The sequence below is a fragment of the Brachypodium distachyon genome, chromosome 3, assembly GCF_000005505.3.
Source record: "Brachypodium distachyon strain Bd21 chromosome 3, Brachypodium_distachyon_v3.0, whole genome shotgun sequence".
Taxonomy (NCBI): domain Eukaryota; kingdom Viridiplantae; phylum Streptophyta; class Magnoliopsida; order Poales; family Poaceae; genus Brachypodium; species Brachypodium distachyon.
In genome coordinates, this window is record NC_016133.3 from 21,632,197 (window position 1) to 21,704,285 (window position 72,089).

At 49.7% G+C, this 72,089-nt stretch overlaps 1 protein-coding gene across 2 annotated transcripts; it reads left to right on the top strand.

The window, feature by feature from the left end:
* Positions 1-16,742: 16,742 nt before the first annotated feature.
* LOC100837286 (protein EMSY-LIKE 3) lies at positions 16,743-32,781 on the top strand. Of its 2 annotated transcripts, none has more exons than XM_014900981.2 (10): positions 16,743-17,080; positions 21,880-22,097; positions 22,193-22,302; positions 22,389-22,638; positions 22,732-22,944; positions 23,015-23,083; positions 31,574-31,813; positions 31,898-31,966; positions 32,034-32,097; positions 32,343-32,781. In XM_014900981.2, the coding sequence occupies exons 1-10, from the start codon at positions 17,053-17,055 to the stop codon at positions 32,453-32,455; spliced, it is 1,374 nt and encodes a 457-aa protein (XP_014756467.1). In that variant the 5' UTR covers positions 16,743-17,052; the 3' UTR covers positions 32,456-32,781. The 2 variants fall into 2 exon arrangements, with proteins under 2 accessions (XP_014756467.1, XP_014756468.1); XM_014900982.2 differs by having other exon boundaries at positions 21,886-22,097.
* Positions 32,782-72,089: the final 39,308 nt, after the last annotated feature.

Consider the following 72,089-nt stretch of genomic DNA (forward strand, 5'->3'; position numbering starts at 1 on the left):
ACAACTAGTAACAACTAGTAGAAATGCAAGTGCGTCGCTAAAGGGTAACAAAATACTCCTTCCTATCCAGAAAAAGCCGGTGACATTTTTTATGAATCGGAAAAAGTACACTCAAATGTGGTTTTCTTTGATGGGCATCAAACGGCCCTTTGAAAAAGATTTTCTCTCCATATTCTATACTCTATGAGGTTAGAAGACAACAATACCTTCCTTCTGAAGTATGGTATTAAAATGCTCCACTACGTAGGACCCCGCATTTAAGTTAAAGTTTGCCATAAATTTCTTACGCTTTGATAATTTCTTATATCTTATTAGTGTTTTATTCATATAGTTAAATTCAAATATATAACCTCTCAAAAGAATTTAATATTAATAACTTACTGTATCAATTTTTTATCATGCAATTCTCATCTTTTTGCATCCACCTTGTTGACAAGCCTGGGCATCATACATTTCCAAAAAAATTCACTACACAAATCAAAAAAGAAATGTGCTAGACACATTACCTATGCCCGTGCGATACTTACCGTTCAGAACTTAGAATGCACGTGTCTAATTTCTAATGACCATTACTTTTTCCGCAAAGGAATGATCCAATTTAACTAAATCTTGGACTTAAAAATGAGAAAGGTTGGTCTACGCGCAAACACACTGTGCCACCTATCGCCAACCGTCCATCTGCCGTGGATCCGCAGACGGCAACCTACAGAGCAGACGGCATGAAACGGAAATCGTACGGTCTAGGGCCTACAGCGTCCTGCACTCTAGCAGATAAAGGCGACGTGCACCACAGTCCACATGGCCCTGCTGCCTCAACAGCTTTCCCGCTGACCCAAGGCTCCCCCAGACTCCCACCCAATGGACTACAGTGAGTCCAATACTCCCTCGACAGCTTTCCCGCTGACCCAAGACTCTCCCAGACTCCCACCCAATGGACTACAGTGAGTCCACTAGGTCAGCGGGAAAGCTTTTGAGGCAGCGGGGTCCATGTGGACTGTGGTGCACGTCGCCTTTATCTGCTAGAGCGCAGGACGCTGTAGGCCCTAGACTGTACGATTTCCGTTTCATGCCGTCTGTGGATCCACAACCGATGGACGGCAGGTGGCGCAGTGTGTTCGCGCGTAGACCAACCTTTCTCATTTTTAAGTCCAAGATTTGGTTAAATTGGATTATTCCTTTGCGGAAAAAGTAATGGTCAATAGAAATTAGACACGTGCATTGTAAGTTCTGAACGGTAAGCATCGCACGGGCATAGGTAATGTGTCTAGCACATTTCTTTTTTTATTTGTGTAGTGATTTTTTTTGGGAAATGTATGATGCCCAGGCTTGTCAACAAGGTGGATGCAAAAAGATGAGAATTGCATGATAAAAATTTGATACCGTAAGTTATTAATATCATATGAAAGAATGACCATTAGAAACAGTGGTGAAGAGAGAAAGCATGCTGCCGGTTCTTCCTAGCTGCAAGGAGATTTTTTCTTTTTTGAGATGACCTGCAAGGAGTTACTTGTACACGGCTCCGGCCTATCACTCCTGCTAGTAGAGATCAGGCAGCACTCCTGCCATCGTTTTGAAAAAAGAAATAATAAAGGCTTTTGATTAAAAAAGGGCACTCAAGTAAAATGAAAGTACTATACATGATTTTTCTACATACATGTGCGTTGCTAAGGAAAAAAATTTGTACAAAGAAAGACATTGATAAGAAATACTACATGATATATATCAATGCACTCGTTGCTTCAAACCAAAACTTCAATAGAAAAAAATAACTTTGAATCAAGTAGACCCTTAGGAATCTTGTTAAACCAACAATATATATATTACTGAACCTATTACATAAACAAATACACAAATATGCCAAATTTTAATATGTATTGTATAAAGATATTCAAACTGCCAATGAACAGATAGGAACAGCTCTAATTGCTTGCAATAAAGTTTCAGCATGTAAAGCATTATTGACACTTTCTACTGGAGCTAACAATTTCCTAGCAATGTTTCTGCACACCAAATCCGATGAACCAATCAGATTAGCGATATCACAGATGATCCTATTAAATAATTGGAACTATCGATTGAAGCCTCCACCTTGAGGAAATAAACAATGAACTGCGAGGACAAAAGAAACTTTCAGGTTAAGCACATCTCATGGCTGTATGTAGCTAAACCTTTGTCACGAAATTGCAATGACAAAATACATAGAACATGGTACATGGACCTCGGAGTCTCAGATGCCCCCGGAACGTCCTTGTTCGTACTTGTGTCCACGGCCTCCGCAACGCTGTGGGCGCGCCAACCCTCCGCCTGCCTCTTGTTGTGTCGATCACTGTGGGTAATGCACCTCTTGTTGCGTCACCGTGGGCAATGCGGCTGTAGATGTTCGCATGCATGATTTGTTGTGTCCTACCGTGCTGGGGCGCGCCTCCGGAGCCGGCACAGATCACAATGAGATTCGTAGTGTGCTCTGTGGGCAAGCAAAGCAAGCAGGAGCAGAGGGGAGACCCTGCGAATTGGAAGCATACCATTACGACTCTGAACCAGACCCCTGTCAGTTTATACGCCTAGGAAGCAAAGTTCCAGGATGCCGTTTGGAAAATTCTCATAAAGCAAAAGGAAAAAAGAACATAAAATGTTGTTCAAAATAATTGCGATTTGTCAACAAACAGGCTTTGTTGGATGAGTTGCATGTTCTCACTATGGAAGGATGTCGAAGATGACACAAGAGATAGTATGTACAATGCATGCTTTTTATATGTAGACACAGTTGATGAATAAATGAATACAATAATGCTCCCTCCGTTTCAAAATGAGTGACGTGGATTTGTATAAGAATACAACCATTCAATCATTTTACAAAATAACAAGCAGAAGCTAATCCTTCTTTTGCAAACCCATTTGACATCTTCGGACAGAAGTGTTGGTATATTCACAAATCCAAATGAGGCTCAAGCATAACATATAATCCATCCTGGATCTGCAGGTTTTATGTAAGAATCACCAGAGTGTTGAACTGGACAAAAACTAAAGGTTGAAAATCCATGGCAGAAATATAGTAATTTACTAAATTCTAGAGATCTGTAGGATTGAAAGAAGGGTAATATTGCAAATAAAGCAAACTGATAGATTCTCTATAAGCCTACTGCAAGCCTGCAACAATGCTCATCATTTCTTCGGTCGTGCGAGTAAACATAGATTATGCGAAATACGCTAAAGAATTGACCCAGATACGTGTGTTAAAGGCACCAAGTGTGGCACTGAGGCTTGGCAAGCTAGATAACTTTCAGCATTTAAACATATGAAAGTGGAGGTTGATATCACTTTCTATCTCGACAGAGCAATATATCAAATGCATGTTTACTAATTATAAAAATAAATTCTCCACAAATGTAACATCAACAGCGAAAGCAAACTTCCTACCGGCTGCCGCACATGCAGAAAAAAGATACTTGTGAAATTTTAAATTTGCATAACCAAAGATGATGAAATATAGAGTGCTTCAAACAATACCGCAGACCAGTATTTACATTTAAATTCTTCTCAAAGTATTGACCTTTCAGTTTAAATGTATTGGCTTTTCAGTTTACCACAAGAGGTCATTAATTTCTGTATCATCACCACTACAACCTTTCATCTCATTTTCAAAAAAAAAAACAACCTTTCATTTAGATAAACATGCCAAGCAAGATTTCAAAGTGAGAATGGGGGTTTTCACAGGATACATTATAATAAATATAAGAACAGAAAGAAGGCACAAAGTCCTATGACAAATTAGAATTCCATTGCTGAAATCACCAGGTGTATTGTTTCCACAAAGAGTGAGAGACTCATGGGGCAACTTGATTGTTACGTTAATTTTTCTATAAATTTAGGCATCAAGTTAGATGCATGAATAAATTAAAAATATCTATTTGTACCCTACCGCATTTCTGTAACTCCCAAGAAGACTCGGGTATCGATCATTTTAGGATCGGTAGAAAACATCTTGCACATTTTTCACTTTATAGAAGCTTTAGGCCACCGAAAGATACCAATTTTACTTAAGAGAGTACAACATTGCAGAAACCATACACAACCATAGATCATGAAAGAAGTTATGCAGGAACACGAGCTGAGAGCTGGTATGATGGTCCTAGCAATACGTGTTATCCTGCATGTATATACTTTGTTTTGCCTAACTGGTACTCTCTCCGTTTCATATTTTTTGTCGAAATATTACATGTATCTAAACGCTTTTTAAGAATATATACATCCATTTTAGGGCATATTTGAGACAAAAATTATGGAACGGAGGGAGTGTCACTAATTATTTGGTGGCCCAAAGGAGAGTGCAAGAAAGGAAAATATGCTTAAGAGTTAAGAGGCTCTGTAGAAAGCTGATTGCAGTAACATCAAAATATTACTCCCTCCGTCACATATTAAATGACTCAAATTTGTTCAAATATGGATGTATGTATATTTAAAATGTGTCTAAATACATGTAATAAGTCACTTGATATGAGACGGAGGGAGCAGACCAGAGCGTACCACTCAAACAGAACCTCGCAGCACCAATTGCCATGCGCCTTGCTCGGGAGGATCGACGATATTTCACCGTCGCTCATGAAACATGCCGCTCGATCCAAGCCCTCCTCAACCTGCGCCAAGCACACCAAACAGGCCACAGGACGTCACAACAAAGCAAGGAAGGAATGGTACCGGGCATGCACATTGTGACTGATTAATCGATCATCAGCAGCAGCAGACAGTGCCCCCCAAAAAGTACCCACGCTCCATGAGGCTCACATCTCGGGCACCAGAAGAAGCCAGAGATTTCCACGGAGAACCAACAAAAAACAGAAGCTCCACGCGTGCAGCAGATCTCTCCCCCAGTGATCCGACCGGCAACGCTCGGGTGGCGTGCGAACATGAGCAGGCAGAGAGCGGAGTTGCCGTAGTCGCATGTAACACCCACGCCCGCGGTATCTCCCACCCACCCGTCGAGGGTTGCAGATGCAATTCATGTTGGAATCTGGGACAAGGCATAAGGCTTAAACTAAATAAAATTCTTAGAAAATTTCAAAAGCTCATTCATCGAGTTGGTCAGTTCGCCGTTGCTTATTTTTTAGCAGTTGGAATATATTGCGGACGCGCAACAAATCTCGATAATTGCGGAGTCGATTTTGGTTTCCTAAACCGAAAGTTTCCTAAATTGATGGTTTTCTAAACCCACGTCCACATGCGTGCCTATATAATAAGACGTTCCCGGCCTTAGAACGAATACACCACAAATCCGTCGTTGCGCCCACGATCCAATCTCGATGTTCGCTGCCTTCTGCTACTCCATCCCGCCGGCTGCGTGCACAGCTCGCCAAGAGAGCAGGCCGCCGAAACGTCGACCTTTGAGATCCTGCCCGGGAGACGGTCGATAAGGTTTTTGGGGAGCGTTCTTAGGCGACTGTTCGCTTCATCACGTCCCTTCTTCATTGGCTTCTTTGTCACCATGGTCAACAACGGTGATCCCACGGCTTAGCCTGCCGCTCAAGCTCAGCAGCAGCAGGCTGCTCAACTCCAAGCATAGCAGCAGATCGACAACAGGCGACTGCTGCTGCCCATATGCAAGCACTGGCGCTCGCAGCTGCCCAGGAGGTTGTTAGGTCGGCTGCTGTAGCTGGCGTGAACATCGATGCCACTGGACTCGTTACCGACTTCAACGAATTCATCAACAAGGAACCAACTCAGGAGAAGGGCACCTTACCGTACGTAATCTGCTCTTTCTTGTTGATTTTATTCAGTAGTTATATTATGCATGATGTGGAATTGGACGAGTTTTATCGTTTTGCATTGCTGTTTAGTTTGTCTAGTTTGCATGACATAATATGCTACATGTTTTCGTCATGATTTTTTGGATTAAATATTCATCGAGAATACCTAATTATTCAACAATCCAAAAACCTTATATGTGTAGGCAATTTTCGATGGCTCAATTTGCTGCTACTTTAAAACCACCTATATTTACTGGACTCAACTTTAAGAGGTAGCAGTATAAATGTCACATGTGGCTTGTGGCTATGGGCGCATGGTGGGCGGTACAACCCGGGAAGACTCAAACGGTTGCTCCTGAGCAGCTGTATAAAGAGGATTGTGTTGTAGTCGTCGGCGCGATCCTAAGTGTGCTGGGAGATAAGCTCGTCGATGCTTATCTGCACATTCAGGATGCCAAAGAGCTGTGGGATGCGCTCGACGCAAAATTCGGCGCATCTGATGGTGGCAGTGAGCTGTACGTAATGGAGCTGGTCTTTGACTATAAGATGGTTGCAAACCGATCTGTAGTCGAACAAGCTCATGAGTTACTTACTATGGCTATGGAACTTGAGCAAATCAAATGTCCACTACCTGACAAATTTGTTGCCAAGGGCATCATCGCCAAGCTTCCTTCCTCGTGGAGGAACTTTGCTACTTCTCTAAAACACAAGAGACAGGAAATCTCTGTGGAGAACTTGATCGGAACTCTTGACATTGAGGAGAACACGAGAGCAAAAGATGCTGGCCTCAAAGGCAATCTCGTGGAGGGTACGTCCACTGCCAACATGGTTCAGAGGAACAACCATAACCACAACAACAGTAACAACAAGGCAAAGGGAAAGGGATTCAGCATGCCTGGTCCCAAGAACACTACCACTTTCAAGAAGAAGAAGAAAGGGGGCAACAAGGACAAGAATCCTTGCTTTGTGTGCGGAGGACTCGGCCATTGGGCGAGTAATTGCAAAGAGCGCAAAGGAGGACAGATATGGCAAAAGTTTGTCAATCTGACTATTGGCAATAATGAAAATGTAGGTGGGTATGGTAATTCATTTACTGTATTTTCTGTATGTCAATCCACCGATTGGTGGGTTGATACAGGTGCAACTATTCATGTGTGTGTGCTGATATTTACTTGTTTTCTTCATATCAGGCCATCAGGTCCTCAGTGACGATGGGGAATGGCGCTCATGCTTCTGTTCATGGTGTTGGCTCGGTGGATCTGAAGTTTACTTCGGGGAAGATCGTGCAGCATGTGCACTCCATTCAGAAGAATCTTGTTAGTGGATCACTCCTTTGTAAGGATGGATTTAAGTTAGTGTTTGAGTCCAATAAAGTTATTCTGTCTAAGTATGAATAATTTATTGATAAAGGTTATGAGTGCGGAGGCTTGTTCCGCTTATCCCTTTTGGATTTTTGTAATATGGTCGTGAACAGCATCAATTCTATTAACAATGAGTCTAATGTTTGGCATTCACGACTTTGTCTCATTAATTTTGGTTGCATGACGCAGTTAGCAAATCTAAGTTTAATCCCTAAAATCACCGTGGCTAAAGGTTCGAAGTGCCAAGCTTGTGTGCAAGCGAAGCAGCCTCGCAAGCCTCACAAGGCTGCGGAGGAGAGGAACCTAGCACCGTTAGAGCTCATACATTCTGATCTTTGTGAGATGAACGGTGTATTAACCAAAGGTTGAAAACGTTACTTTATTACTTTCATTGATGATGCGACTAGATTTTGCTATGTGTATTTATTAAAATCAAAAGATGAAGCATTGCATTATTTTAAGATCTATAAAGCTGAAGTCGAGAATCAACTTGAAAAGAAAATAAAACGGTTGCGGTCTGACCACGGTGAAGAATATTTCTCTAGTGAGTTTAATTCATTTTGTGAGGAACATGGCATCGTCCATGAGAGGACGCCTCCCTATTCGCCCCAATCAAACGGGAACGTTGCTAAGAGGAAAACCGCATGCTGACTGACTTGGGTAACGCCATGTTAGACACTAGGGCCTATCCAAGGCATGGTGGGGGGAGGCTCTGTTGACTTCATGTCATGTCCTAAATCGTGTTCTCACAAAAGATAAAGAGATTACACCATACGAGCTATGGGAAAAGAAGAGACTCATACTTTCTTACTTACAGACTTGGGGTTGTTTGGCGAAAGTCAATGTGCCAATTACCAAGAAACGTAAGCTTGGACCCAAAACCGTTGATTGTGTCTTTCTTGGCTACGCTCCTAGGAGTGTCGGCTATAGATTCTTGATTGTAAATTCTGGAGTACCCAGCATGAGCGTCGGTACAATTATGGAGTCCAGAGATGCTACATTTTTTGAGGACATATTTCCCATGACAGATATGCATAGCACATCTAGAGAGGATCATGATATACCTACTGAACCCGACAGTTCGGAGGAACATCAAGATCATGATGTAGCTCCTAAACCCGCCATCCCAATTGAAAATCTTGAGCAAACGCTTGCTGAGATTCCTGAGGAGGATGACAATGAAGCTCCTACGAGGAGTAAGCGACAAAGGATTGCAAAATCCTTTGGTGATGATTTCATTGTTTACCTCGTGGAAGACACTCCAAAACCATTAATGAGGCATTTGCATCTCCGGATGCAGACTATTGGAAGAAAGTTATTCGTAGTGAGATGGATTCCATCATGGCTAATGGTACTTGGGAGGTCGTTGACCGTCCGTACGGGTGCAAACCCGTAGGATGCAAGTGCATATTTAAGAAAAAGCTTAGGCCCGGTGGTACTATTGAGAAGTACAAAGCGCGGCTTGTGGCCAAGGGTTTACCCAGAAAGAAGGTGAAGATTTCTTTGATATTTACTCACCTGTAACTCGATTGACCACAATCAGAGTATTACTGTCACTGGCTGCCTCATATGGTCTGATCATCCATCAAATGGACGTCAAGACAGCTTTCCTTAATGGAGAGTTGGACGAGGAAATTTACATGAAACAGCCAGATGGATTTGTAATAAAGGGTCATGAAGGCAAAGTGTGTAAGTTATTAAAATCTTTAAATGGCCTGAAACAAGCTCCCCTAAGCAATGGCTTGAGAAGTTTGACAAAACTTTGACATCTGTCTGCTTTGTTGTTAACGAAGCTGGCAAATGTGTATACTACCGTCATGGTGGGGGTGAGGGAGTTATACTCTGTTTGTATGTCGATGATATAATAATATTTGGGACTAACCTCAAAGTGATTGAAGAGGTTAAGGCCCTGTTTGTTTGGACTTCAGCTTCAGCTTTTGGTGCTTTTAGCAATCTCAAAAGCACTTCGCCTTTTTACACATGAAGCTGAGAAGCACCTCCGGATGTGCTTTTGGTGCTTCTAGCTGAGAAGCACGTCCGAAGGTGCTTCTCAGCTTCATGTGTAAATGGGAGAAGTGCTTTTGAGATTGCTAGAAGCACCAAAAGCTGAAGCAGAAGCCCAAACAAACAGGGCCTAAGGCTTTCTTGTCGAAGTGTTTTGACATGAAAGATCTTGGTGTAGCTGATGTTATTTTAAATATCAAGCTTGTAGGAGGCGACAATGGTGAGATCACTCTGTTACAATCTCACTATGTGGAGAAGATATTGAGTCGTTTCGGCTATGCTGATTGTAAGCCTTCTCCAACTTCTTATGATCCAAGCGTTCTGCTTCGAAAGAATCACAGAATTGGAAGAGACCAACTGAGATATTAGCAGATTATTGGCTCGCTCATGTATTTAGCTAGTGCAACTAGACCTGACATCTCTTTTGCTGTGAGCAAACTGAGTCGGTTCACTAAGAATCCGGGAGATGATCACTGGAGTGCACTCGAGAGGGTAATGCGCTACCTAAAGGGTACAATGAGCTATGGTATACACTATACTGGGTACCCCAAGGTACTTGAGGGATATAGTGATTCAAACTGGATATCTGATGTTGATGAGCTAAAGGCCACCAATGGATAGTGTTCACACTCGGAGGGGGCGCTGTTTCCTGAAAGTCTTGCAAGCAAACGATCTTAACCAGATCAACAATGGAAGCAGAACTTTCAGCGTTAGATACATCCACGGTTGAAGCCGACTAGCTTCGAGAGCTCTTGATGGACTTGCCGATTGTTGAAAAACCTGTACCGACAATTCTTATGAACTGTGACAATCAAACTGTGATAGTCAAAGTGAACAGTTCTAAAGACAGCATGAAGTCATCAAGACACGTCAGAAGACGTCTGAAATCTGTTAGAGCAATGAGAAATTCCGGAATAATAGCACTGGGGTATATCCCAACGGCTAAAAATCTGGCAGATCCTTTTAAGAAGGGTCTATTAAGGAATGTGATAGAATCTGCATCAAAGGAGATGGGGTTGCGACCCACGTGAGTTACCATGACGGTAAACCAGCCTATGTGATCGGAGATCCCGTGAAGTAGGACCTGGGAAACAAGTCGTAGGATAATTGAGGAGAGTGTACATTCCTTATCCCACTCCGTTGACAATGCATTACTCTCGTATGTTGTATGGTAGGTTGTTCAACTTAATATGTTCTGATGCGTTGCATTAGTTTGCAAGAGAGATATTGTCCTACAGAGTAGTCTCGAAAGAACACACCAACATGAGCCTGACTGTTGGTCGCAGTTTATGATATTTGGGTGGTCTCTAGTAAGCTCATGAAAATGCCTGGAGAATGACTCATATGTTCCACACCGCGGGGTAGCTATCGGCAGCCCTGTACCAAACAACAACTTAGTGAAGCTCTAACACAGAAAACTTACAATTCAAGGTCTTGTCCATTGTTCAGTTGTGCATGAGTGTAGCTATTTGTTTAGGTGGATGTTCAACCTTAACCGGTCTCCACTGAAACGCTGGTATATCAAAAACAGAGTTTTTGGATCAACGACATTCTTATGTGCTTATGAGATATTGTGGGGGATTGTTGGAATTTAGGACAAGGCACAAGGCCTAAACTAAATTGAATTCCTGGAAAATCTCAAAAGCCCATTCATTGAGTTGGTCGGTCCAGATCGTTGCTTATTCTTCTGGCAGTTGGAATATGTTGCGAACACTTAAAAAATCCCGATAATTGCAGAGTCGATTTTGGTTTCCTAAATCAACGTCGATTGGTTTTCTAAACCGAAGGTTTCCTAAATAAACGTCGGTTGGTTCCCTAAAGAACAGGCCTCCGGAACCCCGACCTTCGAGATCCTACCCGGGAGACGGTCGATAAGGTTTTTGGGGAGCGTTCTTACGCGACTGCTCGCTTCATCACATCCCTTCTTCATCGGCTTCTTTGTCACCATGGTCAACAAGGGTGATCCCGCGGCTCAGACTGCCGCTCAAGCTCAGCAGCAGCAGACTGCTCAACTCCAAGCACAGCAGCAGATCGACAACAGGAGACTGATGCTGCCTAGATGCAAGCACATGCGCTCGCAGCTGCCCAGGAGGTTGCTAGGTCGGCTGCTGCAGCCGACGTGAACATCGACGCCACTGGACTCGTCACCGACTTCAACATATTCATCAACAAGGAACCAACTCAAGAGAAGGACACCTTACCGTACGTAATCTGCTCTTTCTTGTTGATTTTATTCAGTAGTTATATTATGCATGCTGTGGAATTAGACGAGTTTTATCGCTTTGCATTGCTGTTTAGTTTGTCTAGTTTGCATGACATAATATGCTACATGTGTTTACCCATGATTTTCTGGATTAAATATTCATCGAGAATACCTAATTATTCAACCATTCATACCTGTTCTAGCATGAAGTGAGGGACTTGCACCCGCTTCGATCGAGTCGTCTGTAAGGTGTTTGATGAACTCGTTTGAGAACCTGGCAGAATTCAGAGCAGACTTGTTCAAGGAAAGAAAAGAAAAAACCGGAGATTATCATGGCAATGCTGCTCCTTGCATTGTCCTAGAGCTCAAATTAATTGTCATGGTGGCGTCCGGAGATAGCAAGCTCTACAATGGTGCTTCTTGAGCAGTTTTCTTGAGGAAGAAGAAGAAGAAGGGGAAAACTCTAGATGACTAAGTGAAGCCCGTCTCCTGAGAGGGGTAGTGTTCCTATTTATGGACCGCCCAGGTCACACTGACATGTGGACCAAAGGCTAACGTTATCTTCTACGGGCCCCGCCAGGCACGTCCTTCGGTTCCCTCTGGGGCGCGCGGCAGGGGACAAGGCAGGTTTACTTTTCCTGGCGTCTGGCAAAACGTACAGTGACCATGCGCCGGCTTCCGTCACCGATTCTCTTTCGGTGCTTCTTGCGCAGTCGCCTGACACCGAGACGTAAGCAACGACTGCTTTCCCGTGATAAAGAGGGCGTCGCTTTAGCTTGCGCCATGTGATAAGGATAAGGCCGTTGAGACATCTCGGCCCTGGCCGAGATCGAAGTATTCGTGCCTATCCTGCAATCACATAAGACAAGATAGACATGCCGGCATACACTTGGTATGTCGGCCTAGTATTAGTTTGGTTTAAAGGTGCCAGCGTACATGCCTGTGCCGGCTTTGCCTTCGTTATCTCGACTAATGTGTGCCGTCTTGACTCTATCCGGGGTCATCCTCCCGACACAAATGCTACTTCAAAATGATGCCCAATTAGTACTATTCCGGCACCCTTAAATATCCAGATTACATCAGTCCCTGATAATAATCAATGGCCGCATTTCACTGGACTCCTATACCCATTCCAGGGGCGGAGGCAGGAAAAAAACATAGGGAGGGCCAGAATGGAAGAGATGATTTATTGGGGGGACCGAAGCATAAAAACTGAAGCTTATAGGATAAAATTACAAAGGTTATGAGGAGGTTTGAGTACAAATTCCAAATATTAGGGAGGGCCAGGGCCGTGCTGGCCTGGGTGCTCCCTCCGCCCCTGACCCATTCTATTGCCTGTGACAACGAGAAATGCTAGAAGATCGCGAGGTAGGTAAAAATTGATTTAGAGTACCCTACTTTGTTAGTTTCCTGTAAATCAAATTAACCTCACCCTCCAAGCACATAATGAACTTAATATATACTTTTTGTGAAATAAAATTTATACAATTGCATTCATATTCAAAAGTACTTGTTTATGATTATGATTTGTGTCACATAAATCACACACCGATGGAGTAATCCTTGGTCAAAAGCTCGGTCAAAGAAAACAATATACGTCCTAATTTAAGGAACGAAGGGAGTATAAAATAAGCATATTGAATCTACACATTAAGGCATGGTAATTGGCCAGTGGCTCAGAAGAAGAATGGTTTGGTTTCTCAGAATGTATGCATGTGCCACATACTATCAGGAAGGAGTCTCAGTAGATTGAAACAATACAATGCTCCTACAGTGATAAAGTCTTTTAGTTAGTATGCATGAAAACATAAGATACCACCTAGTCTTTTTGAAGTTATAATTACTATACTAAGAGAGCATACCAATAGACCAAAATATAACTGCATTGTCAATGTAAGCGTTGTTGCTCTCCAATTATGGATTTTGTCCTACATAAAATTTCAAATAGTAGAAGCACAATGAAAGAATCAACAATGCAATATAATACTCAAAAGTAATCAGCATCCGGGTGGTGTTGGATGCAATTAAAATGCATTGATATCTGCTGGCCACTAATAGAGGGCGAAGTATGCGGTGAAAACCCTCATTCGGTGCAAATCGTGAAAACTCCATCAAAAAAAGTTTATTAACTTCTCAGAAAAATCATTGATGTCATAAAAGTGATGTTAGAAATATGTGTAAAATTTTAAGTCCAAACTCAATTTCATTTGGTAGCAGAAAAAAAAACAAATTCCCCATGAATAGTGATCTTTCAGTGTTTGACACTAATCATTATAAATTTCTCTTTTTAATTGCTTCGAATGCTTTTGATTTTGAACTTGAAATTTTTGCAAATATGTAGAGCATCACACTCTCAACATATGGTACTTTTACATCACACTCCACGTGTCTTGCTCCCATAGTGACACGTGTCTGCCAAGGCCCAAGAAATTGTTGGGCCCCATTAAGGTTACGTTAGACCGGCCCGACAAAATCCAGGACCAGTAGTAATGGCTGGCCCATTTACGATTTGTTCAGCCGGCCTAGTAGTAATGGTCTGGCCCTTTTACGGTTTTGTGCATCCGGCCCAAGAGTAAAGTGCTGGCCCTTTTATGATTTTTTCATCTGGCCCAGTAGTGACGGGCCGACCCAGTTTGACAGACCCGTTTATGGTTTGCTCATTGGCACAGTTGTTATGGGCAGGCCCATTTATGATTTGTTTATCCGGCCGAGTACGAACGGGCCGACACGTTTACGATTTACTCATCCGGCCTAGTCACTAGAGTGCTTGTCAGCGTGACGGTCCATGTTAGGCGCCAGGTGGCACTCTAATACTGTGACGTGGAATCGCAAAACGGAGACACGTTCTACGCTGGCCCAAATTCAGGACCAATGGTAACGAGGCCAAGAAAGCTACATACTATAATCCGTTCGAACCTTACATGATCACCCCTGAGAGGCCGCAAATGTAGCTCGCGTAATCCTCACGCTAAGGTCAGACACCTATATACGGGTGCTCAGCCAGGGCATGATGAAGCTAGATGGGGGGGGGGGGGGGGGGGGGGGTGTGGGATCCATCGAAGGCTGGTCTTCCGGTTCAAGGTCTTGTTCGGCGCCTCAATGGCAACGCCGCACATCACCAACGTGGCGGTGCTGCTCAAGAGCTCCCATCCCGAGTAGTCTCCCGCTGCCATAAAGTCGGACATTCTGTCGACGGCGGACGCGTTGGATAATGTCAGCATGCATATCCTCGATGTAGGGCATCAATGTATGTTGAGAATTATGTGTCACACATGGGGCTGACCGTGATATGTATTTATATTTAATTGCCTAAGTGTGCGCACGATCAGAGTTGGACATGCGGCCCATAGTACCAACCTTTGGGTTATCAAGTTTAGGTCGAACCAAGTCGGGGTATGAGTCCATCTAGTCTATTGGTCGCCCCCATCACACCGTCCGGTTTTCAAAACTAGAGTTGTGCCATCCCACGATGAAGAGTGTGATCGTGGCAATCTACTCGCACGACAAGACACATTATGAGTGACTCGTGCGCTAGCTAATCTATAAACTCTATAAAGTTGAAGCCCACTAAGTGTAATTAATTTAGCAAGCTGCACATGTAGCCTATCCACATCAGCAAATAATTACCAATTTCCATCTAATTCCCGTTCTAATTTCCATCAGCACAATATAAATCGTCATCTCCTTTTTTCTACAAACGTTTCCGCTCGTGTGCTCACGCGCTCGTGATCAGGCGGGTCACGGCCCAGCCCACCGCTCGCAGCCCAGCAGCCCACCTGCGCAGGGGAAACTTCCCGATCCCCATCCCTGGCTAATAGCTGCTTCGCCTCCCATGCGCCGTTCCCCATGCCGCTGCGAGGCTGCGATCAATTATATCCGTAATACACTGCATCTTAGTTTCTCCCGTTAATGCTCACGGTGTTTGCCCTTCTGGTAACTGCCGTGTAGCCTAGCGGCCAGCATTGTGCCGCGCCTTATTATTTTCCAATACCACCGGCCAGTACACCTCCCCCCAAATGTCTCCTACCACAAAGATCTGTTGCTTGCTCAGACCAGGCCACGGTGATTTTCCCTCTCTCTTTCTCTCCTCGGCAGCAAGATGAGGACGATGGCAACAACGTTTCTCTCCTCGCTAGGGGCTCCCCATACCATCAGTGGTCGTGTACCCCTTCAAGGCGATGAGGGAGACGGCGGAGGACACAAGGCGGACAGCGCGCCTCGGGAGGACACAAGCAGCGGGGGTGACAATGCGGCAGCGGGAGCAACCCCAGTGACGGAGGCAGCGGAGCCCTGCAAGGCTGCGAGGGCGAGCCGGCAGACCATGAAGACGAGAGGTAGAGAGGAGGGGTTGGGTGCTACCATGTGCGGAGTCACCTCGAGCAAGCCTACGGGCGGCTCCAGTCCTAGGGAGGAGACGTCGGCTAAGTTGTGGCAAGGAGGGGAGCAGCGCAGCATGCGCGGGGCTGGCATATGAAGGTGGATGTGCTCCAGGTGCCCAAGACGACGCCCCTCAGGTCGCCCACATCGGCTGACCAGCGGCCACTTCGTTTCTGTTTACTTTTAGGGGTCGTCTCTTCCTCTCTTTTGTTTGATTGATTGTGCTACGAACAAGCCCCCAAGTCACTGGCTCCTTTGGATTTTTTTAGATGAGCTTCTTTGGAATTTTTGCAGCAGAACAACCGAAGAGAAAGCAATGATATCCTGTTTGAACCTCTACTGGATGTTACTGTCGGCAAAAGCAATATCTTCAACTACCTGGAGTAACTTAAATTCAATTTGGTATGTACGGTATCACTTTGACCAAGTATGATTTATATCACCTCCTTTCTGTGTTGCAGTGGGATATTCTATGTGCTCACAAAAACACAAAAGAAATATTGGTATATTTGTGGTTCATTCTTTGTATTTTTAGAATTTTCTCTGTCTATGATCAAAATGCTATTTCATGTAACTATCTATTTATTCCACCGCAAGAATTTAGAATTCGGAGGGAATATCTATTAAGAATGTGCTTTTGGACATGCAATTGTGATTCATGCTTGGTACTTTTAGTTTTTCAATCGAAACTTCTAATAATAATATTACTACTTTATTAATCTCATATCTCTTTTAGTCGATACTTAACATGGACCATACTCTTTACCAAGTGTTTCCGCAACAACGCGCGGTGTATTATCTAGTTTCTCAACTAGAGATGCCAAACTTAGCACCTGTCCTCTACAAATAGGCATCGGTGCTTAAACAAAACCGGTTTATTTTTTATAAACACCTCACTAAGCACCTTCATGCATGGTAGATTCTCTACCCTTCATGCAAGGTAGATTCTCTAAAATCGGATGTAATTCAAATCAAATTTGGAGTGTTTTAAATTAATCGATTTCTAAAATTGCTTTTCGAATAAGCCCCGAATCTTCTCGCGTGATGCGAATGACTCCTTTGTCCCCGTCCTCCAACCTCGTCTCGCGCCCCAGCACGGGCACCCCTCCTTGCTCACCCACCGCCTCTCCTCTGCCTCCCCCCCCTCGTATACAGAACCCACCACCCAAATTTTGCCGGAATCCACCGTGTGTCGCCTCGATTCGCCTCCGGAAGCTGCACCTCCTTCGGCGCGGGGTGGGAGGAGGGGCTGGTCCGGTCTTGTGTCGGTGGATCTAAGGGTTCTTCCAGGCTGTTCGGCTGCGGAGGTGCGGAATTGGGAGGGGAGTGGTTGAGGGTTTTGTTGTGCTAGCCGCGGAGCCGCGCCATGGAGTATGGTCCCGACGACAGTAGCGGTGAGTATGTTGGATCCTGTTACTAGGGCATGGGGGGGGGGGGGGGGGGCATTTCTTGCGCAATTTGTTGGTTTGTGAATTGCGTCTGATCTGTGCACGGAATTCTCTGTAGAGTTGTGTTTCGTTTTAGAGCGAAGCATCCATTGTTTGGCGTTTGGGCAGTTTGGTTGTTTTACTGAATTTACGGTATGCCATGTTCTTTCTTGCGGATTGATGATGCCGGAACTAGTCTTTTGATTAATAAAGTTTGTCGTCAGTGTCACCCCGGCGAATTTGGATTATAGTGTTCAGTACTTGGTGTGTTTGGTTAGAAATATGGGATGTTTAGCTAATTTGTATTCTTGTATGCATTTAAGCTCTAGAGGCATGCTTTGTTGACATGTGTTTTGTGAGATTGCTCACCACGCTTGCCACGTGGTCTCTAGAGGCATGCTTTGTGTAGGATGTAAATTCAAATGATTCTTAAGGCATAGTTTTGGAGCTTCTTTTGCCGCCTTTAGCGCAATAGCTTGGTACACACTGAACAGTATGGTTTCAGGTTCCAATGAAACCATATTAGATAAGGAACATTTGCAAAAGCAGGAAGCAAACATATTAGTATGTACCCTGACGTACTACCCTGACATAATCATAACCATAGGAATTTGAAGCTCTCGCTAGGGACAAAGAAATGATGCACTATTTCAGTAGTGCATGATGTATTTTGGATTTCAACAATAGACATCTAATACATGATATCAAGTTCGATAATACTGCAGGTATAGCCATAACTTAACATAACTTGTTCTGGCAAATTGAATAGACATCAATTCGCCAAAACAACACAAAATCCAACAACTGTATATAAAGAATGTCAATTCACTCCATAAAAGCATATGTTTCTATGCAGAAAGGATATAGACATGTAAAGGCTATATCCGCTTCTAGCTAATGGTGTCCATTGGCTATTCACTGCATCAACAATCCTCCACTAATTCCTATTGCTTTTCACGACCTTGAAACTAAATGATTGCATCAGCACTCCAAAGCCACATCGGAATATAAAAATCCCCAAAACGGAAAAAGAAAATTAGTAGCAATCTTCATCGCCTCCCAAACATGCCTTGACCCTATGAGGATGAAACAACACCAGACCAAGATTTACCAGAGCATGATTACTCATGTGTGGTTTATTTTATGTGTGTTGCATGCATGATAAACTTGAACCCCGCAAGATTCCGTCTGTGAAGGCCTGAACATTAGAATATTTGCAACAGAATTTAAAGAAAAGGTTTCGTCTATTAACAGCTTCTGTCAGCTGAGACAAGTCATCAGATAATCATCATAGCACAATTTCGACATGGCACTGGAAATAATCCTACTTAGGCTGCGTTTGGCATTAAGATTCTCATAAATCATAATCCCGTTTGTGTCACCTGCTTTTGCCTATTTTATTGTTTGGCTAACTAACTTTTTTCTGCTTCCATGTGTATTTTTCCACAGCAGATTATAAAATAAGTTCAACGCAGCACAGAGTAAGCAACCACATATTGAGCCTTAATATATATGGAGTGAATTATGCCATTATGCTATAGGTTGTTGAGCAAAGGTTGATTGTAATCAACCACACAGCTAGAACAGAATCACAGTACCCTCTCCTTTTCACTGAGGATGTTGTGCTTCCGATGTTGCACACTACCCTGTGATCACTACTGTATAGTATGAGTAGTTGGATGGATGAATTGACTTTGCGAGGAAACAAGTTGGCTTTTCCCTGTCATGACAACCATGTAGCAATAGGTGAAAAATGTGCCTAAATGAAAATCTCTGACAAATTTAGATTCTGTTTCACCATGGGAGAGGGCTTTAATGGTTGTTGTTTCCTTTAGGCCTTTATCACTGATCCTAACAAATTAACAATATTGGACATGCACATAAAAAGGGCCTTCCTAGCTTTCAATCAAACATACAAATAACACTGCTGTTTGAATGAATGGATTACAGTTCATAGCGAACCACTGCAGTGTTTTCCTTTGAAGATGCCATGGAGAAAAAAAATCCTCTCCAATTTATTGATGGTGCAATCCATTTTTTTAAGGACAGATCTACACTGTAAGATGAGAAATTAACATTTCAGTCCATCTCCCTGGGAGACTGAAATAATGGATTATAGGTTTATAACTGACCATGGGAACATTAGTTGATGCCTCCAGAGAAAGCGCACATGCAAACTCCATCAATACATTTCTTAATCCCATATGCACATCACCAAAGCTAGCAGGTCACTGCCTGCAACTTCATGTTCGGAGCTATGGACTCCCCATCTTAGATAGACAATGGAAACAAAGTCAAACGGAATGGGTGACTCAGATAATTGGTGGATCACAAAATATCATAGTACAAAGAACCTGTAACTGTTATCCTTTATATGTGATAATTTAGGCACACCTAGAACTTGTAGCAGGGAAGGAGAACACCAAGCTGTAGAGAGAGGACTCTTACAAAAGCAAGAACACGCAATTAATCAAACACTATCCTGAAACTACCAAATTTCATGGAATGTAAGAGCAGGATTTGTTGATGCTATCTGCTATGTAGATCAAGGTTTTTGAGTGGTCGAGGTTTTTGAGTCGCCTGCCGACTAGTCTCCGAGTCAGTACAGCAGGGTAGACTTGCGCCGGCGGCTTGACTCGCTGGAGACTTGCTTTGACTAGTCCGCGACTAGCAGTGACGACTTGATTCAGTGAGCCCCACTGGCAGGAAATTTTCGGAGGGGATATCTAGCTTGTCCTGGAGTGTGAATCGAGCGGGATCGCCAAAGAAGGGGACAAGACCTGGCAACGACGCTGTAACCACTGCCGCCCCTGGCCGGGGCCTCCAAGTGCTTACGCTGCAGCATCCGCCTCTGCCTTCCGCCTCCGCTACCTGACTCTTCCACCTCTGCAATCTGCGTCAGTGCCCGATTCCTCCACCTCTGCCACAATAAATGAGCTTGAATACCTTGCTACATGCCTTCTGTAACCCTCGTAAATAGTCAGACTAGTCCTAGTCTGTGAGGGGGCGAGGGGCGAGTTGACTCGAGAGCTTGAATACCTTGCTCATTAGTTTTCTTACAAACTGGTGTTTTCTCACTGATGGTAGAACGCGATTTAGCTCAATTACTGATGCGGTCCTGCATATCAAACAAACATAACATAAATGATAAACGGAAAGCTCGAGAACATAGAACTTCCAGCTAATCAAGTGCAAATGTTCCATGGCTGTTGAGGTGTTGCAGGTTCTAAATCATGAGAAACATAGTCTTCTTTAAGAAATTGCACAGGGTTGGGAGGTAATGCTATCTCATTAGAAGACCCTTGCTTTCTTTCAACATTGCCGCAGAACAGATCCACCATGCAAACCTGAAATCCATCATGATTCATGCATGCACTGTACTTGACCTTGCTTTGCCTCTTCTCTGCAACAAAGACTTGGGCAGATGAGAATTTGGACACAAAAATGCTGCATTATTTCAGTAGTGCACAATGTATTTTATGTTGGCAAGGTAAAAATACATCCATTCAAGAGCGAAGACAATGTTGTTGCTCGGTAGCTAGCTTTCAAGAGACCGGGCAGCAGCAATCATAAATCATTTATTCATGTTCCTACCCAAACCTACCAATTCTTCCATTAGGTATGGACAATTTACACCAACAACAAAAAAACCCTTGTCCATTCCATCAAGTAGGTGGTGTGCATATGGCCATAGCAGCCATCAGAGTCCCCCAACAATTACCCTTAGTATAGTAATGCCATATATACAAAAATGGTTTATGTTTCTAAATACAGGTAAATGGTGACAAAAACAATCTTCTATCGCCTTTTATCGTGACGATATTGTCTTTTAGACAAGAGATGTGTAAATTCCTGGAAAAATAATGCTTTTTAGGTTTCTTATTGGTAATACTAGATAATATACATATCAGAAATGTTCAAACACTCTTGGTTGTCTGTTACGGCTTTATCATTTGCTTGGCCCAAATTTCAGCAAATAACTTTGTTTTAGTGTTAGTAGTTTTGGTGCTGTGGTTTACAAGATCAACATGAGTTATTCATGCTAGCGCTAGTTTTATTTGTAGCTCATGCTCAGCCAGGGTTCTGAAAACACATGGCAAGCAGCGAGGTATCATAATTTTCAGGAAGGATGAAAGATGTCTGAAACTCTTTTGAGTTCTTATAGAATGTTGTTTTAGAATTCTAAAACAAACACACTCAAAGCATGTTTCATTTGAATTGAAATGTGCAATAAAATTTATGGTCTCAGTATTTGCTTGTAGGAAAAGTTTTCAAAATTCATTAGATGATGACAATGGGCACTTGGGCAGCATGGGTGTAACTAAACATATTTGAACAGATTCCATAATAACCAGCAGCGGCTAGACTGTTCATCTAAAAAAACATGGAGTTTGAGTTGACATCTGTGCTTTGGTTAGAAGGCCTACATGCATGATTATTTGTAGCTTGGAGTAACTGAACATTGGTCTACTTGTGGTCGCAAAGGGAATTAGGTAATTGGAATGTGAAAAATTGAAAACATAAGTCCGGTAGTAGTACTGCTGTAGTAGAGCGAATTTCTGACAGTGACAATCGGACAATCAGATATTGGTTTTAGCCACTATTTCTTTTGACGATCAACATTTTTCAGCGCATAGTTGCACATGATTTTAGCTTATATTTTTGGATGGTTCCCACAGACGTCGCTGCAAACTATGGCTGCTAACCAGTGGTTCTCCCAGTGCTAAAGTTGTAACGGAAATTAAGTAATGTGTCGCTGCTTGCAGGAACAGGAACTGATGATGATCTTCCACCACCATATCACAACAGAGGTATGAGAGGCAGTGGGCGTATCGGTGGTAATGGAAGAGATATTGTTAGTGCTGGCCCATATTCTAGACCTCAACCTCTGATTGATATGGAGACACAAATACACCAGCTTGAGCAAGATGCATACTGTTCAGTTCTTCGTGCATTCAAGGCACAGTCTGATGCTATTTCATGGGTGTGCACCTCTTCACTTTTCATTCTTATGAAATGTTTTGTTTTCCATGTATTTCGCAGAACTAACATAAGATAAACTTAATTCTTCTTCTTTAGGAAAAGGAAAGTCTCATCACTGAACTTAGGAAGGAGCTAACAGTATCTGACAAGGAACACAGGGAGTTATTAAACAGAGTGAATAATGATGATATTATCCGAAGAATAAGGTATAACGCAGACAGATTTGTGCACATCTTGGTTTATGTTATCATTTTCTTCTGTGCCATAACTTCTGCAATTATATTTTATAAAGGGAATGGAGGGAGTCAACAGGTGGGCTTCAGACAAATTTGGTGAATAACAATCAGCGTTCACATGATCCATTGCCCAGCCCTACGACCTCTTCTCGCAAGAGGCAAAAGACATCTCAATCCATTCCTTCTGCGTCTGTACCTGCTCCACCTCCTGCTCATTCGCAGGCACTAACTGCACCAATGCAACCGCCATCATCAGCAGTGAAAAAGGCAACTCCGCTTGGCATAAAAGGCAAAAAGACTAAACCAGTAAGTGATGGTGAAATCCTTTTCTGATTGTGATGTTTGTGACACTATTCATCAGAGTAATTTATTTTTGTGGGTGATTAATTCTGTTTGAAGGGCCAGAGAATACCTGGGGCTCCTGCAGTCAAGCCCATGCCATCTTCTGCTAGTTCTAGTGGAAGGGGACCAATTATGAATAGGAACTCATCTGGTGGTATTCCTCCTGAAACGATACAATTAGATCCATTAATTGGTCGTAAAGTCATGACCCGGTGGCCTGATGATAATAGCTTTTATAAAGCTGTCATAACCGATTATGATCCACAGAAGGTGTGTTTTACGTCCACAAGTACAATTGTCATTGTTTGTAAAGTTCTGAAGTGTGTTCTATTATTTGTAGGGTCGTTATGCATTGGTTTATGACATGAATACACCAAGCGAGACCTGGGAGTGGGTTGATTTTACCGAGGTAAACTGTGCTTCTTTGGTGAATGATATGATAACTTCCAATTCTTCTAAATCATCTTGCTAGCATGCTTATTGCATAGACATTTGCCTTGGATTATTGGGTAAGACAAGATGGACCTATGCATAAAATTCAATAGAGCTAAAATAAACATTGCATACGTGACACTAAGGCTCAGTTTGGCATTGCTGAACTGTGCTGCGCTGAACTTATTTCATAATCTGCTGTGGAAAAATACACACAAAAGTAGGAAAAAGTTGGTTAGCCAAACACAAAAATAATGAAAAGCGGGTGAAAAAAAAACGGGATTATGATAATCCACCGCAATGCCAAACGGAGCCTAAAAACCATTGGGAACTCCATTTATAACTAAGTTGTGTTGCAAAAATACTAACCAGGTGATTGCTGTATGTTCTTTTCATGTTAAATCAGAGAAAACAAGAAACTGAACACAAAATTTCTTGCATGCTTTCTTAATATCGTAGGGCATGTTTTGTTCTGCTGCCACAATTGGCTTCACTTATATTTAGATTTGTTTGATTTTTTGTGCCTAGTGTTTTGTTCCCATCACAATCGTGTTGCGCCAACTTTCCGAGCCCCATGCCCGTGATGTCTGCACCCATGCTGTGAAGATCGTAGGGACGAATGGACGATTCATTGACGAGCTAGGCATGCCATGTCTGTTATACACAACAGCACAGGGGTTGCACCATGGCTAGGAAACCGGCTCCAAATTATGGAATAATATGCTGAAATCTCTTCTTTTTTTGTTCTTTTCCCTAGAAAACGCAAAGCTTTGGTCTTGATGCATTGTTAGAAGAATAGTTATGTACAAGCCCAAGATGGGCCGACACCCCATGAGTTGCAACCTCACCCACTAAACATTAGGAGCTGCTGGCAGCAACCTCCCAAGACTGGACGCCACGGCCACTGCCCACAGCCTCTCCTCAGCTGTGATAGGTGAGCAGACTAGCAATGATAGGCTGCACGTTGTGGTGCTTCCAGATCCACCACGCTGTCAGCATGGATAGGGATGAGTTACCCTTCCATGATGCAGATGGGGTGGAGCAGACGGCCAACCACCACCAGTCCGTGAAGCCCTCTGTTGCGACCGGTGGCCTCACGTTTGATCGGATCCAGGAGAGGAGAGCACCTCGTACCACAGGCTATGGGAGAAGGGCACATGGTCTCTTCCGATTGCCTGCAAAGGGCGCAGGTCACATCATTTTGTAGCCCACAGCCCACCCTTCACTTTGCCGTCTAACAATGGTCTTGGCAAGGAAGCTAGATGAAGAGCTTCATCCTTGGAGAGGGCCAGGACTTCCAGTTGAGCTTCTAGGATCCGGAGCTCAATGCTCCATGGAAGAGTGTTTTGTAGGAGGATCTGGAAGTGTATTGGCTGTTGCTAGTCCAACGCCACACTATCTGGTGCGATCTTCGAGTTGGCCCTGCCACCAAGACTTTGACATCTATCCTCCCAAAAAAGAGCAGATGTTCCGTTGCCAACTAACATATAGGTGAATGCAAAGAACATACCCAACTCGTCTCTGGAGAACTGTAAGTCAAGCCCGCGTGCCAGGTTCGTGCACATCCAGCAGATCCATTTGACCCGGAGGCTTGTTGCAATGCGCTTTAGATCATGGAGCCCTGGGCCACTGAGCTGCACTGGGTGGCTGACCTTTGACCAATTGATGTGATAATGGCCACCCTTGGCGTCCGCTCTTCCCGTTCTAATAAATCTCCTAAGCATCTTGACCACCTGCTTCGGACCTTCTTGTAAAGGTTTGGACCATCAACTGGCGCATGGTATGTCTGCGAGTAGGGATGTCAACGGCGCGCTATACGGATGCCGCCTAGCCCGTTTATCAACTTCCCGCACAGTTTTTTAGTTTTATCTTTCTCTTTCCGCTGTCAAAGGCTGCATGGGCAGGGCTAAACGGGCTCAAACGGGCGCCCGTTTACATCCCTAGCTGCGAGCACCGTCTTCGCCATGGTAAACCTGCCAGCCTTGGTCATTATGGTGGGCTTCTAGGTGGAGAGAGGTTTGAAGGCTTAGCTGGGGGCCAGGAAGGGTGCCAACTGACACTCCATTGTAGTTGCCGCCTAGAGTGCCTCCTCCTTGGAGGAACCAATGTGGGACATTGAGCACTTCGCAAAGTTAGTGTGCAACCGCGACGCCTAGCTGAATAGTGCGAGCATACAGCGGATCGCATGCAGCTCCGGTTGATCACCACCTCATCTGCGTAGAGCGAGACGAGCCCTGTCCAGTTGTGGCGGTCAAGGCGTTGCAGCACCCCGGCTTCTTAGAAGCGATTAAGTGTGGCAATGACCAACAAAATAACATAGGCGTGAACGGTTCCCCTTGGCGAAGCCCCTTGCGGTGCCAAATAGGAGGACCTGGCTCGCCATTGATCAACACATGTGTACTGGTCGAGTATAATAGGATGGCGATCCACTCCCGAAAGTGCGGGCTGATCCCCACTCGGCGCAACACCTCAACGAGACATTCCCAAGAGCTGACTGCATGCCTTATGTCAAACTTGAGCATAGACCCGGGCTCCTTCAACCTGCGGAGGTATCTGATCGTCGGCTGAACCAATATGAATTCTTCACGAACCCAATCTCTCACTTGGCAGTCTATTCTAGACAGTCTTAATTCTTTTGCCTGGGCTTTAGCCTACTTCGAGATATGATCTAGTATTTGGTACTTATTTGGATTATTAGGTCTCTGCATAAAGAGGATCCTCTACATTGAGTTAAAAATCACCAAGAAACAATCATAGTGTATCACCAGTCTCTAAACCGGTAAACCCTCAGTTGAGCTGTCCAAGCTATCCCTACACAATAGTCACTAGTTATCCACTTATCCTGGTATAAACTGTTTTTTTTGTAACATTTGGCCCCAAAGGCCTCATGATCATTACCCCTATGGGCCATGCCACCAAGATCAATGTTGGAACCGGGTTATGGACTTCCAGCCCCCCATGTACACCAGCCTAGGAATGCTAATTCACAAGTGAAATGTATATCATTCATGTATGACAGTTTATGAAGTTTGAATACTGAAATGCCCTAAGGCTTACATAAAACAATATCTCATGACACATAATGGAAAAGGCTTGCTGTTCAAGAAGAGAGGGGATTAATAAGGGAGAATCAGGGCACATAATGAGGAATTTGAATGGGCAAGAAACTGCCGGAGAGGATTCATGGTGCACTGGGTGGCTGACCTTTGACCAATTGATGTGATAATGGCCACCCTTGGCGTCCGCTCTTCCCGTTCTAATAAATCTCCTAAGCATCTTGACCACCTGCTTCGGACCTTCTTGTAAAGGTTTGGACCATCAACTGGCGCATGGTATGTCTGCGAGTAGGGATGTCAACGCGCACTATACGGACGCTGCCAAGCCCGTTTATCAACTTCCCGCACAGTTTTTTAGTTTTATCTTTCTCTTTCCGCTGTCAAAGGCTGCATGGGCAGGGCTAAACGGGCTCAAACGGGTGCCCGTTTACATCCCTAGCTGCGAGCACTGTCTTCGCCATGGTAAACTTGCCAGCCTTGGTCATTATGGTGGGCTTCTAGGTGGAGAGAGGTTTGAAGGCTTAGATGGGGGCCGGGAAGGGTGCCAACTGACACTCCATTGTTGTTGCCGCCTTGAGTGCCTCCTCCTTGGAGGAACCAATGTGGGACATTGAGCACTTGGCAAATTTAGTGTGCAAACGCTCCCAGCCGCACCCCCTATAAACAACTTTCGCGCCGGCCCAATTTTTTTTTTCATACGGCGCCCCCAGCCCCCAGCCCCCAGGCCAAAGGAGGGCAAGCCGGGGCGCCGGCTAACACAGCATCCAACAAAAACAGGGCACGCGTCCTCTCTCCCTCCTTTTCTCACCTATCACACGAGCTCCATCTCCAGCAGCCTCGAAGCCGGTCGCCGGCGTCCACCGCCCCCAACCTCCGCCACCCGCCGCCGCCCTTGTCCTCATCACCCGCCGGAACCGGACGACCGCGAAGCAGAGCAGCGTCAGCGCGGCCACGGGCATTGCGCACGCGGCCACCGCCGCCGCCATGCATGTCCGCAGCGCAGACGTGCCCTGGCAGCCTCGAGCGCCGGCGCCGTCTTCCCCCCCTGCCCCGACGTGCCGGGCGACGAACCTCGTCCGGGGCCTTCCCTCCCGCTCGCGGCTGGAGCCGCGCCGTGCCGGACGAGCGCCATGGCGGACGAGCTGCTCGACCCAGCCGGGGAGACCATGGAGGAGGCCGCGGCCAGGGTGCAGCTCCTCTGGGCTGGAGCCTTGGCCCAGCCGTTCCATGGCCACCACAGTGGCCGCACAGCCTCTTTCCCCTGCTCGCCAGACCATGCCTGCGAGGTGTTTGTCAAAATATCAGGCTTTTTTTTTTGGTATGTGGGCTGTGACTGGGTCCATACTCCCCTCTATAATAAAAAAAAGCGCCCCCCTCCCCCCCCATACGAGCAAATGCCGGACCTTGTATGGGGGGGACGAGTGGAGATGCTCTTTGGCCTCTATATAAAGAGGATCCAATGCATTGAGTTAAAAATCACCAAGAAACAATCATAGTGTATCACCAGTCTCTAAACCCTCAGTCGAGCTGTCCAAGTTATCCTCACACAGTAGTTACTAGTTATCCTGGTATAAACTCTTTTTCGTAACATTCGGTATCACAGCCAATTATTAGTCTGTCTTTTAACGACTTGCTTTGGGTGTTTTAATCTCATGACATCAGCGTCCCCAAAAGCCTCATGGTCATTACCCCTATGGGCCATGCCACCAAGATCAATGTTGGAACCCGGGAATGGACTCCCAGAACCCCATGTACACCAGCCTAGGAATGCTAACGCACAAGTGAAATGTATGTCATTGTATGAAAGTTTTGGAAGTTTGAATACTGAAATGCCCTAAGGCTTACATAAAGCAATGTCTCATGACACATAATGGAAAAGGTTTGCTGTTCAATCAGAGAGGGGATTAATAAGGGAGAATCAGGGCACATAATGAGGAATTTGAATGGGCAAGAAACTGCCGGAGAGGATTCATGGTGCAGCAGCCTGATTTCTGGTGTTTCCTATTGTCCTTGTACACGAGAAGGAAGGAGATGAACCAGCAGCTCAGTCAGGGCTGGGCTGCGGTGCTAGAAAGGAAAGATGGGCCAAGGGAGAGAACAGATTGACTTGCAGCCTGAGAGAGAAGAGAGAAACCAGTCCAGAACTTATTTGTTAAATCCTTAATCCGCAGAAACCAAATTGAAATGCGAGCCACAATCTGAGAAAAAGTTTGCACAAGTTGGACACGACAAAACCAACACAAACTCTTTCAAAGCCAAAAGAACATGGTAGGGTACTAAGGAATTTTATTTCCTTCTCTTAAGCTAACTTAATTCCAAATTTATTTCGGATTAATTTTGGCAACTCCAAACAAAAAATACTTTATTGACATGGATTGTGGCACAAGGAATTTCCTTGGTCTTCTGCCTAGCCTTGGGCTATGGCACACTAGGGTTATGGAGGATCTTACCCTTGATGCGTCCACAGTGAATTGGTTGAGCCTAGCCCAATTCCCAGCTATCCTTTCTACCTGTGTCCCGGGTCGCTTGGTTGGACGCACTAGCAACTTGAGATGAAATTGGAACTTTGTCTCCCTTTCGCTTTGACATGAAGTGGTTCCTGATTTCCTTTTGTTCCTCTTCTGCTCAAAGTGATTGTCTTCACCTTGTGACCCATGGGATTCTGGCACAAGGAATTTCCTTGGTCTTCTGCCTAGCCTTGGGCTATGCAAGGGCAGCAGGTGCTGCATTCTTCCTCGTGCCAGAGAAAGACAGCGGGTGCAGTGACATGGATTGGCTGGGGAGGTGTATCGCTGGCTGCGCCACATATTTATACTACATTTGTTGTGTTATAGTCAGACTAGGATTCCGAAAAAAAAAATTATAGTTGAACCCGACAACTTAACTTGAATTTTAAAATGATTCAATTCCAGATACTCGCCAGTTTTTTTCATCCAGAACTCCAGAAGGGACAAACAATATTCCATTTAAGGTAGGTCGATGCTTTGCAACTGCAGTCTGCAATTTTCCACAAGAGCTACAGATTAAAATTTGTTTGCACCTTCTCTTTATATGCAATATCATAATTCAAAATTGGGGCATTGAAGCATTGCTTGTTGGAGCCATATCCAGAACCTTGAGAACGTATCCTGGGCAACCAAGGAATTTATGCACCAGGTGCACCCATGACATCTGAGCTGTTCGATGGTAAAAAGATGTACATGATCTAGCCACAAGGTGGGCTGCTAGTACATTTGCAAAAGGGACCTTGCACTTCAATAGACTCAGTCCGCAGTTCATCTTTCTCCCGTGTTGGGCCTTTTTCTTGTTTACTCTAGACATTGATTAAGTTTTAGAGTAAAATGCACCAGCGGTCCTAATTCTTTTTTAAAGGTGTCAAGTTAGTCCTATATCTTTGAAAATGCACGTAGTCCTAAAATTATGTTTAGTGGTTCATCACAGGTCCTAAGTGTGTTTGGTCGCATCTCATCTGTTGACATGGCGCTTTGACTCATGCCACGTCAACTTGGGCCCACACGACGGCAAACGGGATGAAGCCTAATCTTGCCAAAACCTCCCTACCTCTCTGTTCTTTCCATTTTGCGTTCCCTGCCTCTCTCCCGACACGGGTGACAACGGTGAGATTGCTGCACGGCAGATGCCTGCTACCCGTTGCCAGATGAGGTGCTGCTCGTGGCGCCGCAGTCTCTGTTGTATCCTTCTCCCTTCATCGTCGTCAAGGTCACGGATTCACTCAAATCGCCGGAGTGAGCAGTGTGGTGGGAAGAAAAAGTTATCTAAGGGCTTGTTTGCAAAATTCCCGAAGAGCCAAGTCCATCTGAGTCAACGTGGTGCGACGTGGCAAAGCGCCACATCAACAGGGTTAGACTGCCTGCACACACCAAGGACCTGGGATGAACCAAAAAAAATAGTTTTAGGACCCATACGTGCATTTTCAAAGATATAGGACTAACTTGGCATGTTTAAAAAAGAATTATGACCGTGGGTGTATTTTACTCTAAAGGTTCAATTGAGGTTTTCGTGTTTTAATGAGGTTTCACGAAGGGCATTTTAGTTTATGTTCATGGATTTTGGTCTATCTCATCCTTTACAAAGATTCAAATCTGAAAAAAACAAATCTATTGAGACATGGTAAAACTGTGGGAAACTAATTGGAACATGATAGAGTTGAATGAACAAACAAAGAAAAATGATGAAAATACACGAGTTGGATTGGAACATGGTGGAACCTGCGGCGGGGTGAATCGGGGGTGTCACGCAGCTCCCCTGCCCTAGAACGAGGCGGGGGTGCGGGGTGGGGGCACTTTTGTGTATTTTGGGGACATAAAGTTAATCGGGCCCACCATTATTAATCAGGAATCAGCTGATTAATAGGTTGTCCGACCGGTGTTGCCCTGCCGATCAACGATTAATCGGCCGATTTCTTGAACAGTGACCATATGACATGGCTGTTTGACTAATGCCACGTAGCCTTGGGCCCACCCGTCAGGTCACAAAACCTGCATCTACCATCTTTGCATTTCGCGGTCCCTGGTTCTTTCTGCCCTTTTTTCTGTCCTCTGCCCCCTTGTTCTCAACCTAACCGCCGGTACTCCACGTCAGGGGGCTCTGCCGCCGCTTCCGTTGTCCCTGCAGGCGAAGCTGATCCCGGTGACATGGAGCCCCAGCACCTGCACCTTCACCTGCCCGTCCTTCCTCTCCTTAGAGAGGCCTCCAGCACCCCGACCATTGGGTCGCCAACGGCTTCGTACCCTTGCTCCGGGTCCCTCACCTGCATCAGGACCACCTGGACCATCTGTCTTGCCCCGCTCCCGGTGGGAACTGTCTGTGGTTGTGGCGGCGGCCATGGCGTTGCGTGCTCTTGAATTCATCTGGATCTTGAGGCCTTGGAGACCAGCCTTCCATCCTGTCCATTGCGCTGACCAGGATGGCCTCCAAGAAGTCGCCGCCTGAGCCCAGCCTCACCGGCTTGCGCACGCTCTCGCCAGAGTCAGGCAGAGAGTGTCTTTCGAGCAATAATATTAGCATAGGCATACATCACAAAGACCTGCGAGGCAACTATCATATAGAGGGTACTAACTGGCAACTATCATATACAGTGCATCATTTCTTCCTCCTTCGTCCTTTACTTTTTTTTTCGAAAAGGAGGTTGAAACACCCGGCCTCTGCATCAAAATGATGCACACAGCCATCCTTCGTCCTTTATTTTTTTCTTCTTTTGATAATACAGTATGCAGTATTCTGTCTTTATTGTTATTGAGCTGGAGAAACTCATCGGGCAACAGTTGTTAGCATAGGCAGATATTATGGTTATATTCTCCATGTTTTGACAAAAGACACCTGTGAAATCAAGCAAATAGTTAGGGCTTTCATCATAATTTGTGCTCATTTTTTGTTGACCTTGAGTGCAGATGGCACCTGAAGATATAAGATGGGAAGGCGAGGACCCTGGAATAAATGAGCGAGGTCGCGGTGCACTTCACGCCAGCAAAAAGTCAGGCAGCCGTAGTGGCCCTGCGTCAGGTGCCGGAAGGGGTAGAGGACCCCAAAAGAACACATTCAGGAAAGACTTTTCACCTTCACAGAATGGTGTTGGAAAGAAAAGTTCTGGTTACATAGAAATACTCCATACAGAAACACTTATAAAAGAGGTCTGACTGAATGAACTTAACATATCTGTTTACATCATATACAAGTGTCAGCATCTTCTTTGTCATGACTGTTTACTTATCTAGGTGGAGAGGGTTTTTGGTGCAAACAACCCTGACCCCCTTGAGATGGATAAGGCTAAAAAAGCGCTCAAGGTAAACACGGACATGCATAATGTTGTGATTGAAACTCCTTTGAACTTACCTGATGTCATTTTTGCAGGAGCATGAACAATCTTTGATCGATGCAATTGCAAGGCTTGCGGAAGCATCAGATGGTGAAATTGGTACATGTTCCTCCTGATTGAAATGACTGATTTTGAATCTTGACAACACTCACACTTTCTATGTTCAACTATACTTGAATGGCAGCTGTTCCATCTGTGTCCATGGAACTAGGGACGTGTAGCCATCTATTGCTAACACAGTAGTTTTAACATGCAATAAAAACTAGTAGCGGCGGAGGTTACATATGCGCTCGCAAAAGCATCGGCTGGATTATTTGACATGCTACTTTCTCATCTTTATTCAGATAAGCGCACGCAATCCTTGGAGCACAGCCAGGGATGGAGGAACAAACAGGGTGGAAACTATGCAGATATCGCCATTGATGGTCACATGGTTGGAGACGCCGATGTCGTGTAAACAGTTGCTGAACTTCACGCGGAACTCCTGTATAAGCTATTTTAACCTGATGTATAAATTTAACGCTGATTTATTTTACATTTAGCGTGAGGTTCAAAATTGTCTCTAGTTCCTAATAATTGTATCAGTTGTTAGGATGACCTCTCTGCTTCGTGTTTGAAAATTAATGCTGGCAAAGGGGCTTTATAGAATTTAGTTTTCTCCTGATTATTTACCCCAATCTACTTGGGGACATTTTTTCTGTTTATTCTTTTATACTCCCTCCGTCAAAATATTACATGTATCTGGACGTTTTTTGATATAAATACATTCATATTTTTGAGTCACTTGGGAGAGAGGGATTATTTTTTTACTCCGTAGAATGATTCGTCACAGATTGAATTATTTTGCTGTTTATTTATAAATGGGAAGGTTTGTTACCTTGGATGCACAAGTTCTTTTATATTGGGATGGCTAGACACCTATGGTACAAGCCAGCATAGGGGCACCGGCGTCCAAAAAACAGACCCAGCAAGCCCCGCTATTTCAAAAATTTAACTGGCATGGCCCAATAAATCAGCCGGTGCTCCCAGGCCGAACCTTACCCTCGGGGAGGCGAGCGGGGGCGCCGGCGCCGGCGTAGCGTTTTATGGCATGGCCTTGCCTTGTCAGCGCCATTTATTGTCCTCACCGGTTTCAGCATTAATTGCCCACCGGTTTCGCCTCGGCTTCGCAGGCGAGTTATGGCGGTCGCCGGGTCAAATCGCTGCCCCGTCTCTTCAGCTTCCACACGGCGCGTCCCCGCGCATTCCCAACGCCGTTTCCCGCCGCGTCCACACCCTTGGCAGCGCCTATAAAAGGCAGCGGCGTCGACCTCGCCATTCATCCACCTCGGCCATCTCCTCCCTTGCGTTCTCTCCTCCTCTCCCTCGACCTCGTCATGGCCCATTGGGACGAGTGACGCTGGCTCCGAGTCGACAAGGCCGACACGATTCGGACGCCCGGCTACCTGTCGCCGCTGGACAGCTGCCTCCCCCATGGTTGACAGCTCAGCTGGGGCGGCAGGCCTGTCCCGCCGGTGCCGACGGGTGCGCGCATGTGGGAGCGCAACTGGGAGCACTGGGTCCACGCCTTGACGCCTTAGCAGCAAGCATCGATGGAGTGGAATCGTGAGACCGGCACCGCCTGGGCAGGTCTCTTCGCCGACGAGCACCGGCGCGCCGTCCGCGGGGTGCCGCACCGTACATCGACGGCCGGCGCGCCTTTTGGTGGGGGCGCACAATCGACGACGTCCTCGCCCCTATCATTGCCGGCAATCAGCCGCGGCTCGACGGAGGCGCGCCCCTCCCTCCTCCACCGAACCTCCCTCTCCCTCCTCCACAGGCCGGACGCCACTGCTACCTGGGCGGTGGCTCTGGCTCGTCCTCGCACACGCCCTGCCGGCTCATCAAAGATGAGCCGGGTTCCTCCACGGCCGGAGCACCGCGGCCGACGTCGGAACTGGAGGAGAGGGCGCCTCCTTCGGAGTACGAGAGCGCCGCCATCGATCTCCGCGGCGACTCTGACCCAAAGGAGTATCCAGGTCCGTGCGCCGCTGAGCGCGCCAGTAGGGAGTAGGCGGAGCGGCAGGCGGAGGAGCGGCGCTGGCTCCTCGGCTATGCATCCGAGGCCGAGGTCCAGGCCTGGCTGCCGGCCGAGGCGGCTAAGGAGGAGGCGAAGAAGGAGGCGCCGGCACTTGTGCCGGTGAAGCAGGAGCCGGGAGTCATCGTCATCGACTCCGGCTTCAACTTCGACACCAGCGACGGCGACGACGGTGGTCCATCTAGACGACTAGGTTTTTTTCAATTATGTAAATTATCGCAAGTTTAATGAAATGACACCTAATTTGATGAAATTTCGCAAGTTTAGTTTTTAGTATCGGGGGCCCGACTGGGACGCGGCAGGCCCCCAAATTTACCTTTGCGCCGGCGCCCCCCATATGGCCCAAAAATGTGGTAGGCCGGACGCCATATGTGCGGGACAGCTGGAGATGCTCTAACCCTTCTCCTAACTAGAACCTCTCGTGTCTGGACTACCTTGGATGCCAACCTTGCGGAGGAAGCCAAGGGCCTCCTTTTATAGTATAATGGGAACACCACAGTGGCAGACAAGATCACACAGCGGGCGTGTTGCTACATGAGAACATCCTCGCTACAAGACGAATATGAAGCTGACTGCCTGTACTGTGGTTCTGTCCAAAGGAAACTGTATCGAGCATGGGGCACAATAGGTCTTCAGGCCTTGTCGATGCCAACTGATGATAACCTTGGCACGGGTTGTACGTTGGTCGGTCAAAAGGTAAAGATGGGCCTGCTGCGCCAAGCCTGAAGCCCTGCGTGGCGATCGTCATGTCCACAGTCGTGCAGTCCCGAGAACGCCAATGGGCTGGCACGAACGTACCGGCCCTGGCTCATGGGTACCAAAGCTGAGCACCCGTGACCTGCTGAGGTAAGGTATGATGCACTGTCTCCCCAGGCATCAGGCTAGATGCCCCCCATGGAGCCCCAAACTTCTGGTTCGAGTGGAGAGAGACGGTCATCAAGTTTCCAGTTAGGCATTCCCTGGACAATGGTCCCGGGCATACCCGCTTCCCGGGTACCTCTGTACTGTCCTGGTGGGCCCGTGGCCCGTGCTCACAGGATTCGGGATACCCGTATCCCGGAACTGACAACAAGTAATAACAATACTGTAACAGATCGTCTTCAAAAAACAAAAACTCCCTCCATTCCAAAATTCTTAGTTCAAATTTGTACTAAAACAACTACTTCTACCGTACAACAAAAGATGTCTCAACTTTGACTAAATTTAAATGCATCTATACATTAAGTCATGTATAGATATGTTGTAGTAAGATAAAAACCCTTATATGAGCCAGGCCATAAATCCTACGTGGCGCCGACTAAGTTAACATTTCCCTACAAGGGTCAAGATGCCTACGTGGCGCGGTCAATTCTACATGGCCACAATCAAGGCAAGTCAACAAGTCAAGCCTCTCATACCATGGTCAAAGGGAGAAATGAACTCAAAGAGGGGCCAAGAAAGGTGTAGAGATGAGGCTTTTGGTCCATGGTGGACCCTACTTTTCCCACTTGGTGCACACAAAAACTATGGACCAAGGAGCTATTTTTACCACTTTGTCCCCACTTTTCTCTCTCCCTCAAGGGTAACCTTGGTCTTTTGTCATGGACCCCAAGGCTATAAATACCCCCCATGGGGGAATGTGCCATTCACTCTCGACTTGAATAAACTCAAGGGGAGAGGGCTAGGGAGCCTCTTCGAGGAGCTCTAGTTTCGGGATCTCGGGAAGACTCATTCGGCCCGAGCCCAAAGGAAAGGAAGTCGGGTTAGAGTCCTAAGGGTATTTCGACCTCACTACTTGGGAAGCCTTGTTCGGCCCAATTACGAAGCGGCCCCTTTCGATCTCTCGCTAAGTGATTCGGGGAGCCGCTATCGACCCGAAACAATTTGGCTAACGATTTCCTCGAAACCTCTCCTAACATAGGACTAGGTCGCACCCACAGGGTCGACTGAGCCTATCCAAAAAATATCGATGTGTCAACTTGTCCAAGTGTACGGCGACCTTCGCTATAAGGCCGGCGTACACGCCCTACTTTTATGCACTTGTGCCATCGAGTTTTGGCACCCCTTACTCTAAATGTTGTCGAGAACAACAATAGTGGCGCCGACCGTGTGGAACCCTCACCGGAATTGAAGATGTAATGGCACCGACGAAGCCTACTTCATCGGGCGCCCAACTTGCCGTGAAGTCTACACAGTTGCAAACGAAGAAAGCAAACGCCTCGGAGGCTCCTGAGAAAGAAGGAATCCTCACCAATCCGGATGTCGCCGCAAGCATGGTCGCTACGACGGAAGTCCGTCATGGTTGCACCTCCGCTCTCGGCTGTCCCTGAAGGAACCGAGTGCTCGAAACCGTCGTAGGCGGTCCCTCAACACTCAACGACGTGGTGTCAAGGATCGGCGAGCTACCTACGGTTGCCGCCCCCGCAGGGGATACGGAACCTACAAGTGGAAACAATGCCTCGCTCGATGGGCTTCGCGCCACCTTCCCTACCACCAGTGGTGACCTTACCTTCGGAACCTAACAGTGGAAACAATGTGGCATCAGGAGGATCCGCGCTAGAAAACCAAGGCCTCCAACCCGGGACTACCTCCATTGGTGCTCGCCGCGATCGCCCATGGAGCTCCTTGGTACCACCCTTATTGGGGGCTTCCGCCGCATGGCGCTCTCCAAGTCGCGCACGCTCAACACCAGCCTCGCTTTGCGAACGCCCCGCAAGCGCCCATTGCTCCCCCCGCCGGGGTCGAGCAAGCTGGCAACCAAGCACCGCCTCAAGTTCCGCCCCGCGGAGAACGAGACCCCAACGTGCATGGAAACGAGAAATGGCGGAGTCCAGAGCCCCCGCCGGCGGCGAAAGAAATTCCCGCCGACGCTCTGACCCCCCAAGAGAGCGTCGAGATCATTCTCCAAGTGACCCTTCTAGCGACGAAAGCGACTCCGACGATGGAGGACCTCGCCGCCGAAGGAACCGGAAGGGCCGACCAACTTGTAACCCGTTCACACGGGAAATCCAAGACGCGCCCTTTCCACCAAGGTTCAAGCCGCGTACGAAACGGCCGTACGACGGGTAGTCAAATCCTCTTCAATTCCTAGATGTTTACTCCACCGCCATACGAGCTGCTAGGGGAGGCCCAATCGAGATGTGCAACCTCTTTCCGCTCGCGCTCACCGGGATGGCGGAAACTTGGTTTTATAACCTGCAGAAGAACTCCGTGCACTCGTGGGAGCACCTCCAAGAGGTCTTCATCGCCAACTTCCAGGGAAATTTCAAGGAACCCGTGCAGGCTCACGGGCTTTACTCTGTGAAACAAAAGCCGGGAGAATCCCTCCGAAGCTTCTTCCATCGCTTTGCGAAGGTCCGAAGCCAAATCGCCTACCCGCCGTCGACAACCGTGATCGACGCTTGCATGCAAGGCCTTCTGCCAGGAGAGGTGAATCGTGTCCTAAGTCATAACCATCCAAAAACGACCGAAGAGCTCTATCGAATCTTGCAAGAATACGCCAGGGGCAAAGACAAGGACATTGCCAATAAGGACGCGCCACTCCCGAAGGGACTCTCTCGTCAGACAAGCCCCCTGCGCTCGCGTCATCCTCCAAAAAGAAGAGGAGGTGGGGGAAAAAGGCCCCCGGCGAGCATGCTCGGAAGATCCTTGCCGTCGAAGGACAAACATCATCCCAGAAGACTTGGCAACCTAAGAAGCCACCTCGCCCCACCGAGGGAGGGACCGGAAGATGCCTCATCCACAACTCGGCGAGCCAGAGCACCGAAGAGTGCAATACTCTCATCGCAGCTCGTGAAGAGTTCCAGGAACGAATGCAACCCCGGCGCAAGGATGAGAAGATAGCCGAGGCTCCATGCCCGGCTAATGTCCTTGTTGCTGACCCATCACCTAAGGAGGAAAAACCTCCCGTTTCAAGAACCCGCACATCACATCAGAGTAATACTCGGGGGCTCCGCCACAGGCCGGGGATACAAGCGGCAATTCAAGAAGTATGCTCGCGAAGTCAACGTCGTGGGAACCTTTACCCCGACACCAGCACCAAGTGGGTGAGCGTGCCAATTACCTTTACTGAGGGATGCCACAGGGATACGCTTCCCACATTACGACGCCCTCTTCGTGATGGCAATCATCGCCAATTGTGAGCTCAAGAAGATTCTTGTGGATGGCAGAAGCTCTGCCGACATCATATATCTGAGCACATTGAAGAAGCTGATGGAACGGCTCTTTGCAGCCATCCCTTTATCCTCCCACTGGCTTCGTGCTTGGGAAGTCCATTCAGCCGCTCGGACAAATTGAGCTCCTCATGACCTTCAGAGACGCCACAAATCATCGAACCGAGCTCGTGCGCTTCGACGTGGTGGATATGGAGGCCTCCTTTAACACCATCCTCGGAAGGACGACGTTGAATCGTCTCTGCGCCGCGATCCACCACAACTTCTTGTGCATGAAGATCCTGGGCCCAAAGGGCGTGATAATGGTCCACGGCGAGCAATCCTTCGATAGGAAGACGCTCTACCTTCACGAGACCAAGTGCGCCGAGAAGTGAGAATCATCCAAGAGTGTCAACATGCTTTCGAACGCGGGAGCATCCGAGACGAATCACCCGGAGGGCTACATCCCTAAGCCACTCCTCGAGGGTGAACTCAAGGAAATACGCATCTCCGAAGATGACGTTACACGCACCGTGAGGATTGGAGCCGACCTCCCGAGCGAACTCGAGGAAGAACTCATCGGCCTACTTCGAAAGAATTCCGACCTCTTCGCTTGGTCACCTTCCGACATGGGAGGAGTTCCGCGCAACATCATGGAGCATCGCCTCGCCGTAAGGCCCGACAAAACTCCCCTGAAGCAGAAACTTCGGAAGCTCTCCACAGAGCGAAGTGAAGTCATCAAGCAAGAAATTGCCAAACTCTCTGACGCCGGGCTCATCCGAGAAGTTTGGCACCCCGAATGGCTAGCCAATCCAGTCTTGGTGAAGAAAACCAATGTCAAGTGGCGAATGTGTGTCGACTTCACCGACTTGAACAAGGTGTGCCCCAAGGACGACTATCCGCTCCCCCGAATCGACCAACTGGTCGACTCCATGGCGGGATGCGAAAGGTTGAGCTTCTTGGACGCCTATTCAGGATATCACCAAGTCCACATGGCCAAGGAAGACGAGGAAAAGACCAGCTTCATCACTCCCATTGGCACCTTCTGCTATCGCAGGATGCCTTTTGGTTTGAGGAATGCCGGCGTGACCTTCCAACGCCTCGTCAGCCTCATCCTCAAGGAACAATTGGGGCGGAACACCGAAGTCTATGTTGACGACGCCGTCTTCAAGAGTCAAATCGCGAAGACCCATCCCAAGGACCTACAAGAGACCTTTGACAATCTCCACAAATATGGCGTGAAGCTCAACCCGGAGAAGTGCGCATTTGGAGTTTCCGGAGGAAAACTCTTGGGCTTCCTTGTCTCTCAACGAGGGATCGAGGCCAACCCGGAAAAAATCCGGGCCATCCTAGAGATGGAGCCTCCTCGCTCCGTCAAAGATGTGCAGTGCCTAGCGGTAAGAACGGCAGCCTTGGGCCGGTTCGTCGCCCGATCAGCCGAGAAGGGTCTTCCTTTTTTCAAAGCTTTGAAAAGCCTCGACAACTTTGAGTGGACCGACGAAGCTCAAAGGGCCTTCGAAGAACTCAAGACCTATTTGTCGACTCCTCCACTTCTCACAAGCCCAAAGCAGGGGGAGCCCTTGCTCTTATACCTTGCCACGACCCCGGTCACCGTAAGTGCAACCCTCGTGAAGGAAGAAGATAGGTCACAACGCCCAGTATATTATGTGAGCGAAGCTTTGGGAAGAGCAAAGGGTCGATACACCCAGATCGAGAAGATCGCATACGCTCTCCTCATGGCCTCTCGAAAGCTCCGTCATTACTTCATGGGGCACACCATCATGGTGCCAACAACCTTCCCACTCAAGGAAGTCTTCGGCAATAAGGAGGCCACCGGAAGAATTGCCAAATGGGCAACGGAATTGACTCCTTTCTCGTTGGAGCTCACGGCGAGAACCACCATAAAATCCCAAGTCCTGGCTGACTTTGTGACCAAGTGGCACGCTCCACTAGTCCCGCCCGAAGAAATAACGTCCAAGACCAAGACCCTCGAACCACATTGGATAATGAGGTTCGATGGATCTAAGCGCCTCAACGGTGCGGGGCTAGAGTCATACTCATCAGCCCCGAAGGCAAGATCTTGGAAAATGCCGCATCTTGACTGCGATGCCACCAACAATATGGCAGAATATGAGGCGCTCCTTCTCGGACTTCGATTGGCGAAAGCCATGGGGGTTCAATGCTTTCTCATTTAAGGAGACTCCCAACTTGTGATAAACCAAATGGACAAGTCGTATCAATGTCTTCATGAAAGGATGAAGAAGTATATCGAAGTGGTTCGCAAGATGGAACGGTATTTCCTAGGCATGGAGGCGCGACGCACTCCATGAGGAGAAAATCACCTTGCCGACAGGTTAGCCCGAACGTCTGGTTCCAACGAATCGCTGCCACCCGGCGCATTCTTCGAAGTGATTCGTGCCCCATCCATAAAGGAAGAAGCCGATGCCCTTGACGAAGCTTCAAAGACCAGCATGGTCATCGACAATCCACCCTCTTGGATGACGTCGATTATCCGCGCCTTGAAAGACGAGGTGGATGAAGAAGCGGAAGGCCCAAGCGCCAAAACTCTGCTTGCAAAGGGCAAGATGTATGTTCTCCTCAACAGCATCCTATACAAGAAAGGAGCGGCCGCGCTGCTTAAGTGCATAACCTCTGACCAAGGAGCCAAGCTCCTCCTGGAAATCCATTCAGGGATATGCGGCCACCATCTTGCGCCAAGAGCCACTGCGGCAAAAGCATTACGTAAGGGATTCTATGGGCCCTCTATGGTGCAAGACGCAATCACCATATTGCGGAAATGTGAAGCTTGCCAAAAAATGGCCAAGTCAATCCATGCGACCGTGACTTTCCTGAAGAATATCCTGATAACTTGGCCATTTGCACGTTGGGGAATGGACCTTCTCGGGCCTTTCGCTGCATGAAACGGGGGCTACAAATACCTCGTGGTGATGTTGATTTACTTCTCCAAATGGATAGAAGCAGCGCCGCTTGGCAAGTGTCGCACCAGTGGCACCCGGGGTGCCACCACTGCACGACGCGTGGGTCGCATCGCTTGGTCCCTGGGAGGACCGCACCACGGGTGGCAACGTGCAAGCTGCCCGGCAAGCTACCAGCCCGGCCGAGCAAACAGAGCAGCAACGCCACGTGGGCGCGCGGCAGGCGCCTAGTGTGCAAGGTCGCCATGACGAGGAGTATAGCGCAAGGCGCATTTAATGAGCCAACAAGAGGGGGGTTATCCGTCTAGTCAGGCAAACAGTGGCTGTCCAGAGCTAGTTTTTAGGCCTTAAACCCCTAGTCGCGGGGCTGGCGCTCTTGCATGTCTGCCAGCGCACCGAGGGGGAGCTGCCCAAGCCCCCTGCTGGCCACTTGTAATCCATGCACGGTGGCACCTGTGGTATCCCCTTGGCTATAAAAGGAGGACCCCCGCCCACGGTCAAAGGGTTCGGCTCGGTTCGGTTTTCTCGTTGGACTAAGTCATAGTTCACTACTAGCCCTAGCCCAGAGTAGCAAGGAGCACTTAGCCAAAAAGAGAGCACCCGGGAACCCTCCCCCGGGAACTTGTGAACACTCAATCTTTCGATAATACGAGCTCAGACAAGCAGGACGTAGGGTTTTACACCTCCGGGTGGCCCGAACCTGGGTGAAACGTGCGTGCATGCGTTCATAGCGTTTTTGCAGGCCACGCTTCGGCCCCGTCGGCGATTGCCGGAGCGATCTCTGCCGCCCTCTGCCGAACCTAAAAAGGGGGTGCCCGCGCACCCCCGGTGTCAAGGCCCCGTGTTGCGACATCTAGCGCGCCAGGTAGGGGGCGCGTGAGGAGCGCTCGCCGGTGACCGCCGGCGGCGACGTCTACACCAACATCGGCCTCGTCTTCCTCGACGACAGAGCCAACCACCATGCCTCCCAAGCAGGCTGGTGACTGCCGGATCGATCCGTGTGAAGCCCCAGCGGCATACACGCGATCACACGACACGCAGCCCACGTTGCGGGTTCAGGAAAATTTGAACCCTCACGAGTGCAGCAATAACAGCTGCCGCCCCGACCTCCTCGGCCGTCAGCAGATAACCGGTTGAGGGGGCCGGCGGCTCCCAGTGCCGGGGCCAGTCGCGCGAGGGGCCACGATGCCGCCCGTGCCGGCCAGCGAGTCGAATCGCGGGCCGAAGACGCGCAACGTCGGCTGCGCCACGAGCACACCGCATCGCCGACGGGGTCGCACCACACGCACCCGGGTGCGCCCGGGGATAGGGTGGAGGGTAGCCGGTCGGAGAATCGGTTTCCCCCAGCCCAAACCCCAGCGGAAGCCATCATCGCCGCGTGGGTCATGGTGCGGTACGAGCCGCAGTAGGGCACGCCGGCACACGAGGCATGGAGTGCGGAGCTGGATGCGCTCCTCGCGCTCGCCGCCCAACAGCCACAGGGCGAGGGCGGCCCGGCAGGCTCAGGCCGTGGGCAGAACCCGGGACGTGGAGACGCGCCCCGTGCCTCGTGACAAGGGGAAAACCCTACCCCGCAGGGAGGCCCGGGAGGCGGGGACCCGGAGGGGTCCTCGGACTCGTCACCCACCATCACGCGAGGTGACGCGCGCGGCATCTTGAATGCCCGCCAGTAGGAGGATTTACGTCAGCGCCTGGAGCGCCGGCGCCGGCGCGAGGTAGAGCGCCAACACCCGCAGGAGCAGGAGGATGCTCCTATGGGCCCCGAGGACGGCTGCATTGCGTTCACGCGCAAGCTGCGACAGGTGACATGGCCCCGCAAGTTCGGAGCGCCCGCGCTCGGTACGTACGATGGGACTTTGAATCCCAAGGATTTCCTCCTGACCTACACGTTGGGGATGCATGCCATCGGCGCCGACGACAAGGTCAGAGCCAACTGGTTCTCGATGGTCCTGAAGCGATCAGCGAGAACCTGGCTGCTCAACCTGCCTGCTGGGTCCATCGCCACTTGGGCGGACCTGAGCGAGCAGTTTGTGAGCGCGTTCCAGGGCGGCTACAATCGTCCAGGAACCATGGCGGAGCTGCACACCGTGGTGCAGAAGCCGGAGGAGACGTTGCGGAGCTTTGTCAACCGCTTCTCAAACCTTTCCTACTCCATCTCGGAGGCGGAGGCTGCCACCATCATCAACACCTTCGCCATCAACGTCCGCGACCCCAAGGTGCACGAGAAGCTGAGCACGCATCGGATCCGGACGATGCAGGATCTGTACGCCTTGGCGCACAAGTGTGCCATGGCCGAGGAAGTGCGCTTGGCGCCCAAACTTGCAGCTAAAACTGCTGCGAGCCCAGGAGAGGGTTCGTAGAAGAAGAGTTCCCGCAAGCACAGGGGGAAGCAAGTCATCGCTGCGGAGTCGGGGGCTACCGCGAGGCCCGCGAAGAAGGCCTCGCCCGGTGGCGGGTCTGGCGGCAAGATGGGCGACACGTCCCGCTGCCCCATCCACGCCAACTCTACCCACGATGCGCAGGACCGCCGCATCTTGCAGGGTACCAAGCAGCGACGCGAGCAGCGCCACGAGGAGCGCCGAGCGGTCGGCGCCTGCTTCAACTGCGGCGACATCGGGCATCTCTCCCGAGATTGCCCGAACGACCGCAGAGCGGGACCGAAGCCTGCCGGCGGTAGCGCTGGCAGGGAGGAAGCCCAGGGGGGACGCAACCAGGCCCGCGCTGGCAGGGAGCGCCCTCCCCGGGGGCGAGACAGGGCTCGCGCAGAGGATCAGCGCGAGTCCGACTGCACCCTGGGCGACGAGCCGGGCTTCCAGGAGCCCCGCGGCGTTGCCTGCATCCACGGGGGAGCTTACGCTCTCTCGTCCCACGCTGCGGTAAAGCGCCTCACCCAAGAGGTATGTGCGCTGTTGCCGGATGCGAAGCCGCAGCAGCCGCTGAAGTGGTCGCACGTCCCGATCACCTTCAGCTCCGACGATCACCCAGCACGGCAGCTGGGTTCAGGGGTCATACCCTTCGTGGTTTGACCGATCATTAACAACGTGACGGTGACCAAGGTGCTGGTGGACAACGGAGCGTGGCTGAACCTCCTGTCAGCCATGTTGGTGGAGAAACTCCACTTGCCGGTGGAGCAGCTGAAGCCCACTGACCCGTTCCGGGGAGTAAACCCCGGGATCGTGCGCCCCCTGGGGTGCATCACGCTGCCGGTAACCTTCGGGTCCCGAGAAGCGTTCAGGACCGAGCACGTGGTGTTCGACGTGGCGCACACCCCGTTGCCCTACAACGGGATCCCTTGTCGGGCAGCGCTGATCAAGTTCATGGCGGCGACCCATTGCGCCTACGGCGTGATGAAGATGTCCTTCATGTACGGAGTCCTCTCCATCAGGTGCGACCTCAAGGACACGGCCTGGTGTGTGGGCGAGGTCGTCAGGGCCGCCGCCGCAGCCGACGCCGGTAACGAGGACGTTGCCGAAGACGAAGGCTCGCCGGGTGACGGCCCGGCAACGAAGAAGGCCGCCGCTGCCCCGCAAGAGCTTGCCGGGGGAAGCGCAGGCTCGAGCTCGTGCCCCGGCAAGGGCCAGAAGCTCAGGGGGGAGGCCACCAAGGTGAAGAGGCTGCCCCTCCAAGCCGGCAACAAGGAGCGCAACGTTACCGTCGGTGCGAACCTTACTGTCGAATAGGAAAGCGCCCTCATCACTTTCCTCCGGGAGAATGCCGACGTGTTCGCTTGGGAGCCGTCGGACCTTCCCGAAGTCCCTAGGGAGGTGATCGAGCATTGACTCGCGGTGCGTCCGGACGCCCGCCCCGTCAAGCAGAAGATTCGCCGACAAGCACAAGAGCGCAAAGACTTCATCAAGCAGGAGGTGGACAAGCTCAAGGCTGCGAGGGCTATCAGGGAAGTTCTGTACCCACTTGGTTAGCTAACCCTGTAGTAGTACCCCAGGCGGGAAATAAGCTTCGCATGTGTGTACATTTTACTGATCTTAATCGTGCATGTCCCAAGGATCCTTTCCCTGTACCCCGTATCGATCAAATAGTTGATTCCACTGTTGGGTGTGACTTGCTAAGCTTTTTGGATGCTTTTTCCGGCTACCATCAAATTAAGATGGCAGTCGAAGACGAGGAGAAAACGACATTCATCACCCTGGTTGACTGCTACTGTTATGTATGCATGCCTTTCGGGTTGAAGAACGCGGGCTCAACATTCCAGCGCGCGCTGCGTGAGTTTTTGGGACCCCAGCTAGGCCGCAACGTGGAGGCCTACATGGACGATATCGTCATCAAGTCAAAGCACGGGAACTCATTGATTGATGACGTGCAGGAGACGTTTGATAGCCTCCGTAGGATCAAACTCAGGCTGAACCCTGAGAAGTGCACCTTCGGTGTAGACTCGGGCCAGCTTCTGGATTTCTTGGTTTCGCGCAGGGGAATTCAAGCCAATCCAAGGAAGATAGAAGCTATCGAGAAAATGGAGGCTCCCCGCAAGGTGAAGGACGTCCAGCGCCTCAACGGCTGCGTTGCCGCGCTGGGCCGCTTCATCTCAAGGTTGGGCGAATGCACCCTGCCTTTCTTCAAGGTTATGAAGAAGAAGGGTCCGATTGATGGGACCCCCGAGGCCAAGGCGGCGTTCCAGGATCTCAAACAATACCTGAAGTTGCCGCCCGTCCTCTCGCCCCCAAGCCGGCCGAGCCGCTGCTACTCTACCTAGCGGCGACTGACCAGGTGGTCAGCTCGGTGCTGGTTGCCGAGAGGGGGGAAGACGTTCCGGGGACTGAGGCTCCGTGGCAGGGGGCTAAACGTCCCCCGGCAACCGCCTCGGACCCAAGGACCACCCCCGAGCCGGCAGCGTCGGCACCGCGCAAGCGGCTCATGCAGAACCCGGTGTACTTCGTCAGCACGGTGCTGCGTGACGCCCGTACAAGGCACCCGCAGGTGCAGAAGCTCCTGCTGGGGATTCTGCTCGCGTCCCGCAAGCTGCACCACTACTTCCAGGCGCACCGTGTCACGGTGGTGTCGGGGTTCTGCCTTGAGCGAGCCCTCACCAACCGTGAAGCCACTAGGAGGGTGGCCGAGTGGAGGATGGAGCTGTCGGAGTTCGATCTGCACTTCACCAACTCCAAGAGCATCAAGAGTGCGGCCCTAGCGGACTTCGTCACTGAGTGGACGTCGACAGGTGTAGAGGAGGAGGAGTCGGAGACCAGCCTGCCAGGCAAGCTAGACGAAGACCACTGGATCCTGTACTTCGACGGCGCGTTAAGCCTTCAGGGAGCGGGCGCTGGGGTTGTCATCGAGTCACCGACGGGGGATCAGTTGAGGTTTGCCATCCAACTCGATTTCCCGAACTCCACTAACAACACGGCAGAGTACGAGGTTTTGCTCGCCGGGTTGCGGGCAGCAATCGCCCTGGACATCAAGCGCCTGGTCATTCGCGGGGACTCCCAGCTCGTGATCAACCAGGTCAACAAGGACTACGATTGCCCGCAGATGGCACCATACGTGGAGGAAGTCCGCAAGCTAGAATGCAGGTTCAAGGGTTTGCGATTCGATCACGTCAAGCGGAAGGACAACTTTGCAGCTGACGAGCTGTCCAAGATGGCAGCAGAACGCCGGAAGCCTCCGGCGGGGGTGTTCTGCCACAAGCAGGCGGCACCTTCAGTCACCCCCAAGCCGGTCGCCGAGGAAGCCCCTCCGACAACCGAAGGAAACCCCGCAACATCGTAGGTCCATGCCGCTGACGTAGCGGCATGCGTTGGCAGGGAGACCCCTCCCTGGGCGGTGGAAATCGCCCGTTACCTGAAGGGAGAGGCCCTCTAGGAAGACGACGTCGCCGCGGAAGGAGTGGCTCGGCAAGCCAAAATGTACACCGTGGTAGACGGGAACCTCTACCCTAGGCGTGCGAATGGAGTCAAGCTCCTCTGCGTGCCCCAAGACAAAGGACGCGCACTATTGGAGGAGATACGTGGCACATGCTCCCGCCATGTGGCCTCCCGGACGCTGGCCGGCAAGGCATTTTGGCACGGTTTCTACTGGCCAACGGCGTGCCAGTTCCACGCGAAGAAGAGCAACCAGCCGGCGCAGGCCCTGCAGGTCATCCCGTCCTCGTGGCCATTCGCGTCTGGGGCTGGATATCGTCGGCAAGCTGCCGAGAGCGGTTTGGTGTGCCTAACGGCATCATCACCGACAACGGCACGCAATTCACGAGCGCGGTGTTCCAGGCCTACTGCGAGGGCATGGGCACCAAGATACACTTCGCGTCCGTTGCTCACCCAAGGAGTAACGGGCAGGCGGAGCGAGCCAACGTGGAAGTGCCGCGGGGGCTCAAGACGAGAACCTTTGACAAGCTCAAAGGCCACGGGAAACACTGGGTCGAAAAACTCCAGCCCGTGCTGTGGTCAATCAGGACCACACCTAGCCGGGCAACGAGCGAAACTCCTTTCGCCCTTGTCTACGGGGCAGAAGCGGTGCTGCCCCTCGAGCTCAAGCACGGATCTCCCCGCGTACGCGCGTACAGCAACTCCAGCCAACACGATCAAAGGGTTGACAATCTGAACTTCATCGAAGAGCTTCGATGCCAGGCTGCTGTGCGAGCCGTGCGCTACCAGCAGGGACTCCGTCGTTATCATGACAGGCGAGTCCGTCCTCGGGGGCTCGAGAACGGAGACCTTGTCCTGCGCTGGATACAAGGAACGAAGACCGGGAACAAGTTGACTCCAAAATGGGAGGGCCCCTTCCGGGTAGTGCAGGTGACCAGACCGGGGGCTGTCCGGTTGGAAACCGAAGAAGGCTTGCCGGTGCAAAATAGCTGGAATATTGAGCACTTGCGCAAGTTCTACCCGTGAAGCGGCGGAGCCCGACCCTCAGGTGATGCCGCCGATGCATACCTCTCGAACTAGTGTAGCCGGGCAGCCCCCGCGTGTAAACCACTAGTTATTGTGAATAAAGATAAGTGTTGTTTCCTGAATTTTAAGATTGCCTCGTTTATTTGCATGTTCCTCTTTCCGTCTCCTGCTCTAGGTGCACAGAAGTGTCTTTACATACTTGGTTGTGAGCAGGGGGCTGCTGGAGTCTCGAAAACATAAACCCGCTTCCGGATCGCTCCGACACGGGACATGCAGTTGCCGGTCTTCTCGCACCGTGCATCACGGGACATGCAGTTGCCGGGCTCCCCGCAATGTGCATCACCGGACATGCAGTCGCTGCGTTTCTGGGAAATAAAGTGCTCACATCCAAGTTTGCAATCGATCCTTCTGTGTCCGGGGGCTGGGAGGCAGGAGATTAGAGATTATCCATACTGCTCTGTGTTTTCGTGAATTTTGAAATTTTTTGCAGCATCTCGGGCTTGGTAAGAATCTAATGTGCAGGGTAAAGGCGGAATCTTTCGCACTGTAATGCTCGTGGACCGTCCACAGGCCGTGGCGCGTAGCGGCGCCTTGTGGTGTGGAGCGACCGCATCACGAGGGACTCACCGCACTCCGAGGCCCTTGACTCAGGAGGAGGCCGCCACGTGTAACACATCAACTTGGCATGCGGAGTGGCGAAGACCGTATCGCACTTCAAGGGGCGGGGTGCCACGGGTGCTGCGCTGGCCCGTCGTGCGTGGTGGCAAGCCCTTCCCCCGCGCCTATAAAAGGGGCGCTCTGGCCATGGAACGGCTCAGAGCGAAGTCAAGGAAGAGGCTGTGAAGGCGGGCGGTGCCGCAGAGGCGCGATGGTAGTGCATGCCATCAGCGCGCGCCCTTGTCGCATCCCCCACCGAGCCCACTCCGATGGGCGTCGCAGAGACACGGTGGTGGTGCATCCCACCCGCGCTCGGCGCCGGCGGGTGCGCTGCCACCGTGTCCTTGCCACACCTCCTCTAGCAAGGGCTGCCGCGGAAGCTTTGTGGTGGTGCATTCCATCAACGCTTGGCGCTGACGGGTGCACTGCCACAGTGCCCCTGCCGCATCCCTCCAGAGGGTATCTCCGCAAGGAGCGAGGGTTGCCGCGGAGACACTATGGTAGTGCATGCCATCCGCGCTCCGCGCCGACGGGTGCACTACCGTAGTGTCCCTGCCGCACCCCTCTAGAGGGCGCCTCCAGAGGCGAGGGTCGTCACGAGAACGCTGTGATGGCGCCAGTGCCGGCGTCCGCCGTTTGCTCTGGCCCACCACAATGTCCCTGCTGTGTCCCTCAGGCAGATTTTCCCCAAGCAGCGAGGGCTGGTGCGAGGACGCTGTGATGGTTTCGCCACCCGCGTTTGCCGGTGGTGGCGAGAAAGTCACGACGTCCCTGCTACACCCCTCGGAACAGGTTTCTCCGAAAGCAAGGGCTTTTTTAAAAGCGAGGGTTGTTGTGGAGGTGCGGTGGTAGCATCGTCGTCGGCGCTTGTCGCCGGTGGCAATCCTGCCACGGCGTCCCTATCGCATCCCTCCAGCAGGCTCTCTCAAGGGAGACGTGCCAGGCGCACACCTCCGGCAAGCGTGCCGCGCACGAGACCGAACGAAAAGCTAAGTGCTTGAACCTGAACTTGCGTGCCACGCTTTCATAGCGTTTTTGCAGGCCACGCTTCGGCCCCGCCAGCGATCGCCGGAGCGATCCCCGCCGCCCTCTGCTGAACCTAAAAAGGGGGTGCCCGCGCACCCCCAGTGTCAAGGCCCCGTGCTGCGACAGCAAGATCATGTCACAGGCCATCTAGAATTTTTTTCTGGCAAAACATCATATGCCTATATGGCGTGCCACGAGAGCTAACCGTGGACAATGACAAACAATACGACTGTGCGGAATTCATCAAATTATGTGAATGCCTTGAGATCAAGCTGCACTTCGCATCTGTATCTTACCCCAAGAGCAACGGCGCATGCGAAAGGCCAAATGGACTAATCCTCCAAGGACTCCACCGAAGGGTAGAGCACACGGTCATCAAAGCAAGAGGAGCATGGGGAGATGAACTCGCCGGCGTGGTTTGGTGCATACGCACTTCCGTAAGCCGTTCCACGGGCAGAACACCATTCTCTTTGGTGTATGATGCTGAAGCGGTTCTTCCCGCCGAGGTTGAGTGCTGCTCACCTCGGGTCGAAAGGCTCCAAGAAGCCACTCCACTTGCCTTCATAAAAAATGAAGAGCATCACAAGCCGGCCATCGATCTTGTGGAAGAAGCTCGTGACAAAGCCCTCATGAGGCACGCTGTTTATGAGCAAACCGCCTTCTCCCAAGGAGATCTCGTGCTAAAAAAGAACGTTGACCCAAAACTCCAGCGCAAACTTGACCCTAAATGGGAAGGACCATACCGCATCGCCGCAGTATTGGGAAATGGTGCATACCACCTCGAGAATATGGAAGGAAAAAACCTTGTACATGCCTGGAACGGCGACAAACTCCGGCGTTTCTACGCCTAAGGAGGAACTCCAAGGGCGATCCTTGCCGCTCTCAAAAGAAGACTATCAGCGCCCAACCAGCCGTTTCCCTACGAAACATCGAGGGATCGTAAGCGCCAACGAGGCCACGTCTACATAAGGCTTGTAAACGCCCATCGGGCCATACCCTAAGACAAGGAAGCAAGGGATCAATAAAGCAAGTCTTTGGGAAATAATTAAGAGCTACACGAGACACTTACACGACTCATCATCGTCAGGGAAAGCCCCGCGGCAACGTCGCAGAAAGACGATCCCCAAAAAAAGAGTCACTGCTCCTGTGCCGCTCATGGAGGAACGCGGAAAGGCCTCCGCTGGCCTGAGCGTCCTCCAAAATGTCCTCGGACATAAGTCGCCACTAGCGACTCGTTCCTTGGTGGATCCTAGTGTGCCTCGAGGCCATCCACCACGTAGAACCAAGTCTCCCGAGGGCCAAAAGCTCCTTAAAACGCATTTAAGGAGAACCGTAAATAAACGAGTTATGCATGAGCTTACTTACCTCGAAGAACCATGCTACCCATATGGGAGACGTCGCGCACGGGCGTGCATGATAGTAACCGGGTTAAGGCTCCATAATAATCGTGGGAAAGCATAGCTTCCTGAAGTCCGAAGAAGGAAAACTCCGCATGAAATTTCCCGAACGGCAGGTCGAAATGTCCGGATCACTACCGGCATATCGATAGCGACTCTCACAAGGGTACTAGGATCCATGGCTCGTAACCATGACCTAAGGCACCGAAGCCAAGTCGTATCCCAACGGCGACAGGAATTGATAACACCAAAGTGTAATCATAGCGAACGATCGCAAGATGTATAAACTGATGAAATATAGTACTTCGCAAGAAGGAAATATAGTACTCCAAGAGACACATGTTGAGCCAAGTTAACATGTCTGATAATGTCGACTACATGGTCAAACATAAGAAATACATGCCGAGCTAAGTTAATATTTCCGATAATGTTGACTACATAGTAAAGCATGAAACACAACAAAAAGGCTGCCTTACAACCTCTACGACTAAAAGAATAAACATGCTAGTCATCAGGCTAAGTCAAAAGGAGATATGCAACATCGCATAAGTAAGCAGCTGCAGAACATCACCACCTCCAAGGGAGACGAGGCTCACACCTCGCCATCACCCTCTTGAAGAGAAGGCTCAAGGCTACGCACGAAACGTCGAGCCTGAGCGTGAAGAGGAGTTCCCTGGTCCGCCAGAAACTTTTTTGGCCCGTGAGACATCTCACCCTCAAGTCCACTCGTCCCGACACCGCCGTCCAGGACAGTCAGGATCGCCGACGAAACAAGTCGAGCGCCCATACTCAGAGGCCCTTCTTCACGGTGGGCTCAATGAGCTCCACCTGCGAAGTAAGCGCCCTGCTCGCCTCATCCACCATGCAACATGGAGGAATATCCGGCTGAGAAACATTCCTCAAGCAAATCATCGTCTGCCAGATCTCGGTGGCCTGAGCAAGTAAAAGCGAAACCACCTCAGGGCGACGATCCGGAGGAGGGCGAGCACGAGGAGCAAACATCAGGCCATCCACCACTACCGCCAACTCCACCTTGAGGGAAGCAACCTCTGCTTGAGCATGCTCCATATCGAGGTTGGCCACCACCAAATACTCTTCAACTCGATGGGTCCTCGCGACCTCGTCCCCCTGGCGCTCCTCGGCAAGACGAGCCCTGGTTTCCGTGGCCGCAAGCTCCTCCAAAACGCGGGAAAGCTCAGCCTCCACGGCCACATGCCGCGCCCTCTCCGAAGCCAACTCGCTCAAGGTAAGGGTAGACTTGGACATCTCCACGTCCAAAGCACTGGAAAGCGCCCCCACCTTTGAGGGCAGGAAGAGCACCCACGGCCTCGACCAAACCCTCACCTAGGGAAAAGACGGATGTTAGCACGAAACAAGCCTGAAGGATCAAAGGAGAGATGTCACGGATGCTCACCAGCTCCAGTGTCGCAAGTGGGTCTCTCACTCCGTCCTCGGTCCTCGGGAGCACTCCATCCTCTACTCGAGTCGGGGGCTCGCCCTCGATTACCCCAGGCGCCGCAACCCTCGCACATGAAAACAAGCAATGAAAATCATGGCAAGTTCCTCGCCAAAGAAGGACGACCTAACCAAAGAAAGGGCCCTCACCCGAGGTAGGAGCATCCTCCTCGGGCCGCTCACGACCAATGGAGAACACCAGGATGCCCACACCACTGGCTCCGGTAGACAACTCCATCACCGAGTCACTCCGAAGCTAAAGCCCCGTCTCATGAGTGAAAGCCTCAACCTCGTGGCTCGAAGGGGGAAGCACTTGCTCAAGTCCAATCTTCCCCTTCATGTGTAGGTCCAAAGTCTCTCTCAGGGGAGACCTCGACTCACCCACGGTTGGATCTGCCAAATCCGCAGGGGCTTAGTCATAAGAAGGAGAAGGAGTCGGTGGGGCCTTCCTCTTGCATCCACTCGACGGACGAGGTACCTTGGGGACCGGCACGACGGGCACCGCCAGGCCCAACACCGCTGCTCCCGCCTTCACCTTCCCGCAAGAATCCCGCAACTTGGATCCCACCGCCAACATTGACGGTGTCGCCAAGCGGGAGTAGCGATCACCCACTTGGAGGAGGCGACCAAACTTCAGATCCTGTCGCATCGGCACCATCTTTTCGAAGCACTTCGCGATGATGTTGTGGCATCCCCCACCGCTGATCCTGGTCACGTAGTCACGGTGTTCCGGCCCACCATACGGACCTATCAGCTGTGCAGCCCACAATGCCACCCTCTCCTCGGAAAACATCGCCGAAAAGAGACAAGCCAAAATTGTTAAGTACCATCACAAGGGAAAAACAATCAAGGCCCAAAGGGAAAAACGAGTGGTACTCACACGTGGTGACGGACTGCGGGGGACGGAAAGATCGAGGAATCCCGATCTCGGACCTTGAGCGGCTCCTCATCATGAAGCGCCCCGCCATCACCATCTCTTCCATGAGGTCGCGAAAGCTCCTCCCGACGGACACCTCCTTGATCTTGGCCACCTTCCAAAGGTCGGCCGACCGAGGCTCGCCAGGGTGAGACACCTCCTTGAGGCCTCCAGCCCCTGAGTGTCAAGGAAGATCACCCGTGTCTTGAAGACGTGTCCTCGAGGTCCGAAGGAAAAACAACCGGGACACCCACTTGTCGAACAACTTCACCGTGCTCCTCCCCGGCATGAGCAGAAAATCGTCCCCGAAGCCGGAGCGAAGCCTTAGGTTCACCGAACCAAAGGCGCTCAGAGTAAAGCCGTCAGGAGTGAGCGACTCCCTCACCTCCACGGTGAAGTAGAACAGCAGCAACCTCATCGAAGGCTCCTTGTGAAGCGCCGTCTTGCACAACCAGCGGAACACGTTCAACCTCACGATCGCCGAAGGGTGAAGCTGAGCCAACTCGATGCCATACGTCTCCAAGAACTCCAGTAGGAAGGGGTGAATAGGCACACACAAGCCGGTGTGGAACCAAGCCGAATACACAAAGATGCACCTTGGGTGCCGCTTGTGGTCAAGCCTGAACTCCTCGCCATCATGCAAGATACCATCCCCTTGGGGAAGTACCGCACCTCCTCCAGCTGAACAAAATCCTCGGGACTCATCGAAGACGGGAGAACGTAGTCATGAGCCCAACCACCCTCCATCGGGGCCATCGGAACCACCAGAAGACCCCCGCGCGGGCGAAAGGCAACCTTCTTCTTCCTTGACGGTCGCCCGCTCTGCCGTGGAGCCCTCGGAAGGCTCCCTCTAAGTCGCACACTCGGCATCGGGTCCCACCATGTCACCTACACGAAGAAAGATTCGCCAACGGTTAGTGGGGATGCGGAAAAATCTTAAAGAGATTCACAAGTTCAAGAAAAAGGGTCCGAAAGGACGCATTGAACGCCCATACACACGAGAAGACGCAAAAAAGAAAAAGAAAAAGAGGAGCCAAGCCTTGAATGGCCCGCGCAGGTGCAAAAAAGAAAAAGAAAAAGAGTCTGAAAGGACGCATTGAACGGCCCGCGCAGGTGCAAAAAAGAGGCCAAGCCTCCCGGGCCGAAGCCCTCGGCCTGCCCGCGTGTAAGAAAATAAGAAGGAGGGGAGCCCTCGGCCTGCATGCAGCCGTTTTTTCTAAAAAAAGAAGGGGCGCGCGGACTGTTGCCCGCACCCACCACGTGTTCGGCGCAATGACGTTCGCATGCCCGGAACCGTGCACTCCCACGCCACCTGATGCGCGACCGCGCTGCGCCGCGCGCGCCCCTGATGTGCTGTGCCCGATCACGCCGCGTCGTGCGTGCCCGCGTCCCCTGTGCCGGCAATACTCCGCGCGTGCCCCCGAGCGTCGCGTATGCACTACGGTGTGCATGCCGGCGTCGCCCTACGTTTGCGTGTGCTGCCCCGTGCGCGTGCCTCGGGGGCTGGACGCCCGCGCCTGCGCCTTACCGGCCCACTCCACGCTCGTGCCACGGCGGGTCCCGCGTGTGCCCGAACTGTACGCGTCACGCCGACTCGCCCCACGCCGGTGCCTCGGCGCGCCATGCGTGCGTCCCGGCTACACATGCCGCGCGGGGCGCCCTCGGGCCCTGTCGCTCCTTGTCGGTCCCTGCATGCGCCGAAGGTGCTCGACGGAATGCCCAAAGAACCTACCGGCGCCCAAGAAGGCCAAGATCGACGCAATTGTGTCCACCTCGCCTTCGCACAAGCAAGGAAGATTCGGCCGACGTCGAGGGTCCCCCGGGAGGACTTGAAGACACGATCAGTACCGCGACCCGAACGGCCTCACACGTGTTTCGCGCCCCCACGAAGACTCAATGACGACGAGCTTCCGCGGTGGCTCCTTGGTGGCTAAAGCTATCTCCGTTGTGACAAGGAAGCGGCTAATGCCCCTGCAAGGCACCCTAGAACACCAAGTCCTGACGAAATTTCGGACGCCGCTGAACGAGGCTTCGGCGCCGGAAAGATCAAACAAGACCGATGTGAAGCTCCACTGTGAACCCCTGGCTCCATTTTATAGGCCTCAAGGGCGTCCTTGGTGTCCGGGCCGGCCAATGCAAGGCGGACACCTCACCGTCCTCTCCACTGTCCAAGCCTCGCAAAAATAGAAGGGAGACAAACCATCTTTTTCTAAAAGGAAGAAAGGAGGAAGGGGAGAGCACCCCCACGCGGTCACGACCGGGGTTGAGCCCCCCTCGTCATCCATGGTGACCACGGCGTCGCGCAGAGGAAGAAAAGGTGGTCGGTTTGACCACCTCCTTCCCTAGACTGTACCGAGGAAGAAGGCGACCGAACTAGGGCTGGGAAGCTTCCCTAGCCGTCGGATTCCCATAACATAAAACGAACCTGTACTGGCCCCGCTGGGCCTCGGTCCAGAAACGGCCCAAAAACCGGCCTGTTTAAAAAAAACAGAGAGGGCAGCACGCCCGAAGGTGGCCCAGGAGCCGGCCCCGTCCGCAGCCGCGCGCGCAACGCCGACCCGGCAAGCCCACGCGGCTGGCTGGGTTCAAAAAATTGCAAAAAAGCCCAGAAATTTGGGAAATTACAGATACGACCTCAGAAATTTCGGGGAGGCCCGCAGGGCCGCTGATTTTTGCAAATTAGTCCTTCGGGACACCGGTTTTCTCGCAGAAAGGCCCTAGGGTCCCGGTTTTTGCTAAAATACCCCCCGAAATGCGATTTCTCGCAAAGGAAATCACCGAAGGCATGGAATTTCCCCGAAACGCCTCCAAGGCTCCTATTCTTCGCAGGAAAGATGCCAAATACCTCAGCCTCTCACAACGAAGCTTACCAAGGAACTCACCGAAGAAATCATCATAAAAACAAGAACAAGAGAAGGACTCAAGAGTCTCTCACCGAAGGTTGACCCGAAGGCATTCTCAATGCCTCCAGCTCAAAGGGGCTACTGTTGTAGTAAAATAAAACCCTTATATGGGCCGGGCCATAAATCCTACGTGGCGACGACTAAGTCAACATTTCCCTACAAGGGTTATGATGCCTACGTGACGCGGTCAATCCTACATGGCCACAATCAAGACAAGTCAACAAGTCAAATCTCTCATACCATGGTCAAAGGGAGAAATGGGCTGGAGTAGGGGCCAAGAAAGGTGTAGGGATGAGGCTTTTGGTCCATGGTCGACCATGGACCAACCCCTATTTTTCCCACTTGGTGCACACAAAAGCTATGGATCTCGGGAAGCCTCGTTCGGCCCGAACCCGAAGGAAAGGAAGTCAGGTTAGAGTCCTAAGGGTATCTCTACCTCGCTACTTGGGAGGCCTCGTTCGGCCCAAGTACGAGGTGACCCCTTTCGATCTCTCTCTAAGTGATTCAGGGAGCCGCGATCGACCCGAAACACTTTGGCTAACGATTTTCTCGAAGCCTCTCCTAGCATAGGACTAGGTCACACCCGCAGGGTCAACTGAACCTATTCAAAAAATATCGACGTGTCAACTTGTCCAAGTGTACGGTGACCTTCGCTATAAGGCCGGCGTACACGCCCTACTTTTATGTATGCACTTTAGCATCCCTTACTCTAATTGTTGTTGAGAAAAAAAAAGATATATCCAAATTTTAACAAACTTGAGACATCTTTTATTGGACGGAGTGAGTACAACAATTTAGAATTGAAAGGAGTACTAAATTGGGACTCGGCAGATGACTCGTGGTGGCACTCTCTTCTTGACTGCACCATGTGCGTTTCGACTTGTCCGGATGCTTGGGAACGGATTTTCCATTTCATTGATACCACGTCTCATGCTGAATTCACCAAGATCCTTATGAGTTCTGACCTTGTGTGCTATTTGGTCGGCGCCGCAAAGCCATACTTGAAGCTATCTTCCAGAGCCCTGTATCGGTTCACGGTTTTGTCATAGAGCTCCTAGCCGAGCTCCAGGTGGTTCGAGTTACTTCGCCGTGCGGTGTTCCCAAGGCCAGAGTCGGCAGCGCAGTGTTGGCTCTCGCCACTAGCGGGGATGGTAAAGATCAATGTGGATGACGGGGTGCAAAGATCTAGAATAAAGGTGCAGCGGTAGCGGTGTGTCGGGACGCTACAGGCCTCCATCTCGGCTCGTCGGCTCGGGTGTTTGTGTCATACCAATGGCCCACAGGGTGCCACTGATACGGGACGCGTGGATCGCCAGTGGAAAAGCCCGGCCGGATTGACCTCCCAGGAACAATAGGCCCGGGAAGCCTGCCTCGAGGAGACGGTCCTTGGTGAAGGCAAAGCCAAGGGTGGAAATAGAAGAAGCGCACGGGAATCCTGGTCTCGGGAATTGGAAGAAACGCCTCCCCAGCAACTGGCCGGGTGCGCTAGCCAGGAAGGGGCACCCCAGCAACCCGCGTGCGGGCATGCAAGCGGGGCCCGCAGAATAGTGGAGACAGGACGAGACAACGGACATAGTGCATTTAATGCACCGACAGGAGTCACATCGGCAGGGCTAGTCTTGCTCAGCAAGGCTAGGGCGTCTACTCTACAAATCATTTTTGCTACTCGTGGAACTCCTGGAGTTCGTAGGTGCTCACCCAGCACCAGTCGCGACGCCACTCGTGCTCGATCTTCTTCTTCCCCAGCCGGATGAACTCCGACTTGATCCTGTCGCGGAACCAGAACACCGCTCCCGAGGACAGGGGAGCCTTCGCCTCCACCCTCGGGTAGTAGTAGTGGCAAAATAGAGCCACCGATGGCATCACCCCCACGAACGCTTCACAGAGCTGTTGGAAGACAGCCAATGTGAAGAACGACATGGGGTGAATTTGCACCATGATGAGACCGTAGGTCTCCATGATGGCGGAAAGGAAAAAAGAGTATGGCGGGTACTATGATGAATTTCCCGAAGATCCGGAAGTACCGCGGGTCGCGCTCCGCGCCGACAGGGAGAATCCGCGTCGGCCCGTACTCGTTGTGCCTGGTGGGGAGCGCCAAGACCAACTTGTCCACCCCCTCGCCGTTGTACCCGGGGGGGAAGAAGGCAAAATTGGCCTGCATTTCCTCGTCCTTCCGAGCTCGGTCCGACAGCTCCTTCTTGCTAGCCTTCTCACGCTTCTCCCCTCTGCTGGTGCTCCCCTTGGGTCGGTTCTGGCCCTTGGCAGACATCGGCGAGCGCGGGGAAGTGATTTGGCTGGAGTTGGGGGCGCGGAGAGCTTGGGGGGCAATGGCGGAAGCAAGAGGCAATGGAGAGTGCCCGCCGCCAGCCTTGGGTATTTATCGGGGCTGGCGGGCTTGAACGAACACCCCCACGATCGGCAATAAAGTGCCCTAAAAAATCGATGATTAAGATGGGGGTGCGCGACGTGGCCTTAACTCTCTGGGGATTAAGGGTAATAAGGCACAAAATCGTGCGCCCGACCGTTTCACTCGGAACAGTGGAACGGTAAATGCGGCCCACAAGGCCGGGTGTCGGGGGACCCCCCCTCGGGACCCACGCATCGGATAGGGCGTAGCCCGGCAACCGATCGAGGATAGCACTTACGAGGGGCTTCAAGGCTGCCGGCCCATGCCCGGGGGCTACTGTCGTACCAGTGGCCCACCGGGTCCCACTGATACGGGACGCGTGGATTGCCAGTGGCGAAGCCCCGCTGGATTGACCTCTCGGGAACAATAGGCCCGTGAAGCCTGCCTCGAGGAGATGGTCCTTGGTGAAGGCAAAGCCATGGGCCGAAATAGAAGAAGCGCCTGGGAACCCTGGTCCCGGGAAGTGGAAGAAACGCCTCCCCGACAACTGGCTGGGTGCGCTAGCCGGGAAGGGGCACCCCAGCAACCCGCGTGCGGGCATGCAGGCGGGGCCCGCAGAACAGTGGAGACAGGACGAGACAACGGACACAGTGCATTTAATGCACCGACAGGAGTCATATCGGCAGGGCAGTCTTGCTCAGCAAGGCTAGGGCGTCTACTCTACAAATCATTTTTTCTACCGCATACAGTGGACCGGGCGTTGCATGGCGCCCCGCATGGATCAACGGCAGTGTAATTCTTGTGGCTGTGACACGCATCTAGGAGATGTGTCACGCTACATGCATCGGCACCAGTGGTATCCCCTTGTCTATAAAAGGAGGACCAATGCCACCGGTCAAAGGGTTCCCTTCTGTTCTGTTCTAGCTCTAGTTAGAGTGATAGCCAAGTAGCTCCCCGGGAACTCCCGGAGCACCCTGTAAGCCACACGCATATTCATGAATACAACTCCAAGCAGGACGTAGGGTGTTACACCTTCGGGTGCCCGAACCTGGGTAAATTCACATGTCGACACTTCGTGTCCTTCGCCACACCGGCGATCGCTGGAGCAATCGCCTCGCCCTCCACCGAACCAAAAAGGGGGTGCTCGGCATCCCCGATGCCAGAGACCTGTGCTCCGACAGTTTGATAACTTGACGTATCGGGCCGCTGACTTTGGAGGCACTAGCATGCTGGGAGGCGCTTGCCCTCGCGAAGGACCTGCACCTACAGAAGATTTGCATTGCATCAAATCCTCAGGTTGTCATCAAGGTAATTCTCTAAAGGAATGGATGTAACACAATGCCATCCTGCGAGAGATAGTTGTCCGGAGTAAGGAGTTTGAGCTGTTTAATTTATGGGGAAATTGGCCATAGGACACCGTTATTTTCAGCCATTTGCCGAAACACACTGCTGGATTACACATTTGCCCAGTACCATTACAATTTCATGGTCATTTGCTACAACACACCGTCTGGCTTAAAATGGAATGTTTGACTTTCTCCACAAGAAATTACCGTTCAATCTGGAATATATGCCTACACTAATTGATTTTGTGAACGTTTATGGTTTGATTTGAGGCTAAATGGTGACCAATTCTGTAATAAAATAATGCCCAAAATTGACCTACTTATTGCATTTTTGGCCAAATTTTGTTCAAAACCGTCATCCTGTCAAGGAAAAAACGTCATGCGAAGGAACAAAAAATCAATCGTTTTCCGTTTGGGTCAAGCAGTGTGTTGTGGCAAATGACCACAGAATTGTAATGGTACTGGGCAAATGCGCACTCCAACGGTGTGTTTCGGCAAAGTCCGGAAAATAACGGTGTCATGTGGCCAATTTCCCCTTAATTTATTCATGAGAGTAGAGCTTCTAATTTAATTTAGTTGTCCACAGTCTAGTTAAGAGCGTTGTCGGTCCACGACCGGTTTACTTGGCTACTTTAGACTTGGACCGATCGATTATAATCACTATTATTACAGAATCCGTTACTCTTGAAAGTTCTCCACTGACGCAAAACTAAAAATCGTCAGCGCAGCTACTTATATCTGACGCTCCTTATAAGGACTGTCACATGTAACATCCAGAAATCACGGCAACAAGATATTTCCGACACTTACTTAGGAGAAGCGTCAGAGAACTTCCACACTAACGCTTGATTTCTACTGACGCTTCCTTGTTTCGTAAGCGTTAGAGGAGAGTCTTTTCTTTGTGGAAGCGTCAAGTTTGTTCATGAAGAATTCTCTGACCCATCGTTGTGTCGTCACGTCAGTATACTTTTGATGCTCACTCACTTCTTGTTCTAGCGCACATAACAGATTTGTTGGAACTCACTTTTTTTACATGCACAACGTAGTTGCTAATTAATTCAAACTGAAGCGACGTACAGCTAAGAAAAATCACAAATCAAAACAACAACTAATACCGCTGCAATGCTAACACATGTCACACAAAAGCTGGTCTGCTCCTGTAGCTGAACTTTGAGATTTTCAATCGGTTTCTTTGCTTCTTGTATCTCCGTTTTGAGATCTTCTAGCACCCGGTCCTGGGCAGCAAGATCGAACTCTAGTTTGAACTTCTCAGCGGACAATCTGTTGTTCACGTACTTTTTTCCTCTACCATGGCTTCCAGATTCGACACGTGAGTTACCTCCACTATTCTACCTTCCTCAATGCACATGAGGTACTCAGGATCATAATCAAGGAGATGATCTATGTCCTGGAGGCGGAGGTGCAGGAAACGGAGTCCTAAGCCACGTCATCATTGATTCAACACCATCGTTCGTGTATCCACTTCGAACCATGAAGGAAAGGTTCAAGGAAGAGATTTCGCACGAGGATTTTTATCTTTTTCAGTCGCTCTTGCAATTTTATTTCCATAAGTAGAGGACCGGGGATATATATAGGTTGCTCAAGAGTCAGCGGTGTAAGTTTTTTATGCTCAATAACCTTCTGACGCTTGCAGTATAGCAATAAGTGTAAAAGAACTACTCGAAGGATAAGATTAATTCACGGGTTTAAGTCTTCTGACACCTTGCACAGAACCAGCGTCAGAAATATATATGTCCACAGGAGGTCTGTGACACATCCTAGATCTGAAGTGTCAAAGATCAATTCGGAATCTATATAAGTTCACGGGCGTATGTCAAAAAGGTAGCGTACTCAGACTTCAGAACGAGCTCAGTATAGGTGCATGCATAACCATGTCAATGCATCGGGAAGACGCGGGTGCTCCTGTTTATCTGGTCCGTCGCCTCCCCTTCATCCACGGACTGCCTTGCCTTGGCTATAAAAGCGGCCGGATATAGTGCAAGTCGGCCAGGAACTCCACCATGGTTCGCAAGATAATATATAGCTGCGTACTGTCGTCTCAATGGGTGGGAGATTGTCCGCGCCGCTAGCGGTGGCTGAGCCGGCGCCTCCGAGGGGTCTTCATGCAGGCTCTCTGCCTCCGCCTCCGCCTCCGCCTCAACCTCAGTTGCCTCTGCCTCAGCTGCTTCAATCTCAGCTTCCTCAGCCTCAGTCGAGGATTCCGCCGTTCGTTCCTTGTTCTTCTTCATTGCCTCAACTACCTCCACCGCCATAAGCACGTTCCTCTTTCCTCCTCCCCAAAACACCACCTCCTCTTGTGGTCCCAAGCCACGCACCATGCCTTCTTGGGCATTGCGCTGCGCTGCTCATGGATGATGTTGTCGACATATCAGGTCTCTGTTTGATCATGTCAACAACAGTCTGATATCTGTACCTTGTATGGAATGTAGCAGATCTTGTCTGCAATGCGATGTAATGTGATCGATCCTATATGAAATGTAACAGATCTTGTTTGAAATGTAGTACATCTCGCATGCAATGAACGAAATTCAGATTGGCCAATGGTTCCCTGCGATTTAAATTAGAATTAAATGTATCACGCTGACGTTGACCAAAAAACACGTCAGCTGTAACTTTTTTTTCTCCCTAAGAACCGTCACTGACGCTTCTTGTTCAACGAGGCGTCAAAGATGACCAGCTCTGACGCGTCTTACGGGCCAAAAAGAGTCAACAAAATTACTCCGATATGGCTCAGGATCGGAAAAGACTAATCCTGACACGTGCCCCGGTAGAAGTGTGAGAAGGTTTTTGTAACATCCCAATTTTCAAAACTCTTCATATGCATTGCATATCATAAGCATCATGTCACCTTTGCATTTGATCACTTTCAAAACCCTAAAATTTGCCCAGAAAACCTTTCTGCAGAAACGCCTTTATTTCATTTTGGTCGTTGATCTTGCTTTTGAGTATTTGCATTTTAACTCATGAGGGTATTGTGATAAAAAGGGATTAATGCATATATAGAGCTATCCCATAATTTGGCTTTTGAAAGTATTTTGAAAAAAATAATTTGTTTCGATAGCCTAAGGGCCCTAAAAACCATTTTATAGGCAAACGTATTTTTAAATATTATTTTATTTTGAGAAAATTCTTGTTCCAAAAGTTAGATCATATGAAAAATGTGATTTTAAAAATTTTGTTGCATTTTATTTGGAGTGATTTGGAGCTCCGAATCAATTTTGAGGTTCAAAACCAGAAAATAGATAAAAGAAAAGGAAAAACCGAGGAAAACCGGCCGAACCGGACCGACCGGCTCAGCCCAGCCGAGCCACCCGCTCTCACTGACCAGTGGACCCCACTGTCATCTTCAACCTCCGTCCGAGAATTCCGGCCACGCACGCCCGCGAACTGCCCACGAATCCACCTCCAATTTCTTCGCGCACGAACCTCCAAATCCGAAACCCCGCGCGTCATATCGAAGCCCCCGAACTCCTCTACCACTTCCCCCAAACCCCACGTCCAATTTCGCACCGGTTAGAAAATAATTGCTCGCCGGATTTCGTTGCTGCCACCTCCGTTCTTCGCGTTTCTCCGCCATTCCGGTGAGGTTCTCCCCGCGCCAACCCCCTAGCCTGTCTCCTCTCCCCGACCCGAACGCCGTGACGCGCTCGCCTTTGCGATTGGCCGCCGCCGCCGCCTCCGACCGCCCGCGCCGGCCATCTTCTCCGGCACCGGCCGCCGCCCGAGCTCCCCGCGCCCGCGCCGCCCGTCCGCCGCGACGCCCGCGCCGCTCCGCCCGCGCCCGCGCGCTGCTCCGCGCCTGCGCCCCACACCCGCGCCCTTGCACTGTCCGCGCGCCGCCGTTCGCCGCCCGTCTTCCCCCGCCTCCGGCCGCCTGCCTGTGCCTGCGCTGCCCCGCGCGCCGCCTCCTCCCGCCTGCCCGCGCCCGCGCTGCCCGGCGCCGCCCCGCGCCGCGTCCCGCGAGCCCACGCCCGTGCGCCCCCGCCGCCCGCCGTCTGCCGCCCCGCGCCGCCGCCGGCGAGCTAGACCCCGCCGGCCGGAACCCTAGCCCCGGGCCAATCCCGCGCTGCCACGTGGCAAAGCATTTTGTTTTATTTTAATTCGGCCGAATTAGATAATGCACTTTTGCAGAAAAGACCCTACAAGTTCAAAGCATCATATCTTTCAAACCGTTTGTCCAAAAATTGTGATCCACACCTTTCTGGAATCGTCACAACTAGTAGAATATTTTGGAACTGTCTAATTTCAGTTTTAAACAACTTAGTCAGAAGCAATTTACAGAATGGTGGTTTATGGTTTAAATTTCAAATGAATTGTTTCAAAATAGTTTTGAGCATGTTAACTTGCTATAAGAAAATTTAAACTTGTTCTCTATCCATTAGGACCAGAAGAGAAATTATTTTGTGAATAATAATGGCATACAAGTTTAAATCTTGCTCTTTGTTGCAAAAGCCACACAATGTTTTGTTTTAAACCCTATCCATGTATCATGCATATTAATTACCACTTTGATGTTATATAATCTGTCCACATCTTTTGAAAAACTTTTCAAAACAGAAATGAAACTTTGTACTTTAGAAGTAACCTTTGTGTGCATCATCATAGCATATGCATCATGGCATGATTTTTGCATTGAATGTTGTGTTTATTGTGTGCATGTTTCTTTTATTTTTAGATTGTGTGGAGTGTATTCCTTGTTGTTGCGAAGAGTGCGAGAACTATCACAACCTTGGACAAGGCAAGTTCACTTTGATCATATCCCATTATTATTGTTGTTTTAAAATACTTATGCATTAGTGTTGTTGGTAGAGATACATTGATAGGACTATTACTCGTACTCTATGCTAGCTATAAATCCCAGGTAGTATAGTTTACCCTTGCCATTACCTTGCTACCAAATTGCCATCGATTGTAGTTCAATGCTAAGCTATGGTAGTATCGTGGGGGAAATATCTACATTATGATATTGTTATGCCTTTGGCTATATGAAATGTTTTTGTTAGATGTAAGGCAAAACAACTAATTCAATGAACCATCCTGGGTGGGCTGCTTTGAGGATTTTGAGGATTAGCGGCGTCAGGTCCATTTCTATGGGTCCCTCTGAGTCGAGTTCCTGTGGATTCAGGAATGGATCGTCCATGGACGTCTCTCCCGTGGATTCGGGGAGCGCCTACGTTGCAAATGTGGAATGCCACCTGGGGTAATTGAGACTGGACTAGTTTCCTATTTAGAAGCTTCTAGTACAACCACAATGCTATATGGGCTCTGGCGAGACAAGAGTAAGTTGTATGAACCTAGACCCGAGGAATTGTACTGAGGTAGCCGTGTAGGGGGAGCGTGATTCTCTCGTGGTTTAGGGAATTACCTCTGAAAATCTCGTAATCGATGCCGTTGCTACTCTACTCTGAGGACAGCAAGGGATTAACACGTCGGTTTCTTGTGGGGAATGTGTACAAACTCTCGAAAGCGTCAAAACTAAGTACTTAGCTGTGTCCCCGGCAACGGACAATTTGAGCAACTAGATGTGGAGCTGTAAGGAAAGTCTCACTCATTCCAATTTCTTAATTAAAATGAATGGTTTGAACAGGCTAGGAGCACTTGAAGAATCCATTTCAATGTACTCTAGGTTAATAGGAGCATGGGTGTGTCTACCTCGTGTCCATTAGTTAACATTACTATAACATTCCTTTGTAGTAAGGTAATTTATGTTCTGCTTCCACGCAAACAGCCTGAACTCCACCTTGCCAAATACTGCATATACTTGGTAGGTTCTCTTATAACTCCTAGTGAATCTTGCCAATACATTCAATGTATTGACCCTAGTGGCTGCATCGTTTAATGATGCAGGAAGCTCCGACGACGAGTAAGATGTACGTTCTGCTTGTTTGGGTTACGGGCTTACATTCCAACACGCTCTCACCGTGGTGTTGATGTGCCCTTGTATCTTTCGCTTTCTGCTGCTAAATTGTTGTTTTATTTCCAGCTAACCCGTGAGGTTATGCGAGTTGTAAGTACCTTTTAAATTCTGGATGATTCGTTGTAATATTGAGACCTTTGTTCTATGATATTACATCTTGAAACTGTGTGTGCTAGTGAGTCGATCCAGGGACTAGCACTAAAGCACAGAGATCGAACCCGTGTACGGGGGCGGTCGCTTCAGATGGTATCAGAGCATTGTGTTGCCTGTAGGAACGTGACCCTAGCTTGGATTTGGATAAGACTAACCATGAGACCAAACCTTAGGATAAATTCTTATCCCTATCTAATCTTTATAAGTATTTTACTCCTTATCCCTATTCTTCTAAATCATTGCATTTATATCTTACATGTGCATGACATGTTTGTTGATTTATTTTACATATACACCCAATACTATGCTATACCACATGTGCCAAACTTGTTATATACTCCTTAAAACAGATAATAAGTTCTAGTTTTGTTTAAAGTCAAAAAAATTCAGTTTTGGCCAAGTTCATAAAAAAAAATCTATCAACAGCTATATCAAACAAGTATGTACTATTTTCTATATCATGAAATTAAATTAAACTATTCATTGTAGATTGTTGGTAGTTTTTTGTATAAATTTGGTCATACTCGAAGAAGTTTGAATTAGGACAAAATCAGTACTTATACTTAATTAGAAACGGAGGTATAGTAGTCTACTATGCTAAGTTAAACAGAAAAAAGTTGGCTAACAAAAACAATAAAAGAGATAAAAAGGTGGAGCAAACGGAATCATAAGAATCCACCGCAATACACTAAACGTAACCAAACCAACCGAAGATAAAGAATAACTCAAAGACGTATCCAAACACTTTGGACTAACAAGCGCATCTCATGCATACATGTCCAAATTAGAGAATAATTAGTAGGCACACTACGCATCTCATGCATACATGTCCAAATTAGAGAATAATTGGTAGGCACACTACTACAGAACTAGTTATCTCTGACATGTCAAAAACCCTCTATGCTGACGCGTCTCTAATCAAGTGTCAGAGATGACTTCGGAACTTCGGATGACGCGTCTCTAATCAAGTGTCAGAGACGACTTCGGAACATCTGACACGTCCGGGCGCATCAAAGACATCGAAAACTTTCTGAGACGTCTTATACGGTCCACGTCAGAGAGGACTTTCTCGGTGTGTGTGTAAAGTGGTTTTAGTACGCCCAACATCCCAGTGCATGACAAGGGTTGGACGGTGAAATAGTTGATGGGTTCGTTGCATGAAAAACAAAAAATTTCCTACGAGAAGTGCAGAAGAAACCCAAGATCATATCTACAAGATGTAAGTAACGAGAGGAATTATGAGCATCATACCCTCGTAGACCACAAAGCGTTACGATCACGGGATCGTTGTTCACGTAGTGGAACTTTCGATGATATCAATCTCAGTGCCGAACCGACGGCACCTCCTTGGTATCCACACATTCAGCTTCACGTCATCTCCTCCTTGATCCAGCAAGCGAGGGGAAGAGGTCGATGAGATTCCAGCAGCACGACGGCATGGTGGTGGCTATGGTGGAGAGCTTCGCAGGCAGGGCTTCGCTCTATTTATATAGGGGGTGGTGGTCAGGGTTTTCCCCTCCTCCAAGAAGAGGCTAGGGCCGGCTAGGGGAAGGAAAAAAGTCCCGGGAGGACTCCCTCCCTTCCCACCGACCTCCCCACATAGGTCTCCACCGTACGGAGGAGTTCCACCACGTGGTGGAGTCCCCCACGTTTCCTCTCCCCCAATGTGCCTAGGCTAGACCCATTAGGGGATACTTAATTAGATTGCTCCAATTAATTCATATAGAGGCCCAATTAAATTCTCAAGAATATTCCGGAACATTTCAGAACCTTCTGAGAACTTGCGGAACCTTCTAAAATATTCCCGGTCAATACCGGAAAATATCCCGAACTTTTCCGAAACCCTGAAACAGCTTTTTCATATATAAATCTTTATCTCCGGACCATTCTGAAGCTCCTCGTGATGTCCTGTATCCCATCCGAGACTCCAAATCAATATTCGATATCACCATCTATTTATCTCATCGAACCCTAGCGACATAAAGCATTAAGTGTGTGACCCTACGGGTTCGAGAACATGTGAACATGATCAATATCAATAACCAATAGACCTGGATGTCCATAATGGTTCCCACATATTTCATGAAGATCTCATCAGTTGAACCACGTTGTCAAGGATTCAATTAATCCGGTATCCAATCCCTTTGTCTCGCGATATATTACTTGCCCGAGATTTGATTGTCAGTATCACCATACCTAGTTCAATCTCGTTACCGGAAAGTTCTCTTTACTCGTACCGCAATATAATATCCGCGTGACTAAACACATTAGTCACATGCTTGCAAGCTCATTAGGATGTTATATTACCGAGAGAGCCCAGAGATATCTGTCCGTCACATGGAGTGACAAATCCCAGTCTTGATCCATACAACCCAACAAGCACCTTCCGAGATACCTGAAGAACACCTTTATAATCACACAGTTACGAGATGACGGTTGATGTCCACAAAGTATTCTTCTAGTACTAGGGAGTGGCATGATCTCATGGTCTAAGAAAATTAATGAGACTTACATAATAAAAACATTAGCAATTTAAACTTAAGTGACACGATCAAAAGCTATGCTTAAGTTTGGATCTATCCATCACATCATTCTCCTAATGATATGACCTCGTTAATAAATGAAAACACATGTCTATGGTTAGGAAACCTTAACCATCTTTTAATCAACAAGCTAATCTAGTAGAGGCGTATTAGGGACACAGTATTTGTTTATTCATCCACACAAGTATTTAGTTTCCTGACAATACAATTATAGCATGGATAATAAACATTTATCAAGAACAAGGAAATATGATAATAACAAATTTATTATTGCCTCTAGGGCATATTTCCAACAATAGTTTCCAAAAATCTTGAAAATTTGAACCATCACCATCACAATAGTATATGATGATCCACCGGTGTGATTGAAAAAACCAATAAGATTTTAAGTAGCCGCGGTGAAAAAAACAAGAGCTCAGAGCAATATATGTCCACTGACGAACAGAAATTTCTTATTTTCTTTGCCACTGACGCATACGGTCATATTTTTCCGATCGCACCGGTGGATCATCATATAGTATTGTGATGGTGTTGTGGGACAAATTTCAAGATTTTTGGAAACTCTTTACCATCCAACCCCTGTCATACACTGCGGTGGTCGGTCATAGGGGCTCTTTTGCCTATAGACACACACGCACACGTACACACACACGCAGATCGAATACATTTCATTAGCTTTGCATACAAGATCGAATACATTTCATTGCACTGCGAGTAGATCGAATACATTTCACTGCATTGCATACAAGATCGTGTACATAGAAATGTAGATAGCCAGCGCCACGGAGTAGCTGAGGTGATGGATAAGAGGAGATCACCTGAAAAGACGAAGGAGGAAGAAGAAAAGCAAATCCGTGGAAGAAGAGAAGCAAGCTGTGGAAGACGAAAGGAGGAAGAGGAGATTTGCGTGGAAGAAGAAGAAAATCACGCTGTGGAAGAAGAAAAGGAAAAGCCAGAGTGAAAGAAAAGATCATGGAGGAAATGAAAAAAAGGGATGGTGGAGAAGGTAGTTGAGGAAATGAAGAAGAAATGCCCATCGTCCTTTCTTACTTGTAATACCTCTGTTCTTACCGAAAAACGATGAGCAGATGGGGATTCTTACGAAAAAGAGGACGAGCTGATGCTGGAGTTCGATCAGGTCTCCGCATGGTAGTTGATGAGCTTCGGGATCGAGTGGTCGTCGACGTCGAGGAAGAAGCTTCGGCCGGTGAAGCAACGACGACATGCAAGTTGCGACGACGACGGCGAGGCAACCACCGGACGCGGCGTAGAGGTGGTCGGCCGAGATTGCGTCTACGAGCGGTCCTGCCCATAGATGTGATGAAGTGTGTGTAAGGGTACATGTCTAGCAGTGCGCTTCCATCGGGGTCCTTTTTAGGCGAGGCAGAAACCCTAAGATATGGATGATGTTTCAATATAAGGAGCGTCAGAGACATAGAAATACAGCTGACACTTCCGAAGCTAGCAAGCATCAGACGTGTAGCTCCTCTGACGCTTCGAGCAGAAGGAAACATCAGAGGTATGGAATCTCTTCGCATTCCCTTAACTTGTGTGACGTGTTGAAACTCTCTTTACTAGTCAGTTATGTTGGCTCTTGGTTGCCCGTGCAATCTACGCATGCGTTCCTAGTAATTAACCAATCAATGCTCTTCCTCTTCCCGGCCGCTTCCTCTCCCCACAACACCCATCTCCCTACACGCGGCTATATATTCCCGTATGTGCTTGCAGGTGATGAACACACATCGATCTCTGCAGCCTATAGCGCTCTCTCTCCTCTCTTCGCCCACTCTAGCGCTACTCTCGATCGCCATGGCCAAGGACAAGGGCAAAGAGCGCGTCGACCCGGCCGAGTGCTCGGCGGGTCGTCGTCGTTCGTGCGCTCCGTACTCAACTCCACCTTCTGCCACCACTGTGGGCGCACGCTGCCGCCCTCCTCCCCTCCGCCGCCAGCCGACGCAGCGTTGAGCTCGGCTAGCCGTCGCGGCCGCTCTCTGCCACCAAAGCAGCGCCGGCACGAGAACGACATCCCGTCCTCCTCCCGTCGCGACCGCTTGCCGCCACCAAAGCGGCCCTGGCACGAGGACGACATCCCGTCCTCATCACGTCCGTCTTCGTCTCCTCGGCACCGGCATAGCGACGACGACAGCGACGACGACCCCGAACTCCAGCACGTGCTCCGAGTGTCTGAGCTCCTAGACACTTGTGAGCGACGTGCTCGTGAAGCCGACCGTCGCCAGAGGGCGGCCAATGCGGGCTTCCTAGGCGGAAGCTTACGCCATCGAGTGCGGCCTGGAGGCGGCCGAGGCGCGGGAGGAGTGGGAGTACCAGACCGCGCTCTTCAACTCGGAGTGTACCAACGCTGTCGAGGTGTCCATCTGGCCTGACGCATTTTCTTACCGAGTCAGTGGGGAGTTTGCAGTAGTAATGGTTTTTGTAGTAGTGGCATTTAATACAATTCATTGGGCATATAGGGGTTACTAGAGATAGGTATAGCTTTTGTCCATGAAAACGCTTGAATTTTCTTCCATAATTCCTGTCATATACGCTATTCAAATGCGAGGGGAAGAAGCCAAGAGGCGGTGGTGGCAAGGAGGGAGGCGGGAGATACGGCTACGAGGCACGGGACGGAGGTCGCACAAGGGCGACCGCAGGCAGGGCACCGCGGCGCGCGACGGCGGGACGGGACACGTGGGGCAGGGTCGCGGCATACGTGGGCATGGCTCGGGCTCGCACGGGTGCGACGGCGGCGGGAGTTGAGCGGGCTGCGGCGAGCGCGCGCGGGAGAGGCGGGCCTAGAAGGTTGCTGCGGCGGGGCAGTTAAGCCGCGGAGGGAGGAGGTGGCTTGTTTCCGAGCCTGCGCAGGGGGTGGCGCCCGTAGGGGAAGGCGAGAGACGCGGGGCTGGCGGGGTGACGGGGTGAGGAGAAAAAAAAATGCTTCAAAAACAAAATGTGGCACCGAAATATTCTCCTTTCAAGCCTCAATAGCAAATCACCGAGCGCACACAATTAAAAAGTAACTAGCTGAAATGCCAGTCTGTTGCAACGAAACAACAAAATAAAATGATACATTCAAAAACATGCATCAAAACCTCTCTTTGCTCTTCTTTAACGATCACCAAATGTCCATTTAAAAAAGTTTTCTTCTGAAGATTGTGTCTCTGTACTCTAATCTCTCAAAATAGAACAATACACTTTCTTCTGAAAATTATATAACATCACCCGGTCAAAAAAGTTTTGAGACGGAATCACTTAATTTTTTTAGTTCTCTCCACTATCTCACTTCACCCGTTAAAACAAACAGTTAGAAGGGGCAACAAATTTATGTTTTGGCAGCCGGATGTTCTCTCTACTATGCCCTAGGTGCTGCCACCATTATCTATCGCAGTCTGTCTCATTAGTTTCTTCTAACAATTCGCCATCTACTCGTG

What these genes read in the sequence shown, in the direction of transcription:
- LOC100837286 (XM_014900981.2), top strand. Translation starts at nt 17,053, where the DNA reads ATGGAGTATGGTCCCGACGACAGTAGCG. An exon ending in AGTGGGTTGATTTTACCGAG is followed by an intron (nt 23,084 to 31,573) that starts GTAAACTGTGCT and finishes CCTTGAGTGCAG; the next exon opens with ATGGCACCTGAAGATATAAG. An exon ending in CAGAAACACTTATAAAAGAG is followed by an intron (nt 31,814 to 31,897) that starts GTCTGACTGAAT and finishes TTACTTATCTAG; the next exon opens with GTGGAGAGGGTTTTTGGTGC.